The following is a 69937-nucleotide window of genomic DNA, read 5'->3' on the forward strand; positions in this document are numbered from 1 at the left end:
CCCAGGGGAGCCTCGCACATCCATTGGACATTTCCCCTGGGAAAGAAAACTCACAGTTCCGGGTTCCTGATGTCAGTTTGTAGGGCTCCCTTGGGTCTATCAGGGCAGCACAAGTTTGAGGTGGGGACAACTTTGGTCTGCGATCCATCCTTTGATATAAGGATTTTTTGCAGTCAGGGCCCAAACCAGGGCCAGCGGCCCCTGGGCACATCCTTTGTCCCTTTTCCCTGGGAAAGAAAACTCAAAGGTCCAGGTTCCTGATGTCAGTTTGTAGGGCTCCCTTGGGTCTATCAGGGCAGCACAAGTTTGTGGTTGGGACAACTTTGGTCTGGGGTCCATCCTTCGATATAAGGATTTTTTGCAGTCAGGTCCCGGGCCAGGGGCCCCTGGGCACAACCTTTGGCCATTTTCCCTGGGAAAGAAAACTCACAGGTCCAGGTTCCTGATGTCAGTTTGTAGGGCTCCCTTGGGTCTATCAGGGCAGCAGAAGTTTTAGGTGGGGACAACTTTGGTCTGGGGTCCATCCTTCGATATAAGGATTTTGTGCAGTCAGGTCCCAGCCCAGGGGCCCCTGGGCACATCCTTTGTCCCTTTTCCCTGGGAAAGAAAACTCACAGTTCCAGGTTCCTGATGTCAGTTTGTAGGGCTGCCTTGGGTCTACAAGGGCAGCACAAGTTTGTGGTTGGGACAACTTTAGTCTGGGGTCCATCCTTCGATATAAGGATTTTTTGCAGTCAGGTCCCAGCCCAGGTGCCCCTGGGCACATCCTTTATCCCTTTTACCTGGGAAAGAAAATTCACAGGTCCAGGTTCCTGATGTCAGTTTGTAGGGCTCCCTTGGGTCTATCAGGGCAGCACAAGTTTGAGGTGGGGACAACATTGTTCTGCGATCAATCCTTCGATATAAGGATTTTGTACAGTCAGGGCCCAGCTCAGGGCCAGGGGCCCCTGGGCACATCCTTTGTCCCTTTTCCCTGGGAAAGAAAACTCACAGTTCCAGGTTCCTGATGTCAGTTTGTAGGGCTGCCTTGGGTCTACAAGGGCAGCACAAGTTTGAGGTGGGGACAACTTTGGTCTGGGGTCCATCCTTCGATATAAGGATTTTTTGCAGTCAGGGCCTGGGCCAGGGGCCCCTGGGCACATCCTTTGTCCCTTTTCCCTGGGAAAGAAAACTCACAGGTCCAGGTTCCTGATGTCAGTTTGTAGGGCTCCCTTTGGGTCTATCAGGGCAGCACAAGTTTGAGGTGGGGACAACTTTGGTCTGTGATCGATCCTTCGATATAAGGATTTTTTGAAGACAGGTCGCGGGCCAGGGGCCCTTGGGCACATCCTTTGTCCCTTTTCCCTGGGAAAGAAACTCACAGGTCCAGGTTCCTGATGTCAGTTTGTAGGGCTCCCTTGGGTCTATCAGGGCAGCACAAGTTTGAGGAGGGGACAACTTTGGTCTGCGATCCATCCTTTGATATAAGGATTTTTTGCAGTCAGGGCCCAGCCCAGGGCCAGCGGCCCCTGGGCACATCCTTTGTCCCTTTTCCCTGGGAAAGAAAACTCACAGGTCCAGGTTCCTGATGTCAGTTTGTAGGGCTCCCTTGGGTCTATCAGGGCAGCACAAGATTGAGGTGGGGACAACTTTGGTCTGGGGTCCATCCTTCGATATAAGGATTTTTTGCAGTCAGGTCCCGGGCCAGGGGCCCCTGGGCACATCCTTTGGCCATTTTCCCTGGGAAAGAAAACTCACAGGTCCAGGTTCCTTATGTCAGTTTGTAGGGCTCCCTTGGGTCTATCAGGGCAGCACAAGTTTGATGTGGGGACAACTTTGGTCTTTGGTCCATCCTTCGATATAAGGACTTTTTTCAGTCAGGTCCCAGCCCAGGGGCCCCTGGGCACATCCTTTGGCCATTTTCCCTTGGAAAGAAAACTCACAGGTCCAGGTTCCTGATGTCAGTTTGTAGGGCTCCCTTGGGTCTATCAGGGCAGCACAAGTTTGAGGAGGGGACAACTTCCGTCTACGATCCATCCTTCGATATAAGGATTTTTTGCAGTCAGGTCCAGCCCAGGGGAGCCTCGCACATCCATTGGACATTTCCCCTGGGAAAGAAAACTCACCAGTCCAGGTTCCTGATGTCAGTTTGTAGGGCTCCCTTGGGTCTACAAGGGCAGCACAAGTTTGAGGTGGGGACAACTTCGGTCTGTGATCCATCCTTCGATATAAGGATTTTTTGCAGTCAGGTCCCGGGCCAGGGGCGCCTGGGCACACCCTTTGGCCATTTCCCCTTGGAAAGAAAACTCACAGGTCCAGGTTCCTGATGTCAGTTTGTAGGGCTCCCTTGGGTCTATCAGGGCAGCACAAGTTTGTGGTGGGGACAACTTTAGTCTGGGGTCCATCCTTCGATATAAGGATTTTGTGCAGTCAGGGCCCAGCTCAGGGCCAGGGGCCCCTGGGCACATCCTTTGTCCCTTTTCCCTGGGAAAGAAAACTCACAGTTCCAGGTTCCTGATGTCAGTTTGTAGGGCTGCCTTGGGTCTACAAGGGCAGCACAAGTTTGAGGTGGGGACAACTTTGGTCTGGGGTCCATCCTTCGATATAAGGATTTTTTGAACTCAGGGCCCAGCCCAGGGCCAGCGGCCCCTGGGCACATGCTTTGTCCCTTTTCCCTGGGAAAGAAAACTCACAGGTCCAGGTTCCTGATGTCAGTTTGTAGGGCTCCCTTGGGTCTATCAGGGCAGCACAAGATTGAGGTGGGGACAACTTTGGTCTGGGGTCCATCCTTCGATATAAGGATTTTTTGCAGTCAGGTCCCGGGCCTTGGGCCCCTGGGCACAACCTTTGGCCATTTTCCCTGGGAAAGAAAACTCACAGGTCCAGGTTCCTGATGTCAGTTTGTAGGGCTCCCTTGGGTCTATTAGGGCAGCACAAGTTTTAGGTGGGGACAACTTTGGTCTGGGGTCCATCCTTCGATATAAGGATTTTGTGCAGTCAGGTCCCAGCCCAGGGGCCCCTGGGCACATCCTTTGGCCATTTTCCCTTGGAAAGAAAACTCACAGGTCCAGGTTCCTGATGTCAGTTTGTAGGGCTCCCTTGGGTCTATCAGGGCAGCACAAGTTTGTGGTGGGGACAACTTTAGTCTGGGGTCCATCCTTCGACATAAGGATTTTGTGCAGTCAGGGCCCAGCTCAGGGCCAGGGGCCCCTGGGCACATCCTTTGTCCCTTTTCCCTGGGAAAGAAAACTCACAGGTCCAGGTTCCTGATGTCAGTTTGTAGGGCTCTCTTGGGTCTATCAGGGCAGCACAAGTTTGAGGTGGGGACAACTTTGGTCTGGGGTCCATCCTTCGATATAAGGATTTTTTGCAGTGAGGTCCCGGGCCAGGGGCCCCTGGGCTCATCCTTTGGCCATTTTCCCTTGGAAAGAAAACTCACAGGTCCAGGTTCCTGATGTCAGTTTGTAGGGCTCCCTTGGGTCTATCAGGGCAGCACAAGTTTGTGGTGGGGACAACTTTGGTCTGGGGTCCATCCTTCGATATAAGGATTTTGTTCAGTCAGTGCCCAGCTCAGGGCCAGGGGCCCCTGGGAACATCCTTTGTCCCTTTTCCCTGGGAAAGAAAACTCACAGTTCCAGGTTCCTGATGTCAGTTTGTAGGGCTCCCTTGGGTCTACAAGGGCAGCACAAGTTTGAGGTGGGGACAACTTTGGTCTGGGGTCCATCCTTCGATATAAGGATTTTTTGCAGTCATGTCCTGGGCCAGGGGCCCCTGGGCACAACTTTTGTCCCTTTTCCCTGGGAAAGAAAACTCACAGGTCCAGGTTCCTGATGTCAGTTTGTAAGGCTCCCTTGGGTCTATCAGGGCAGCACAAGTTTGAGGTGGGGACAACTTTGGTCTGTGATCGATCCTTCGATATAAGGATTTTTCGAAGACAGGTCGTGGGCCAGGGGCCCTTGGGCACATCCTTTGTCCCTTTTCCCTGGGAAAGAAACTCACAGGTCCAGGTTCCTGATGTCAGTTTGTAGGGCTCCCTTGGGTCTATCAGGGCAGCACAAGTTTGAGGAGGGGACAACTTTGGTCTACGATCCACCCTTCGATATAAGGATTTTTTGCAGTCAGGGCCCAGCCCTGGGGACCCTGGGCACATCCTTTGTCCCTTTTCCCTGGGAAAAAAAATTCACAGGTCCAGGTTCCTGATGTCAGTTTGTAGGGCTCTCTGGGGTCTATCAGGGCAGCACAAGTTTGTGGTTGGGACAACTTTAGTCTGGGGTCCATCCTTCGATATAAGGATTTTTTGATCTCAGGTCCCAGCCCAGGGGCCCCTGGGCACATCCTTTATCCCTTTTCCCTGGGAAAGAAAATTCACAGGTCCAGGTTCCTGATGTCAGTTTGTAGGGCTCCCTTGGGTCTATCAGGGCAGCACAAGTTTGAGGAGGGGACAACTTTGGTCTGCGATCCATCCTTCGATATAAGGATTTTGTGCAGTCAGGGCCCAGCTCAGGGCCAGGGGCCCCTGGGCACATCCTTTGTCCCTTTTCCCTGGGAAAGAAAACTCACAGGTCCAGGTTCCTGATGTCAGTTTGTAGGGCTCCCTTGGGTCTACAAGGGCAGCACAAGTTTGAGGTGGGGACAACTTTGGTCTGGGGTCCATCCTTCGATATAAGGATTTTTTGCAGTCAGGGCCTGGGCCAGGGGCCCCTGGGCACATCCTTTGTCCCTTTTCCCTGGGAAAGAAAACTCACAGGTCCAGGTTCCTGATGTCAGTTTGTAGGGCTCCCTTGGGTCTATCAGGGCAGCACAAGTTTGAGGTGGGGACAACTTTGGTCTGTGATCGATCCTTCGATATAAGGATTTTTGAAGACAGGTCGCGGGCCAGGGGCCCTTGGGCACATCCTTTGTCCCTTTTCCCTAGGAAAGAAACTCACAGGTCCAGGTTCCTGATGTCAGTTTGTAGGGCTCCCTTGGGTCTATCAGGGCAGCACAAGTTTTAGGAGGGGACAACTTTGGTCTGGGGTCCATCCTTCGATATAAGGATTTTGTGCAGTCAGGGCCCAGCTCAGGGCCAGGGGCCCCTGGGCACATCCTTTGTCCCTTTTCCCTGGGAAAGAAAACTCACAGGTCCCGGTTCCTGATGTCAGTTTGCAGGGCTCCCTTGGGTCTATCAGGGCAGCACAAGTTTGTGGTGGGGACAACTTTAGTCTGGGGTCCATCCTTCGATATAAGGATTTTTTGCAGTCAGGGCCCAGCTCAGGGCCAGGGGCCCCTGGGCACATCCTTTGTCCCTTTTCCCTGGGAAAGAAAACTCACAGTTCCAGGTTCCTGATGTCAGTTTGTAGGGCTGCCTTGGGTCTACAAGGGCAGCACAAGTTTGTGGTTGGGACAACTTTAGTCTGGGGTCCATCCTTCGATATAAGGATTTTTTGCAGTCAGGTCCCAGCCCAGGTGCCCCTGGGCACATCCTTTATCCCTTTTACCTGGGAAAGAAAATTCACAGGTCCAGGTTCCTGATGTCAGTTTGTAGGGCTCCCTTGGGTCTATCAGGGCAGCACAAGTTTGAGGTGGGGACAACATTTGTCTGCGATCAATCCTTCGATATAAGGATTTTGTACAGTCAGGGCCCAGCTCAGTTCCAGGGGCCCCTGGGCACATCCTTTGTCCCTTTTCCCTGGGAAAGAAAACTCACAGTTCCAGGTTCCTGATGTCAGTTTGTAGGGCTGCCTTGGGTCTACAAGGGCAGCACAAGTTTGAGGTGGGGACAACTTTGGTCTGGGGTCCATCCTTCGATATAAGAATTTTTTGAAGACAGGTCGCGGGCCAGGGGCCCTTGGGCACATCCTTTGTCCCTTTTCCCTAGGAAAGAAACTCACAGGTCCAGGTTCCTGATGTCAGTTTGTAGGGCTCCCTTGGGTCTATCATGGCAGCACAAGTTTGAGGAGGGGACAACTTTGGTCTGCGATCCATCCTTTGATATAAGGAATTTTTGAAGTCAGGGCCCAGCCCAGGGCCAGCGGCCCCTGGGCACATGCTTTGTCCCTTTTCCCTGGGAAAGAAAACTCACAGGTCCAGGTTCCTGATGTCAGTTTGTAGGGCTCCCTTGGGTCTATCAGGGCAGCACAAGATTGAGGTGGGGACAACTTTGGTCTGGGGTCCATCCTTCGATATAAGGATTTTTTGCAGTCAGGTCCCGGGCCAGGGGCCCCTGGGCACATCCTTTGGCCATTTTCCCTGGGAAAGAAAACTCACAGGTCCAGGTTCCTTATGTCAGTTTGTAGGGCTCCCTTGGGTCTATCAGGGCAGCACAAGTTTGAGGTGGGGACAACTTTGGTCTGGGGTCCATCCTTCGATATAAAGACTTTTTTCAGTCACGTCCCAGCCCAGGGGCCCCTGGGCGCATCCTTTGGCCATTTTCCCTTGGAAAGAAAACTCACAGTTCCAGGTTCCTGATGTCAGTTTGTAGGGCTCCCTTGGGTCTATCAGGGCAGCACAAGTTTGAGGAGGGGACAACTTCCGTCTACGATCCATCCTTCGATATAAGGATTTTTTGCAGTCAGGTCCAGCCCAGGGGAGCCTCGCACATCCATTGGACATTTCCCCTGGGAAAGAAAACTCACAGTTCCGGGTTCCTGATGTCAGTTTGTAGGGCTCCCTTGGGTCTATCAGGGCAGCACAAGTTTGAGGTGGGGACAACTTTGGTCTGCGATCCATCCTTTGATATAAGGATTTTTTGCAGTCAGGGCCCAAACCAGGGCCAGCGGCCCCTGGGCACATCCTTTGTCCCTTTTCCCTGGGAAAGAAAACTCACAGGTCCAGGTTCCTGATGTCAGTTTGTAGGGCTCCCTTGGGTCTATCAGGGCAGCACAAGTTTGTGGTTGGGACAACTTTGGTCTGGGGTCCATCCTTCGATATAAGGATTTTTTGCAGTCAGGTCCCGGGCCAGGGGCCCCTGGGCACAACCTTTGGCCATTTTCCCTGGGAAAGAAAACTCACAGGTCCAGGTTCCTGATGTCAGTTTGTAGGGCTCCCTTGGGTCTATCAGGGCAGCAGAAGTTTTAGGTGGGGACAACTTTGGTCTGGGGTCCATCCTTCGATATAAGGATTTTGTGCAGTCAGGTCCCAGCCCAGGGGCCCCTGGGCACATCCTTTGTCACTTTTCCCTGGGAAAGAAAACTCACAGTTCCAGGTTCCTGATGTCAGTTTGTAGGGCTGCCTTGGGTCTACAAGGGCAGCACAAGTTTGTGGTTGGGACAACTTTAGTCTGGGGTCCATCCTTCGATATAAGGATTTTTTGCAGTCAGGTCCCAGCCCAGGTGCCCCTGGGCACATCCTTTATCCCTTTTACCTGGGAAAGAAAATTCACAGGTCCAGGTTCCTGATGTCAGTTTGTAGGGCTCCCTTGGGTCTATCAGGGCAGCACAAGTTTGAGGTGGGGACAACATTGGTCTGCGATCAATCCTTCGATATAAGGATTTTGTACAGTCAGGGCCCAGCTCAGGGCCAGGGGCCCCTGGGCACATCCTTTGTCCCTTTTCCCTGGGAAAGAAAACTCACAGTTCCAGGTTCCTGATGTCAGTTTGTAGGGCTGCCTTGGGTCTACAAGGGCAGCACAAGTTTGAGGTGGGGACAACTTTGGTCTGGGGTCCATCCTTCGATATAAGGATTTTTTGCAGTCAGGGCCTGGGCCAGGGGCCCCTGGGCACATCCTTTGTCCCTTTTCCCTGGGAAAGAAAACTCACAGGTCCAGGTTCCTGATGTCAGTTTGTAGGGCTCCCTTTGGGTCTATCAGGGCAGCACAAGTTTGAGGTGGGGACAACTTTGGTCTGTGATCGATCCTTCGATATAAGGATTTTTTGAAGACAGGTCGCGGGCCAGGGGCCCTTGGGCACATCCTTTGTCCCTTTTCCCTGGGAAAGAAACTCACAGGTCCAGGTTCCTGATGTCAGTTTGTAGGGCTCCCTTGGGTCTATCAGGGCAGCACAAGTTTGAGGAGGGGACAACTTTGGTCTGCGATCCATCCTTTGATATAAGGATTTTTTGCAGTCAGGTCCCAGCCCAGGGGCCCCTGGGCACATCCTTTGGCCATTTTCCCTTGGAAAGAAAACTCACAGGTCCAGGTTCCTGATGTCAGTTTGTAGGGCTCCCTTGGGTCTATCAGGACAGCACAAGTTTGTGGTGGGGACAACTTCCGTCTACGATCCATCCTTCGATATAAGGATTTTTTGCAGTCAGGTCCAGCCCAGGGGAGCCTCGCACATCCATTGGACATTTCCCCTGGGAAAGAAAACTCACCAGTCCAGGTTCCTGATGTCAGTTTGTAGGGCTCCCTTGGGTCTACAAGGGCAGCACAAGTTTGAGGTGGGGACAACTTCGGTCTGTGATCCATCCTTCGATATAAGGATTTTTTGCAGTCAGGTCCCGGGCCAGGGGCGCCTGGGCACACCCTTTGGCCATTTCCCCTTGGAAAGAAAACTCACAGGTCCAGGTTCCTGATGTCAGTTTGTAGGGCTCCCTTGGGTCTATCAGGGCAGCACAAGTTTGTGGTGGGGACAACTTTAGTCTGGGGTCCATCCTTCGATATAAGGATTTTGTGCAGTCAGGGCCCAGCTCAGGGCCAGGGGCCCCTGGGCACATCCTTTGTCCCTTTTCCCTGGGAAAGAAAACTCACAGTTCCAGGTTCCTGATGTCAGTTTGTAGGGCTGCCTTGGGTCTACAAGGGCAGCACAAGTTTGAGGTGGGGACAACTTTGGTCTGGGGTCCATCCTTCGATATAAGGATTTTTTGAACTCAGGGCCCAGCCCAGGGCCAGCGGCCCCTGGGCACATGCTTTGTCCCTTTTCCCTGGGAAAGAAAACTCACAGGTCCAGGTTCCTGATGTCAGTTTGTAGGGCTCCCTTGGGTCTATCAGGGCAGCACAAGATTGAGGTGGGGACAACTTTGGTCTGGGGTCCATCCTTCGATATAAGGATTTTTTGCAGTCAGGTCCCGGGCCAGGGGCCCCTGGGCACAACCTTTGGCCATTTTCCCTGGGAAAGAAAACTCACAGGTCCAGGTTCCTGATGTCAGTTTGTAGGGCTCCCTTGGGTCTATCAGGGCAGCACAAGTTTTAGGTGGGGACAACTTTGGTCTGGGGTCCATCCTTCGATATAAGGATTTTGTGCAGTCAGGTCCCAGCCCAGGGGCCCCTGGGCACATCCTTTGGCCATTTTCCCTTGGAAAGAAAACTCACAGGTCCAGGTTCCTGATGTCAGTTTGTAGGGCTCCCTTGGGTCTATCAGGGCAGCACAAGTTTGTGGTGGGGACAACTTTAGTCTGGGGTCCATCCTTCGACATAAGGATTTTGTGCAGTCAGGGCCCAGCTCAGGGCCAGGGGCCCCTGGGCACATCCTTTGTCCCTTTTCCCTGGGAAAGAAAACTCACAGGTCCAGGTTCCTGATGTCAGTTTGTAGGGCTCTCTTGGGTCTATCAGGGCAGCACAAGTTTGAGGTGGGGACAACTTTGGTCTGGGGTCCATCCTTCGATATAAGGATTTTTTGCAGTGAGGTCCCGGGCCAGGGGCCCCTGGGCTCATCCTTTGGCCATTTCCCCTTGGAAAGAAAACTCACAGGTCCAGGTTCCTGATGTCAGTTTGTAGGGCTCCCTTGGGTCTATCAGGGCAGCACAAGTTTGTGGTGGGGACAACTTTGGTCTGGGGTCCATCCTTCGATATAAGGATTTTGTTCAGTCAGTGCCCAGCTCAGGGCCAGGGGCCCCTGGGAACATCCTTTGTCCCTTTTCCCTGGGAAAGAAAACTCACAGTTCCAGGTTCCTGATGTCAGTTTGTAGGGCTGCCTTGGGTCTACAAGGGCAGCACAAGTTTGAGGTGGGGACAACTTTGGTCTGGGGTCCATCCTTCGATATAAGGATTTTTTGCAGTCATGTCCTGGGCCAGGGGCCCCTGGGCACATCTTTTGTCCCTTTTCCCTGGGAAAGAAAACTCACAGGTCCAGGTTCCTGATGTCAGTTTGTAAGGCTCCCTTGGGTCTATCAGGGCAGCACAAGTTTGAGGTGGGGACAACTTTGGTCTGTGATCGATCCTTCGATATAAGGATTTTTCGAAGACAGGTCGTGGGCCAGGGGCCCTTGGGCACATCCTTTGTCCCTTTTCCCTGGGAAAGAAACTCACAGGTCCAGGTTCCTGATGTCAGTTTGTAGGGCTCCCTTGGGTCTATCAGGGCAGCACAAGTTTGAGGAGGGGACAACTTTGGTCTACAATCCACCCTTCGATATAAGGATTTTTTGCAGTCAGGGCCCAGCCCTGGGGACCCTGGGCACATCCTTTGTCCCTTTTCCCTGGGAAAAAAAATTCACAGGTCCAGGTTCCTGATGTCAGTTTGTAGGGCTCTCTGGGGTCTATCAGGGCAGCACAAGTTTGTGGTTGGGACAACTTTAGTCTGGGGTCCATCCTTCGATATAAGGATTTTTTGATCTCAGGTCCCAGCCCAGGGGCCCCTGGGCACATCCTTTATCCCTTTTCCCTGGGAAAGAAAATTCACAGGTCCAGGTTCCTGATGTCAGTTTGTAGGGCTCCCTTGGGTCTATCAGGGCAGCACAAGTTTGAGGAGGGGACAACTTTGGTCTGCGATCCATCCTTCGATATAAGGATTTTGTGCAGTCAGGGCCCAGCTCAGGGCCAGGGGCCCCTGGGCACATCCTTTGTCCCTTTTCCCTGGGAAAGAAAACTCACAGGTCCAGGTTCCTGATGTCAGTTTGTAGGGCTCCCTTGGGTCTACAAGGGCAGCACAAGTTTGAGGTGGGGACAACTTTGGTCTGGGGTCCATCCTTCGATATAAGGATTTTTTGCAGTCAGGGCCTGGGCCAGGGGCCCCTGGGCACATCCTTTGTCCCTTTTCCCTGGGAAAGAAAACTCACAGGTCCAGGTTCCTGATGTCAGTTTGTAGGGCTCCCTTTGGGTCTATCAGGGCAGCACAAGTTTGAGGTGGGGACAACTTTGGTCTGTGATCGATCCTTCGATATAAGGATTTTTGAAGACAGGTCGCGGGCCAGGGGCCCTTGGGCACATCCTTTGTCCCTTTTCCCTAGGAAAGAAACTCACAGGTCCAGGTTCCTGATGTCAGTTTGTAGGGCTCCCTTGGGTCTATCAGGGCAGCACAAGTTTTAGGAGGGGACAACTTTGGTCTGGGGTCCATCCTTCGATATAAGGATTTTGTGCAGTCAGGGCCCAGCTCAGGGCCAGGGGCCCCTGGGCACATCCTTTGTCCCTTTTCCCTGGGAAAGAAAACTCACAGGTCCCGGTTCCTGATGTCAGTTTGCAGGGCTCCCTTGGGTCTATCAGGGCAGCACAAGTTTGTGGTGGGGACAACTTTAGTCTGGGGTCCATCCTTCGATATAAGGATTTTTTGCAGTCAGGGCCCAGCTCAGGGCCAGGGGCCCCTGGGCACATCCTTTGTCCCTTTTCCCTGGGAAAGAAAACTCACAGTTCCAGGTTCCTGATGTCAGTTTGTAGGGCTGCCTTGGGTCTACAAGGGCAGCACAAGTTTGTGGTTGGGACAACTTTAGTCTGGGGTCCATCCTTCGATATAAGGATTTTTTGCAGTCAGGTCCCAGCCCAGGTGCCCCTGGGCACATCCTTTATCCCTTTTACCTGGGAAAGAAAATTCACAGGTCCAGGTTCCTTATGTCAGTTTGTAGGGCTCCCTTGGGTCTATCAGGGCAGCACAAGTTTGAGGTGGGGACAACATTGGTCTGCGATCAATCCTTCGATATAAGGATTTTGTACAGTCAGGGCCCAGCTCAGTTCCAGGGGCCCCTGGGCACATCCTTTGTCCCTTTTCCCTGGGAAAGAAAACTCACAGTTCCAGGTTCCTGATGTCAGTTTGTAGGGCTGCCTTGGGTCTACAAGGGCAGCACAAGTTTGAGGTGGGGACAACTTTGGTCTGGGGTCCATCCTTCGATATAAGGATTTTTTGCAGTCAGGGCCTGGGCCAGGGGCCCCTGGGCACATCCTTTGTCCCTTTTCCCTGGGAAAGAAAACTCACAGGTCCAGGTTCCTGATGTCAGTTTGTAGGGCTCCCTTTGGGTCTATCAGGGCAGCACAAGTTTGAGGTGGGGACAACTTTGGTCTGTGATCGATCCTTCGATATAAGGATTTTTTGAAGACAGGTCGCGGGCCAGGGGCCCTTGGGCACATCCTTTGTCCCTTTTCCCTGGGAAAGAAACTCACAGGTCCAGGTTCCTGATGTCAGTTTGTAGGGCTCCCTTGGGTCTATCAGGGCAGCACAAGTTTGAGGAGGGGACAACTTTGGTCTGCGATCCATCCTTTGATATAAGGAATTTTTGCAGTCAGGGCCCAGCCCAGGGCCAGCGGCCCCTGGGCACATGCTTTGTCCCTTTTCCCTGGGAAAGAAAACTCACAGGTCCAGGTTCCTGATGTCAGTTTGTAGGGCTCCCTTGGGTCTATCAGGGCAGCACAAGATTGAGGTGGGGACAACTTTGGTCTGGGGTCCATCCTTCGATATAAGGATTTTTTGCAGTCAGGTCCCGGGCCAGGGGCCCCTGGGCACATCCTTTGGCCATTTTCCCTGGGAAAGAAAACTCACAGGTCCAGGTTCCTTATGTCAGTTTGTAGGGCTCCCTTGGGTCTATCAGGGCAGCACAAGTTTGATGTGGGGACAACTTTGGTCTTTGGTCCATCCTTCGATATAAGGACTTTTTTCAGTCAGGTCCCAGCCCAGGGGCCCCTGGGCACATCCTTTGGCCATTTTCCCTTGGAAAGAAAACTCACAGGTCCAGGTTCCTGATGTCAGTTTGTAGGGCTCCCTTGGGTCTATCAGGACAGCACAAGTTTGTGGTGGGGACAACTTCCGTCTACGATCCATCCTTCGATATATGGATTTTTTGCAGTCAGGTCCAGCCCAGGGGAGCCTCGCACATCCATTGGACATTTCCCCTGGGAAAGAAAACTCACCAGTCCAGGTTCCTGATGTCAGTTTGTAGGGCTCCCTTGGGTCTACAAGGGCAGCACAAGTTTGAGGTGGGGACAACTTCGGTCTGTGATCCATCCTTCGATATAAGGATTTTTTGCAGTCAGGTCCCGGGCCAGGGGCGCCTGGGCACACCCTTTGGCCATTTCCCCTTGGAAAGAAAACTCACAGGTCCAGGTTCCTGATGTCAGTTTGTAGGGCTCCCTTGGGTCTATCAGGGCAGCACAAGTTTGTGGTGGGGACAACTTTAGTCTGGGGTCCATCCTTCGATATAAGGATTTTGTGCAGTCAGGGCCCAGCTCAGGGCCAGGGGCCCCTGGGCACATCCTTTGTCCCTTTTCCCTGGGAAAGAAAACTCACAGTTCCAGGTTCCTGATGTCAGTTTGTAGGGCTGCCTTGGGTCTACAAGGGCAGCACAAGTTTGAGGTGGGGACAACTTTGGTCTGGGGTCCATCCTTCGATATAAGGATTTTTTGAACTCAGGGCCCAGCCCAGGGCCAGCGGCCCCTGGGCACATGCTTTGTCCCTTTTCCCTGGGAAAGAAAACTCACAGGTCCAGGTTCCTGATGTCAGTTTGTAGGGCTCCCTTGGGTCTATCAGGGCAGCACAAGATTGAGGTGGGGACAACTTTGGTCTGGGGTCCATCCTTCGATATAAGGATTTTTTGCAGTCAGGTCCCGGGCCAGGGGCCCCTGGGCACAACCTTTGGCCATTTTCCCTGGAAAGAAAACTCACAGGTCCAGGGTCCTGATGTCAGTTTGTAGGGCTCCCTTGGGTCTATCAGGGCAGCACAAGTTTTAGGTGGGGACAACTTTGGTCTGGGGTCCATCCTTCGATATAAGTATTTTGTGCAGTCAGGTCCCAGCCCAGGGGCCCCTGGGCACATCCTTTGGCCATTTTCCCTTGGAAAGAAAACTCACAGGTCCAGGTTCCTGATGTCAGTTTGTAGGGCTCCCTTGGGTCTATCAGGGCAGCACAAGTTTGTGGTGGGGACAACTTTAGTCTGGGGTCCATCCTTCGACATAAGGATTTTGTGCAGTCAGGGCCCATCTCAGGGCCAGGGGCCCCTGGGCACATCCTTTGTCCCTTTTCCCTGGGAAAGAAAACTCACAGGTCCAGGTTCCTGATGTCAGTTTGTAGGGCTCTCTTGGGTCTATCAGGGCAGCACAAGTTTGAGGTGGGGACAACTTTGGTCTGGGGTCCATCCTTCGATATAAGGATTTTTTGCAGTGAGGTCCCGGGCCAGGGGCCCCTGGGCTCATCCTTTGGCCATTTCCCCTTGGAAAGAAAACTCACAGGTCCAGGTTCCTGATGTCAGTTTGTAGGGCTCCCTTGGGTCTATCAGGGCAGCACAAGTTTGTGGTGGGGACAACTTTGGTCTGGGGTCCATCCTTCGATATAAGGATTTTGTTCAGTCAGTGCCCAGCTCAGGGCCAGGGGCCCCTGGGAACATCCTTTGTCCCTTTTCCCTGGGAAAGAAAACTCACAGTTCCAGGTTCCTGATGTCAGTTTGTAGGGCTGCCTTGGGTCTACAAGGGCAGCACAAGTTTGAGGTGGGGACAACTTTGGTCTGGGGTCCATCCTTCGATATAAGGATTTTTTGCAGTCATGTCCTGGGCCAGGGGCCCCTGGGCACATCTTTTGTCCCTTTTCCCTGGGAAAGAAAACTCACAGGTCCAGGTTCCTGATGTCAGTTTGTAAGGCTCCCTTGGGTCTATCAGGGCAGCACAAGTTTGAGGTCGGGACAACTTTGGTCTGTGATCGATCCTTCGATATAAGGATTTTTCGAAGACAGGTCGTGGGCCAGGGGCCCTTGGGCACATCCTTTGTCCCTTTTCCCTGGGAAAGAAACTCACAGGTCCAGGTTCCTGATGTCAGTTTGTAGGGCTCCCTTGGGTCTATCAGGGCAGCACAAGTTTGAGGAGGGGACAACTTTGGTCTACGATCCACCCTTCGATATAAGGATTTTTTGCAGTCAGGGCCCAGCCCTGGGGACCCTGGGCACATCCTTTGTCCCTTTTCCCTGGGAAAAAAAATTCACAGGTCCAGGTTCCTGATGTCAGTTTGTAGGGCTCTCTGGGGTCTATCAGGGCAGCACAAGTTTGTGGTTGGGACAACTTTAGTCTGGGGTCCATCCTTCGATATAAGGATTTTTTGATCTCAGGTCCCAGCCCAGGGGCCCCTGGGCACATCCTTTATCCCTTTTCCCTGGGAAAGAAAATTCACAGGTCCAGGTTCCTGATGTCAGTTTGTAGGGCTCCCTTGGGTCTATCAGGGCAGCACAAGTTTGAGGAGGGGACAACTTTGGTCTGCGATCCATCCTTCGATATAAGGATTTTGTGCAGTCAGGGCCCAGCTCAGGGCCAGGGGCCCCTGGGCACATCCTTTGTCCCTTTTCCCTGGGAAAGAAAACTCACAGGTCCAGGTTCCTGATGTCAGTTTGTAGGGCTCCCTTGGGTCTACAAGGGCAGCACAAGTTTGAGGTGGGGACAACTTTGGTCTGGGGTCCATCCTTCGATATAAGGATTTTTTGCAGTCAGGGCCTGGGCCAGGGGCCCCTGGGCACATCCTTTGTCCCTTTTCCCTGGGAAAGAAAACTCACAGGTCCAGGTTCCTGATGTCAGTTTGTAGGGCTCCCTTTGGGTCTATCAGGGCAGCACAAGTTTGAGGTGGGGACAACTTTGGTCTGTGATCGATCCTTCGATATAAGGATTTTTGAAGACAGGTCGCGGGCCAGGGGCCCTTGGGCACATCCTTTGTCCCTTTTCCCTAGGAAAGAAACTCACAGGTCCAGGTTCCTGATGTCAGTTTGTAGGGCTCCCTTGGGTCTATCAGGGCAGCACAAGTTTTAGGAGGGGACAACTTTGGTCTGGGGTCCATCCTTCGATATAAGGATTTTGTGCAGTCAGGGCCCAGCTCAGGGCCAGGGGCCCCTGGGCACATCCTTTGTCCCTTTTCCCTGGGAAAGAAAACTCACAGGTCCCGGTTCCTGATGTCAGTTTGCAGGGCTCCCTTGGGTCTATCAGGGCAGCACAAGTTTGTGGTGGGGACAACTTTAGTCTGGGGTCCATCCTTCGATATAAGGATTTTTTGCAGTCAGGGCCCAGCTCAGGGCCAGGGGCCCCTGGGCACATCCTTTGTCCCTTTTCCCTGGGAAAGAAAACTCACAGGTCCAGGTTCCTGATGTCAGTTTGTAGGGCTCCCTTGGGTCTACAAGGGCAGCACAAGTTTGTGGTTGGGACAACTTTAGTCTGGGGTCCATCCTTCGATATAAGGATTTTTTGCAGTCAGGTCCCAGCCCAGGTGCCCCTGGGCACATCCTTTATCCCTTTTACCTGGGAAAGAAAATTCACAGGTCCAGGTTCCTGATGTCAGTTTGTAGGGCTCCCTTGGGTCTATCAAGGCAGCACAAGTTTGAGGTGGGGACAACATTGGTCTGCGATCAATCCTTCGATATAAGGATTTTGTGCAGTCAGGGCCCAGCTCAGGGCCAGGGGCCCCTGGGCACATCCTTTGTCCCTTTTCCCTGGGAAAGAAAACTCACAGTTCCAGGTTCCTGATGTCAGTTTGTAGGGCTGCCTTGGGTCTACAAGGGCAGCACAAGTTTGAGGTGGGGACAACTTTGGTCTGGGGTCCATCCTTCGATATAAGGATTTTTTGCAGTCAGGGCCTGGGCCAGGGGCCCCTGGGCACATCCTTTGTCCCTTTTCCCTGGGAAAGAAAACTCACAGGTCCAGGTTCCTGATGTCAGTTTGTAGGGCTCCCTTTGGGTCTATCAGGGCAGCACAAGTTTGAGGTGGGGACAACTTTGGTCTGTGATCGATCCTTCGATATAAGGATTTTTTGAAGACAGGTCGCGGGCCAGGGGCCCTTGGGCACATCCTTTGTCCCTTTTCCCTGGGAAAGAAACTCACAGGTCCAGGTTCCTGATGTCAGTTTCTAGGGCTCCCTTGGGTCTATCAGGGCAGCACAAGTTTGAGGAGGGGACAACTTTGGTCTGCGATCCATCCTTTGATATAAGGATTTTTTGCAGTCAGGGCCCAGCCCAGGGCCAGCGGCCCCGGGGCACATGCTTTGTCCCTTTTCCCTGGGAAAGAAAACTCACAGGTCCAGGTTCCTGATGTCAGTTTGTAGGGCTCCCTTGGGTCTATCAGGGCAGCACAAGATTGAGGTGGGGACAACTTTGGTCTGGGGTCCATCCTTCGATATAAGGATTTTTTGCAGTCAGGTCCCGGGCCAGGGGCCCCTGGGCACATCCTTTGGCCATTTTCCCTGGGAAAGAAAACTCACAGGTCCAGGTTCCTTATGTCAGTTTGTAGGGCTCCCTTGGGTCTATCAGGGCAGCACAAGTTTGATGTGGGGACAACTTTGGTCTTTGGTCCATCCTTCGATATAAGGACTTTTTTCAGTCAGGTCCCAGCCCAGGGGCCCCTGGGCACATCCTTTGGCCATTTTCCCTTGGAAAGAAAACTCACAGGTCCAGGTTCCTGATGTCAGTTTGTAGGGCTCCCTTGGGTCTATCAGGACAGCACAAGTTTGTGGTGGGGACAACTTCCGTCTACGATCCATCCTTCGATATAAGGATTTTTTGCAGTCAGGTCCAGCCCAGGGGAGCCTCGCACATCCATTGGACATTTCCCCTGGGAAAGAAAACTCACCAGTCCAGGTTCCTGATGTCAGTTTGTAGGGCTCCCTTGGGTCTACAAGGGCAGCACAAGTTTGAGGTGGGGACAACTTCGGTCTGTGATCCATCCTTCGATATAAGGATTTTTTGCAGTCAGGTCCCGGGCCAGGGGCGCCTGGGCACATCCTTTGGCCATTTCCCCTTGGAAAGAAAACTCACAGGTCCAGGTTCCTGATGTCAGTTTGTAGGGCTCCCTTGGGTCTATCAGGGCAGCACAAGTTTGTGGTGGGGACAATTTTAGTCTGGGGTCCATCCTTCGATATAAGGATTTTGTGCAGTCAGGGCCCAGCTCAGGGCCAGGGGCCCCTGGGCACATCCTTTGTCCCTTTTCCCTGGGAAAGAAAACTCACAGTTGCAGGTTCCTGATGTCAGTTTGTAGGGCTGCCTTGGGTCTACAAGGGCAGCACAAGTTTGAGGTGGGGACAACTTTGGTCTGGGGTCCATCCTTCGATATAAGGATTTTTTGAACTCAGGGCCCAGCCCTGGGCCAGCGGCCCCTGGGCACATGCTTTGTCCCTTTTCCCTGGGAAAGAAAACTCACAGGTCCAGGTTCCTGATGTCAGTTTGTAGGGCTCCCTTGGGTCTATCAGGGCAGCACAAGATTGAGGTGGGGACAACTTTGGTCTGGGGTCCATCCTTCGATATAAGGATTTTTTGCAGTCAGGTCCCGGGCCAGGGGCCCCTGGGCACAACCTATGGCCATTTTCCCTGGGAAAGAAAACTCACAGGTCCAGGTTCCTGATGTCAGTTTGTAGGGCTCCCTTGGGTCTATCATGGCAGCACAAGTTTTAGGTGGGGACAACTTTGGTCTGGGGTCCATCCTTCGATATAAGGATTTTGTGCAGTCAGGTCCCAGCCCAGGGGCCCCTGGGCACATCCTTTGGCCATTTTCCCTTGGAAAGAAAACTCACAGGTCCAGGTTCCTGATGTCAGTTTGTAGGGCTCCCTTGGGTCTATCAGGGCAGCACAAGTTTGTGGTGGGGACAACTTTAGTCTGGGGTCCATCCTTCGACATAAGGATTTTGTGCAGTCAGGGCCCAGCTCAGGGCCAGGGGCCCCTGGGCACATCCTTTGTCCCTTTTCCCTGGGAAAGAAAACTCACAGGTCCAGGTTCCTGATGTCAGTTTGTAGGGCTCTCTTGGGTCTATCAGGGCAGCACAAGTTTGAGGTGGGGACAACTTTGGTCTGGGGTCCATCCTTCGATATAAGGATTTTTTGCAGTCAGGTCCCGGGCCAGGGGCCCCTGGGCTCATCCTTTGGCCATTTCCCCTTGGAAAGAAAACTCACAGGTCCAGGTTCCTGATGTCAGTTTGTAGGGCTCCCTTGGGTCTATCAGGGCAGCACAAGTTTTAGGTGGGGACAACTTTGGTCTGGGGTCCATCCTTCGATATAAGGATTTTGTTCAGTCAGTGCCCAGCTCAGGGCCAGGGGCCCCTGGGAACATCCTTTGTCCCTTTTCCCTGGGAAAGAAAACTCACAGTTCCAGGTTCCTGATGTCAGTTTGTAGGGCTGCCTTGGGTCTACAAGGGCAGCACAAGTTTGAGGTGGGGACAACTTTGGTCTGGGGTCCATCCTTCGATATAAGGATTTTTTGCAGTCATGTCCTGGGCCAGGGGCCCCTGGGCACATCTTTTGTCCCTTTTCCCTGGGAAAGAAAACTCACAGGTCCAGGTTCCTGATGTCAGTTTGTAAGGCTCCCTTGGGTCTATCAGGGCAGCACAAGTTTGAGGTGGGGACAACTTTGGTCTGTGATCCATCCTTCGATATAAGGATTTTTCGAAGACAGGTCGTGGGCCAGGGGCCCTTGGGCACATCCTTTGTCCCTTTTCACTGGGAAAGAAACTCACAGGTCCAGGTTCCTGATGTCAGTTTGTAGGGCTCCCTTGGGTCTATCAGGGCAGCACAAGTTTGAGGAGGGGACAACTTTGGTCTACGATCCACCCTTCGATATAAGGATTTTTTGCAGTCAGGGCCCAGCCCTGGGGACCCTGGGCACATCCTTTGTCCCTTTTCCCTGGGAAAAAAAATTCACAGGTCCAGGTTCCTGATGTCAGTTTGTAGGGCTCTCTGGGGTCTATCAGGGCAGCACAAGTTTGTGGTTGGGACAACTTTAGTCTGGGGTCCATCCTTCGATATAAGGATTTTTTGATCTCAGGTCCCAGCCCAGGGGCCCCTGGGCACATCCTTTATCCCTTTTCCCTGGGAAAGAAAATTCACAGGTCCAGGTTCCTGATGTCAGTTTCTAGGGCTCCCTTGGGTCTATCAGGGCAGCACAAGTTTGAGGAGGGGACAACTTTGGTCTGCGATCCATCCTTCGATATAAGGATTTTGTGCAGTCAGGGCCCAGCTCAGGGCCAGGGGCCCCTGGGCACATCCTTTGTCCCTTTTCCCTGGGAAAGAAAACTCACAGGTCCAGGTTCCTGATGTCAGTTTGTAGGGCTCCCTTGGGTCTACAAGGGCAGCACAAGTTTGAGGTGGGGACAACTTTGGTCTGGGGTCCATCCTTCGATATAAGGATTTTTTGCAGTCAGGGCCTGGGCCAGGGGCCCCTGGGCACATCCTTTGTCCCTTTTCCCTGGGAAAGAAAACTCACAGTTCCAGGTTCCTGATGTCAGTTTGTAGGGCTCCCTTTGGGTCTATCAGGGCAGCACAAGTTTGAGGTGGGGACAACTTTGGTCTGTGATCGATCCTTCGATATAAGGATTTTTGAAGACAGGTCGCGGGCCAGGGGCCCTTGGGCACATCCTTTGTCCCTTTTCCCTAGGAAAGAAACTCACAGGTCCAGGTTCCTGATGTCAGTTTGTAGGGCTCCCTTGGGTCTATCAGGGCAGCACAAGTTTTAGGAGGGGACAACTTTGGTCTGGGGTCCATCCTTCGATATAAGGATTTTGTGCAGTCAGGGCCCAGCTCAGGGCCAGGGGCCCCTGGGCACATCCTTTGTCCCTTTTCCCTGGGAAAGAAAACTCACAGGTCCCGGTTCCTGATGTCAGTTTGCAGGGCTCCCTTGGGTCTATCAGGGCAGCACAAGTTTGTGGTGGGGACAACTTTAGTCTGGGGTCCATCCTTCGATATAAGGATTTTTTGCAGTCAGGGCCCAGCTCAGGGCCAGGGGCCCCTGGGCACATCCTTTGTCCCTTTTCCCTGGGAAAGAAAACTCACAGTTCCAGGTTCCTGATGTCAGTTTGTAGGGCTGCCTTGGGTCTACAAGGGCAGCACAAGTTTGTGGTTGGGACAACTTTAGTCTGGGGTCCATCCTTCGATATAAGGATTTTTTGCAGTCAGGTCCCAGCCCAGGTGCCCCTGGGCACATCCTTTATCCCTTTTACCTGGGAAAGAAAATTCACAGGTCCAGGTTCCTGATGTCAGTTTGTAGGGCTCCCTTGGGTCTATCAGGGCAGCACAAGTTTGAGGTGGGGACAACATTGGTCTGCGATCAATCCTTCGATATAAGGATTTTGTGCAGTCAGGGCCCAGCTCAGGGCCAGGGGCCCCTGGGCACATCCTTTGTCCCTTTTCCCTGGGAAAGAAAACTCACAGTTCCAGGTTCCTGATGTCAGTTTGTAGGGCTGCCTTGGGTCTACAAGGGCAGCACAAGTTTGAGGTGGGGACAACTTTGGTCTGGGGTCCATCCTTCGATATAAGGATTTTTTGCAGTCAGGGCCTGGGCCAGGGGCCCCTGGGCACATCCTTTGTCCCTTTTCCCTGGGAAAGAAAACTCACAGGTCCAGGTTCCTGATGTCAGTTTGTAGGGCTCCCTTTGGGTCTATCAGGGCAGCACAAGTTTGAGGTGGGGACAACTTTGGTCTGTGATCGATCCTTCGATATAAGGATTTTTTGAAGACAGGTCGCGGGCCAGGGGCCCTTGGGCACATCCTTTGTCCCTTTTCCCTGGGAAAGAAACTCACAGGTCCAGGTTCCTGATGTCAGTTTGTAGGGCTCCCTTGGGTCTATCAGGGCAGCACAAGTTTGAGGAGGGGACAACTTTGGTCTGCGATCCATCCTTTGATATAAGGATTTTTTGCAGTCAGGGCCCAGCCCAGGGCCAGCGGCCCCTGGGCACATGCTTTGTCCCTTTTCCCTGGGAAAGAAAACTCACAGGTCCAGGTTCCTGATGTCAGTTTGTAGGGCTCCCTTGGGTCTATCAGGGCAGCACAAGATTGAGGTGGGGACAACTTTGGTCTGGGGTCCATCCTTCGATATAAGGATTTTTTGCAGTCAGGTCCCGGGCCAGGGGCCCCTGGGCACATCCTTTGGCCATTTTCCCTGGGAAAGAAAACTCACAGGTCCAGGTTCCTTATGTCAGTTTGTAGGGCTCCCTTGGGTCTATCAGGGCAGCACAAGTTTGATGTGGGGACAACTTTGGTCTTTGGTCCATCCTTTGATATAAGGACTTTTTTCAGTCAGGTCCCAGCCCAGGGGCCCCTGGGCACATCCTTTGGCCATTTTCCCTTGGAAAGAAAACTCACAGGTCCAGGTTCCTGATGTCAGTTTGTAGGGCTCCCTTGGGTCTATCAGGACAGCACAAGTTTGTGGTGGGGACAACTTCCGTCTACGATCCATCCTTCGATATAAGGATTTTTTGCAGTCAGGTCCAGCCCAGGGGAGCCTCGCACATCCATTGGACATTTCCCCTGGGAAAGAAAACTCACCAGTCCAGGTTCCTGATGTCAGTTTGTAGGGCTCCCTTGGGTCTACAAGGGCAGCACAAGTTTGAGGTGGGGACAACTTCGGTCTGTGATCCATCCTTCGATATAAGGATTTTTTGCAATCAGGTCCCGGGCCAGGGGCGCCTGGGCACATCCTTTGGCCATTTCCCCTGGGAAAGAAAACTCACAGGTCCAGGTTCCTGATGTCAGTTTGTAGGGCTGCCTTGGGTCTACAAGGGCAGCACAAGTTTGAGGTGGGGACAACTTTGGTCTGGGGTCCATCCTTCGATATAAGGATTTTTTGAACTCAGGGCCCAGCCCAGGGCCAGCGGCCCCTGGGCACATGCTTTGTCCCTTTTCCCTGGGAAAGAAAACTCACAGGTCCAGGTTCCTGATGTCAGTTTGTAGGGCTCCCTTGGGTCTATCAGGGCAGCACAAGATTGAGGTGGGGACAACTTTGGTCTGGGGTCCATCCTTCGATATAAGGATTTTTTGCAGTCAGGTCCCGGGCCAGGGGCCCCTGGGCACAACCTTTGGCCATTTTCCCTGGGAAAGAAAACTCACAGGTCCAGGTTCCTGATGTCAGTTTGTAGGGCTCCCTTGGGTCTATCAGGGCAGCACAAGTTTTAGGTGGGGACAACTTTGGTCTGGGGTCCATCCTTCGATATAAGGATTTTGTGCAGTCAGGTCCCAGCCCAGGGGCCCCTGGGCACATCCTTTGGCCATTTTCCCTTGGAAAGAAAACTCACAGGTCCAGGTTCCTGATGTCAGTTTGTAGGGCTCCCTTGGGTCTATCAGGGCAGCACAAGTTTGTGGTGGGGACAACTTTAGTCTGGGGTCCATCCTTCGACATAAGGATTTTGTGCAGTCAGGGCCCAGCTCAGGGCCAGGGGCCCCTGGGCACATCCTTTGTCCCTTTTCCCTGGGAAAGAAAACTCACAGGTCCAGGTTCCTGATGTCAGTTTGTAGGGCTCTCTTGGGTCTATCAGGGCAGCACAAGTTTGAGGTGGGGACAACTTTGGTCTGGGGTCCATCCTTCGATATAAGGATTTTTTGCAGTCAGGTCCCGGGCCAGGGGCCCCTGGGCTCATCCTTTGGCCATTTCCCCTTGGAAAGAAAACTCACAGGTCCAGGTTCCTGATGTCAGTTTGTAGGGCTCCCTTGGGTCTATCAGGGCAGCACAAGTTTGTGGTGGGGACAACTTTGGTCTGCGATCCATCCTTCGATATAAGGATTTTGTGCAGTCAGGGCCCAGCTCAGGGCCAGGGGCCCCTGGGAACATCCTTCGTCCCTTTTCCCTGGGAAAGAAAACTCACAGTTCCAGGTTCCTGATGTCAGTTTGTAAGGCTCCCTTGGGTCTATCAGGGCAGCACAAGTTTGAGGTGGGGACAACTTTGGTCTGTGATCGATCCTTCGATATAAGGATTTTTCGAAGACAGGTCGTGGGCCAGGGGCCCTTGGGCACATCCTTTGTCCCTTTTCCCTGGGAAAGAAACTCACAGGTCCAGGTTCCTGATGTCAGTTTGTAGGGCTCCCTTGGGTCTATCAGGGCAGCACAAGTTTGAGGAGGGGACAACTTTGGTCTACGATCCACCCTTCGATATAAGGATTTTTTGCAGTCAGGGCCCAGCCCTGGGGACCCTGGGCACATCCTTTGTCCCTTTTCCCTGGGAAAAAAAATTCACAGGTCCAGGTTCCTGATGTCAGTTTGTAGGGCTCTCTGGGGTCTATCAGGGCAGCACAAGTTTGTGGTTGGGACAACTTTAGTCTGGGGTCCATCCTTCGATATAAGGATTTTTTGATCTCAGGTCCCAGCCCAGGGGCCCCTGGGCACATCCTTTATCCCTTTTCCCTGGGAAAGAAAATTCACAGGTCCAGGTTCCTGATGTCAGTTTGTAGGGCTCCCTTGGGTCTATCAGGGCAGCACAAGTTTGAGGAGGGGACAACTTTGGTCTGCGATCCATCCTTCGATATAAGGATTTTGTGCAGTCAGGGCCCAGCTCAGGGCCAGGGGCCCCTGGGCACATCCTTTGTCCCTTTTCCCTGGGAAAGAAAACTCACAGGTCCAGGTTCCTGATGTCAGTTTGTAGGGCTCCCTTGGGTCTACAAGGGCAGCACAAGTTTGAGGTGGGGACAACTTTGGTCTGGGGTCCATCCTTCGATATAAGGATTTTTTGCAGTCAGGGCCTGGGCCAGGGGCCCCTGGGCACATCCTTTGTCCCTTTTCCCTGGGAAAGAAAACTCACAGGTCCAGGTTCCTGATGTCAGTTTGTAGGGCTCCCTTTGGGTCTATCAGGGCAGCACAAGTTTGAGGTGGGGACAACTTTGGTCTGTGATCGATCCTTCGATATAAGGATTTTTGAAGACAGGTCGCGGGCCAGGGGCCCTTGGGCACATCCTTTGTCCCTTTTCCCTAGGAAAGAAACTCACAGGTCCAGGTTCCTGATGTCAGTTTGTAGGGCTCCCTTGGGTCTATCAGGGCAGCACAAGTTTTAGGAGGGGACAACTTTGGTCTGGGGTCCATCCTTCGATATAAGGATTTTTTGCAGTCAGGGCCCAGCTCAGGGCCAGGGGCCCCTGGGCACATCCTTTGTCCCTTTTCCCTGGGAAAGAAAACTCACAGGTCCCGGTTCCTGATGTCAGTTTGCAGGGCTCCCTTGGGTCTATCAGGGCAGCACAAGTTTGTGGTGGGGACAACTTTAGTCTGGGGTCCATCCTTCGATATAAGGATTTTTTGCAGTCAGGGCCCAGCTCAGGGCCAGGGGCCCCTGGGCACATCCTTTGTCCCTTTTCCCTGGGAAAGAAAACTCACAGTTCCAGGTTCCTGATGTCAGTTTGTAGGGCTGCCTTGGGTCTACAAGGGCAGCACAAGTTTGTGGTTGGGACAACTTTAGTCTGGGGTCCATCCTTCGATATAAGGATTTTTTGCAGTCAGGTCCCAGCCCAGGTGCCCCTGGGCACATCCTTTATCCCTTTTACCTGGGAAAGAAAATTCACAGGTCCAGGTTCCTGATGTCAGTTTGTAGGGTTCCCTTGGGTCTATCAAGGCAGCACAAGTTTGAGGTGGGGACAACTTTGGTCTGGGGTCCATCCTTCGATATAAGGATTTTGTGCAGTCAGGTCCCGGGCCAGGGGCCCCTGGGCACATCCTTTGACCATTTTCCCTGGGAAAGAAAACTCACAGTTCCAGGTTCCTGATGTCAGTTTGTAGGGCTGCCTTGGGTCTACAAGGGCAGCACAAGTTTGAGTTGGGACAACTTTGGTCTGGGGTCCATCCTTCGATATAAGGATTTTTTGCAGTCAGGGCCTGGGCCAGGGGCCCCTGGGCACATCCTTTGACCATTTTCCCTGGGAAAGAAAACTCACAGGTCCAGGTTCCTGATGTCAGTTTGTAGGGCTCCCTTGGGTCTATCAGGGCAGCACAAGTTTGAGGTGGGGACAACTTTGGTCTGTGATCGATCCTTCGATATAAGGATTTTTTGAAGACAGGTCGCGGGCCAGGGGCCCTTGGGCACATCCTTTGTCCCTTTTCCCTGGGAAAGAAACTCACAGGTCCAGGTTCCTGATGTCAGTTTGTAGGGCTCCCTTGGGTCTATCAGGGCAGCACAAGTTTGAGGAGGGGACAACTTTGGTCTGCGATCCATCCTTTGATATAAGGATTTTTTGCAGTCAGGGCCCAGCCCAGGGCCAGCGGCCCCGGGGCACATGCTTTGTCCCTTTTCCCTGGGAAAGAAAACTCACAGGTCCAGGTTCCTGATGTCAGTTTGTAGGGCTCCCTTGGGTCTATCAGGGCAGCACAAGATTGAGGTGGGGACAACTTTGGTCTGGGGTCCATCCTTCGATATAAGGATTTTTTGCAGTCAGGTCCCGGGCCAGGGGCCCCTGGGCACATCCTTTGGCCATTTTCCCTGGGAAAGAAAACTCACAGGTCCAGGTTCCTTATGTCAGTTTGTAGGGCTCCCTTGGGTCTATCAGGGCAGCACAAGTTTGATGTGGGGACAACTTTGGTCTTTGGTCCATCCTTCGATATAAGGACTTTTTTCAGTCAGGTCCCAGCCCAGGGGCCCCTGGGCACATCCTTTGGCCATTTTCCCTTGGAAAGAAAACTCACAGGTCCAGGTTCCTGATGTCAGTTTGTAGGGCTCCCTTGGGTCTATCAGGACAGCACAAGTTTGTGGTGGGGACAACTTCCGTCTACGATCCATCCTTCGATATAAGGATTTTTTGCAGTCAGGTCCAGCCCAGGGGAGCCTCGCACATCCATTGGACATTTCCCCTGGGAAAGAAAACTCACCAGTCCAGGTTCCTGATGTCAGTTTGTAGGGCTCCCTTGGGTCTACAAGGGCAGCACAAGTTTGAGGTGGGGACAACTTTGGTCTGGGGTCCATCCTTCGATATAAGGATTTTGTGCAGTCAGGGCCCAGCTCAGGGCCAGGGGCCCCTGGGCACATCCTTTGTCCCTTTTCCCTGGGAAAGAAAACTCACAGTTGCAGGTTCCTGATGTCAGTTTGTAGGGCTGCCTTGGGTCTACAAGGGCAGCACAAGTTTGAGGTGGGGACAACTTTGGTCTGGGGTCCATCCTTCGATATAAGGATTTTTTGAACTCAGGGCCCAGCCCAGGGCCAGCGGCCCCTGGGCACATGCTTTGTCCCTTTTCCCTGGGAAAGAAAACTCACAGGTCCAGGTTCCTGATGTCAGTTTGTAGGGCTCCCTTGGGTCTATCAGGGCAGCACAAGATTGAGGTGGGGACAACTTTGGTCTGGGGTCCATCCTTCGATATAAGGATTTTTTGCAGTCAGGTCCCGGGCCAGGGGCCCCTGGGCACAACCTTTGGCCATTTTCCCTGGGAAAGAAAACTCACAGGTCCAGGTTCCTGATGTCAGTTTGTAGGGCTCCCTTGGGTCTATCAGGGCAGCACAAGTTTTAGGTGGGGACAACTTTGGTCTGGGGTCCATCCTTCGATATAAGGATTTTGTGCAGTCAGGTCCCAGCCCAGGGGCCCCTGGGCACATCCTTTGGCCATTTTCCCTTGGAAAGAAAATTCACAGGTCCAGGTTCCTGATGTCAGTTTGTAGGGCTCCCTTGGGTCTATCAGGGCAGCACAAGTTTGTGGTGGGGACAACTTTAGTCTGGGGTCCATCCTTCGACATAAGGATTTTGTGCAGTCAGGGCCCAGCTCAGGGCCAGGGGCCCCTGGGCACATCCTTTGTCCCTTTTCCCTGGGAAAGAAAACTCACAGGTCCAGGTTCCTGATGTCAGTTTGTAGGGCTCTCTTGGGTCTATCAGGGCAGCACAAGTTTGAGGTGGGGACAACTTTGGTCTGGGGTCCATCCTTCGATATAAGGATTTTTTGCAGTCAGGTCCCGGGCCAGGGGCCCCTGGGCTCATCCTTTGGCCATTTCCCCTTGGAAAGAAAACTCACAGGTCCAGGTTCCTGATGTCAGTTTGTAGGGCTCCCTTGGGTCTATCAGGGCAGCACAAGTTTGTGGTGGGGACAACTTTGGTCTGGGGTCCATCCTTCGATATAAGGATTTTGTTCAGTCAGTGCCCAGCTCAGGGCCAGGGGCCCCTGGGAACATCCTTTGTCCCTTTTCCCTGGGAAAGAAAACTCACAGTTCCAGGTTCCTGATGTCAGTTTGTAGGGCTGCCTTGGGTCTACAAGGGCAGCACAAGTTTGAGGTGGGGACAACTTTGGTCTGGGGTCCATCCTTCGATATAAGGATTTTTTGCAGTCATGTCCTGGGCCAGGGGCCCCTGGGCACATCTTTTGTCCCTTTTCCCTGGGAAAGAAAACTCACAGGTCCAGGTTCCTGATGTCAGTTTGTAAGGCTCCCTTGGGTCTATCAGGGCAGCACAAGTTTGAGGTGGGGACAACTTTGGTCTGTGATCCATCCTTCGATATAAGGATTTTTCGAAGACAGGTCGTGGGCCAGGGGCCCTTGGGCACATCCTTTGTCCCTTTTCACTGGGAAAGAAACTCACAGGTCCAGGTTCCTGATGTCAGTTTGTAGGGCTCCCTTGGGTCTATCAGGGCAGCACAAGTTTGAGGAGGGGACAACTTTGGTCTACGATCCACCCTTCGATATAAGGATTTTTTGCAGTCAGGGCCCAGCCCTGGGGACCCTGGGCACATCCTTTGTCCCTTTTCCCTGGGAAAAAAAATTCACAGGTCCAGGTTCCTGATGTCAGTTTGTAGGGCTCTCTGGGGTCTATCAGGGCAGCACAAGTTTGTGGTTGGGACAACTTTAGTCTGGGGTCCATCCTTCGATATAAGGATTTTTTGATCTCAGGTCCCAGCCCAGGGGCCCCTGGGCACATCCTTTATCCCTTTTCCCTGGGAAAGAAAATTCACAGGTCCAGGTTCCTGATGTCAGTTTCTAGGGCTCCCTTGGGTCTATCAGGGCAGCACAAGTTTGAGGAGGGGACAACTTTGGTCTGCGATCCATCCTTCGATATAAGGATTTTGTGCAGTCAGGGCCCAGCTCAGGGCCAGGGGCCCCTGGGCACATCCTTTGTCCCTTTTCCCTGGGAAAGAAAACTCACAGGTCCAGGTTCCTGATGTCAGTTTGTAGGGCTCCCTTGGGTCTACAAGGGCAGCACAAGTTTGAGGTGGGGACAACTTTGGTCTGGGGTCCATCCTTCGATATAAGGATTTTTTGCAGTCAGGGCCTGGGCCAGGGGCCCCTGGGCACATCCTTTGTCCCTTTTCCCTGGGAAAGAAAACTCACAGTTCCAGGTTCCTGATGTCAGTTTGTAGGGCTCCCTTTGGGTCTATCAGGGCAGCACAAGTTTGAGGTGGGGACAACTTTGGTCTGTGATCGATCCTTCGATATAAGGATTTTTGAAGACAGGTCGCGGGCCAGGGGCCCTTGGGCACATCCTTTGTCCCTTTTCCCTAGGAAAGAAACTCACAGGTCCAGGTTCCTGATGTCAGTTTGTAGGGCTCCCTTGGGTCTATCAGGGCAGCACAAGTTTTAGGAGGGGACAACTTTGGTCTGGGGTCCATCCTTCGATATAAGGATTTTGTGCAGTCAGGGCCCAGCTCAGGGCCAGGGGCCCCTGGGCACATCCTTTGTCCCTTTTCCCTGGGAAAGAAAACTCACAGGTCCCGGTTCCTGATGTCAGTTTGCAGGGCTCCCTTGGGTCTATCAGGGCAGCACAAGTTTGTGGTGGGGACAACTTTAGTCTGGGGTCCATCCTTCGATATAAGGATTTTTTGCAGTCAGGGCCCAGCTCAGGGCCAGGGGCCCCTGGGCACATCCTTTGTCCCTTTTCCCTGGGAAAGAAAACTCACAGTTCCAGGTTCCTGATGTCAGTTTGTAGGGCTGCCTTGGGTCTACAAGGGCAGCACAAGTTTGTGGTTGGGACAACTTTAGTCTGGGGTCCATCCTTCGATATAAGGATTTTTTGCAGTCAGGTCCCAGCCCAGGTGCCCCTGGGCACATCCTTTATCCCTTTTACCTGGGAAAGAAAATTCACAGGTCCAGGTTCCTGATGTCAGTTTGTAGGGCTCCCTTGGGTCTATCAGGGCAGCACAAGTTTGAGGTGGGGACAACATTGTTCTGCGATCAATCCTTCGATATAAGGATTTTGTGCAGTCAGGGCCCAGCTCAGGGCCAGGGGCCCCTGGGCACATCCTTTGTCCCTTTTCCCTGGGAAAGAAAACTCACAGTTCCAGGTTCCTGATGTCAGTTTGTAGGGCTGCCTTGGGTCTACAAGGGCAGCACAAGTTTGAGGTGGGGACAACTTTGGTCTGGGGTCCATCCTTCGATATAAGGATTTTTTGCAGTCAGGGCCTGGGCCAGGGGCCCCTGGGCACATCCTTTGTCCCTTTTCCCTGGGAAAGAAAACTCACAGGTCCAGGTTCCTGATGTCAGTTTGTAGGGCTCCCTTTGGGTCTATCAGGGCAGCACAAGTTTGAGGTGGGGACAACTTTGGTCTGTGATCGATCCTTCGATATAAGGATTTTTTGAAGACAGGTCGCGGGCCAGGGGCCCTTGGGCACATCCTTTGTCCCTTTTCCCTGGGAAAGAAACTCACAGGTCCAGGTTCCTGATGTCAGTTTGTAGGGCTCCCTTGGGTCTATCAGGGCAGCACAAGTTTGAGGAGGGGACAACTTTGGTCTGCGATCCATCCTTTGATATAAGGATTTTTTGCAGTCAGGGCCCAGCTCAGGGCCAGCGGCCCCTGGGCACATGCTTTGTCCCTTTTCCCTGGGAAAGAAAACTCACAGGTCCAGGTTCCTGATGTCAGTTTGTAGGGCTCCCTTGGGTCTATCAGGGCAGCACAAGATTGAGGTGGGGACAACTTTGGTCTGGGGTCCATCCTTCGATATAAGGATTTTTTGCAGTCAGGTCCCGGGCCAGGGGCCCCTGGGCACATCCTTTGGCCATTTTCCCTGGGAAAGAAAACTCACAGGTCCAGGTTCCTTATGTCAGTTTGTAGGGCTCCCTTGGGTCTATCAGGGCAGCACAAGTTTGATGTGGGGACAACTTTGGTCTTTGGTCCATCCTTCGATATAAGGACTTTTTTCAGTCAGGTCCCAGCCCAGGGGCCCCTGGGCACATCCTTTGGCCATTTTCCCTTGGAAAGAAAACTCACAGGTCCAGGTTCCTGATGTCAGTTTGTAGGGCTCCCTTGGGTCTATCAGGACAGCACAAGTTTGTGGTGGGGACAACTTCCGTCTACGATCCATCCTTCGATATAAGGATTTTTTGCAGTCAGGTCCAGCCCAGGGGAGCCTCGCACATCCATTGGACATTTCCCCTGGGAAAGAAAACTCAACAGTCCAGGTTCCTGATGTCAGTTTGTAGGGCTCCCTTGGGTCTACAAGGGCAGCACAAGTTTGAGGTGGGGACAACTTCGGTCTGTGATCCATCCTTCGATATAAGGATTTTTTGCAGTCAGGTCCCGGGCCAGGGGCGCCTGGGCACATCCTTTGGCCATTTCCCCTTGGAAAGAAAACTCACAGGTCCAGGTTCCTGATGTCAGTTTGTAGGGCTCCCTTGGGTCTATCAGGGCAGCACAAGTTTGTGGTGGGGACAACTTTAGTCTGGGGTCCATCCTTCGATATAAGGATTTTGTGCAGTCAGGGCCCAGCTCAGGGCCAGGGGCCCCTGGGCACATCCTTTGTCCCTTTTCCCTGGGAAAGAAAACTCACAGTTGCAGGTTCCTGATGTCAGTTTGTAGGGCTGCCTTGGGTCTACAAGGGCAGCACAAGTTTGAGGTGGGGACAACTTTGGTCTGGGGTCCATCCTTCGATATAAGGATTTTTTGAACTCAGGGCCCAGCCCAGGGCCAGCGGCCCCTGGGCACATGCTTTGTCCCTTTTCCCTGGGAAAGAAAACTCACAGGTCCAGGTTCCTGATGTCAGTTTGTAGGGCTCCCTTGGGTCTATCAGGGCAGCACAAGATTGAGGTGGGGACAACTTTGGTCTGGGGTCCATCCTTCGATATAAGGATTTTTTGCAGTCAGGTCCCGGGCCAGGGGCCCCTGGGCACAACCTTTGGCCATTTTCCCTGGGAAAGAAAACTCACAGGTCCAGGTTCCTGATGTCAGTTTGTAGGGCTCCCTTGGGTCTATCAGGGCAGCACAAGTTTTAGGTGGGGACAACTTTGGTCTGGGGTCCATCCTTCGATATAAGGATTTTGTGCAGTCAGGTCCCAGCCCAGGGGCCCCTGGGCACATCCTTTGGCCATTTTCCCTTGGAAAGAAAACTCACAGGTCCAGGTTCCTGATGTCAGTTTGTAGGGCTCCCTTGGGTCTATCAGGGCAGCACAAGTTTGTGGTGGGGACAACTTTAGTCTGGGGTCCATCCTTCGACATAAGGATTTTGTGCAGTCAGGGCCCAGCTCAGGGCCAGGGGCCCCTGGGCACATCCTTTGTCCCTTTTCCCTGGGAAAGAAAACTCACAGGTCCAGGTTCCTGATGTCAGTTTGTAGGGCTCTCTTGGGTCTATCAGGGCAGCACAAGTTTGAGGTGGGGACAACTTTGGTCTGGGGTCCATCCTTCGATATAAGGATTTTTTGCAGTCAGGTCCCGGGCCAGGGGCCCCTGGGCTCATCCTTTGGCCATTTCCCCTTGGAAAGAAAACTCACAGGTCCAGGTTCCTGATGTCAGTTTGTAGGGCTCCCTTGGGTCTATCAGGGCAGCACAAGTTTGTGGTGGGGACAACTTTGGTCTGCGATCCATCCTTCGATATAAGGATTTTGTGCAGTCAGGGCCCAGCTCAGGGCCAGGGGCCCCTGGGAACATCCTTCGTCCCTTTTCCCTGGGAAAGAAAACTCACAGTTCCAGGTTCCTGATGTCAGTTTGTAGGGCTGCCTTGGGTCTACAAGGGCAGCACAAGTTTGAGGTGGGGACAACTTTGGTCTGGGGTCCATCCTTCGATATAAGGATTTTTTGCAGTCATGTCCTGGGCCAGGGGCCCCTGGGCACAACCTTTGTCCCTTTTCCCTGGGAAAGAAAACTCACAGGTCCAGGTTCCTGATGTCAGTTTGTAAGGCTCCCTTGGGTCTATCAGGGCAGCACAAGTTTGAGGTGGGGACAACTTTGGTCTGTGATCGATCCTTCGATATAAGGATTTTTCGAAGACAGGTCGTGGGCCAGGGGCCCTTGGGCACATCCTTTGTCCCTTTTCCCTGGGAAAGAAACTCACAGGTCCAGGTTCCTGATGTCAGTTTGTAGGGCTCCCTTGGGTCTATCAGGGCAGCACAAGTTTGAGGAGGGGACAACTTTGGTCTACGATCCACCCTTCGATATAAGGATTTTTTGCAGTCAGGGCCCAGCCCTGGGGACCCTGGGCACATCCTTTGTCCCTTTTCCCTGGGAAAAAAAATTCACAGGTCCAGGTTCCTGATGTCAGTTTGTAGGGCTCTCTGGGGTCTATCAGGGCAGCACAAGTTTGTGGTTGGGACAACTTTAGTCTGGGGTCCATCCTTCGATATAAGGATTTTTTCATCTCAGGTCCCAGCCCAGGGGCCCCTGGGCACATCCTTTATCCCTTTTCCCTGGGAAAGAAAATTCACAGGTCCAGGTTCCTGATGTCAGTTTGTAGGGCTCCCTTGGGTCTATCAGGGCAGCACAAGTTTGAGGAGGGGACAACTTTGGTCTGCGATCCATCCTTCGATATAAGGATTTTGTGCAGTCAGGGCCCAGCTCAGGGCCAGGGGCCCCTGGGCACATCCTTTGTCCCTTTTCCCTGGGAAAGAAAACTCACAGGTCCAGGTTCCTGATGTCAGTTTGTAGGGCTCCCTTGGGTCTACAAGGGCAGCACAAGTTTGAGGTGGGGACAACTTTGGTCTGGGGTCCATCCTTCGATATAAGGATTTTTTGCAGTCAGGGCCTGGGCCAGGGGCCCCTGGGCACATCCTTTGTCCCTTTTCCCTGGGAAAGAAAACTCACAGTTCCAGGTTCCTGATGTCAGTTTGTAGGGCTCCCTTTGGGTCTATCAGGGCAGCACAAGTTTGAGGTGGGGACAACTTTGGTCTGTGATCGATCCTTCGATATAAGGATTTTTGAAGACAGGTCGCGGGCCAGGGGCCCTTGGGCACATCCTTTGTCCCTTTTCCCTAGGAAAGAAACTCACAGGTCCAGGTTCCTGATGTCAGTTTGTAGGGCTCCCTTGGGTCTATCAGGGCAGCACAAGTTTGTGGTGGGGACAACTTCCGTCTACGATCCATCCTTCGATATATGGCTTTTTGCAGTCAGGTCCAGCCCAGGGGACCCTGTTCACATCCATTGGACATTTCCCCTGGGAAAGAAAACTCACCAGTCCAGGTTCCTGATGTCAGTTTGTAGGGCTCCCTTGGGTCTATCAGGGCAGCACAAGTTTTAGGTGGGGACAACTTTGGTCTGGGGTCCATCCTTCGATATAAGGATTTTTTGCAGTCAGGGCCTGGGCCAGGGGCCCCTGGGCACAACCTTTGTCCCTTTTCCCTGGGAAAGAAAACTCACAGGTCCAGGTTCCTGATGTCAGTTTGTAGGGCTCCCTTGGGTCTATCAGGGCAGCACAAGTTTGAGGTGGGGACAACTTTGGTCTGGGGTCCATCCTTCGATATAAGGATTTTTTGAACTCAGGGCCCAGCCCTGGAGACCCTGGGCACAACCTTTGTCCCTTTTCCCTGGGAAAGAAAACTCACAGGTCCAGGTTCCTGATGTCAGTTTGTAGGGCTCTCTTGGGTCTATCAGGGCAGCACAAGTTTGTGGTTGGGACAACTTTAGTCTGGGGTCCATCCTTCGATATAAGGATTTTTTGCAGTCAGGGCCTGGGCCAGGGGCCCCTGGGCACATCCTTTGTCCCTTTTCCCTGGGAAAGAAAACTCACAGGTCCAGGTTCCTGATGTCAGTTTGTAGGGCTCCCTTGGGTCTATCAGGGCAGCACAAGTTTGAGGAGGGGACAACTTTGGTCTGCGATCCATCCTTCGATATAAGGATTTTGTGCAGTCAGGGTCCAGCTCAGGGCCAGGATCCCCTGGGCACATCCTTTGGCCATTTTCCCTGGGAAAGAAAACTCACAGGTCCAGGTTCCTGATGTCAGTTTGTAGGGCTCCCTTGGGTCTACAAGGGCAGCACAAGTTTGAGGTGGGGACAACTTTGGTCTGGGGTCCATCCTTCGATATAAGGATTTTTTGCAGTCAGGTCCTGGGCCAGGGGCCCCTGGGCACATCCTTTGTCCCTTTTCCCTGGGAAAGAAAACTCACAGGTCCAGGTTCCTGATGTCAGTTTGTAGGGCTCCCTTGGGTCTATCAGGGCAGCACAAGTTTTAGGTGGGGACAACTTTGGTCTGGGGTCCATCCTTCGATATAAGGATTTTTTGCAGTCAGGTCCCAGCCCAGGGGCCCCTGGGCACAACCTTTGGCCATTTTCCCTGGGAAAGAAAACTCACAGGTCCAGGTTCCTGATGTCAGTTTGTAGGGCTCCCTTGGGTCTATCAGGGCAGCACAAGTTTGAGGTGGGGACAACTTTGGTTTGGGGTCCATCATTCGATATAAGGATTTTTTGAAGCCAGGTCGCGGGCCAGGGGCCCTTGGGCACATCCTTTGGCCATTTTCCCTTGGAGAGAAAACTCACAGGTCCAGGTTCCTGATGTCAGTTTGTAGGGCTCCCTTGGGTCTATCAGGCCAGCACAAGTTTGAGGTGGGGACAACTTTAGTCTGGGGTCCATCCTTCGATATAAGGATTTTGTGCAGTCATGGCCCAGCTCAGGGCCAGGGACCCCTGGGCACATCCTTTGTCCCTTTTCCCTGGGAAAGAAAACTCACAGGTCCAGGTTCCTGATGTCAGTTTGTAGGGCTGCCTTGGGTCTACAAGGGCAGCACAAGTTTGAGGTGGGGACAATTTTGGTCTGGGGTCCATCCTTCGATATAAGGATTTTTTGCAGTCAGGTCCCGGGCCAGGGGCCCCTGGGCACATCCTTTGGCCATTTCCCCTTGGAAAGAAAACTCACAGGTCCAGGTTCCTGATGTCAGTTTGTAGGGCTCCCTTGGGTCTATCAGGGCAGCACAAGTTTGTGGTTGGGACAACTTTAGTCTGGGGTCCATCCTTCGATATAAGGATTTTGTGCAGTCAGGGCCCAGCTCAGGGCCAGGGGCCCCTGGGCACATCCTTTGTCCCGTTTCCCTGGGAAAGAAAACTCACAGTTCCAGGTTCCTGATGTCAGTTTGTAGGGCTGCCTTGGGTCTACAAGGGCAGCACAAGTTTGAGGTGGGGACAACTTTGGTCTGGGGTCCATCCTTCGATATAAGGATTTTTTGCAGTCAGGTCCTGGGCCAGAGGCCCTTGGGCACATCCTTTGTCCCTTTTCCCTGGGAAAGAAAACTCAGAGTTCCAGGTTCCTGATGTCAGTTTGTAGGGCTCCCTTGGGTCTATCAGGGCAGCACAAGTTTTAGGTGGGGACAACTTTGGTCTGTGATCGATCCTTCGATATAAGGATTTTTTGAAGACAGGTCGCGGGCCAGGGGCCCTTGGGCACATCCTTTGTCCCTTTTCCCTGGGAAAGAAACTCACAGGTCCAGGTTCCTGATGTCAGTTTGTAGGGCTCCCTTGGGTCTATCAGGGCAGCACAAGTTTGAGGAGGGGACAACTTTGGTCTGCGATCCATCCTTCGATATAAGGATTTTTTGCTGTCAGGGCCCAGCTCAGGGCCAGGGGCCCCTGGGCACATCCTTTGTCCCTTTTCCCTGGGAAAGAAAACTCACAGGTCCCGGTTCCTGATGTCAGTTTGTAGGGCTCCCTTGGGTCTATCAGGGCAGCACAAGTTTGAGGTGGGGACAACATTGGTCTGGGGTCCATCCTTCGATATAAGGATTTTTTGCAGTCAGGTCCCGGGCCAGGGGCCCCTGGGCACAACCTTTGGCCATATTCCCTGGGAAAGAAAACTCACAGGTACAGGTTCCTGATGTCAGTTTGTAGGGCTCCCTTGGGTCTATCAGGGCAGCACAAGTTTTAGGTGGGGACAACTTTGGTCTGGGGTCCATCCTTCGATATAAGGATTTTTTGCAGTCAGGTCCCAGCCCAGGGGCCCCTGGGCACATCCTTTGGCCATTTTCCCTTGGAAAGAAAACTCACAGGTCCAGGTTCCTGATGTCAGTTTGTAGGGCTCCCTTGGGTCTATCAGGGCAGCACAAGTTTGTGGTGGGGACAACTTTAGTCTGGGGTCCATCCTTCGATATAAGGATTTTGTGCAGTCATGGCCCAGCTCAGGACCAGGGGCCCCTGGGCACACCCTTTGTCCCTTTTCCCTGGGAAAGAAAACTCACAGTTCCAGGTTCCTGATGTCAGTTTGTAGGGCTCCCTTGGGTCTACAAGGGCAGCACAAGTTTGAGGTGGGGACAACTTTGGTCTGGGGTCCATCCTTCGATATAAGGATTTTTTCCAGTCAGGTCCCAGCCCAGGGGCCCCTGGGCACATCCTTTGGCCATTTCCCCTTGGAAAGAAAACTCACAGGTCCAGGTTCCTGATGTCAGTTTGTAGGGCTCCCTTGGGTCTATCAGGGCAGCACAAGTTTGTGGTGGGGACAACTTTAGTCTGGGGTCCATCCTTCGATATAAGGATTTTGTGCAGTCAGGGCCCAGCTCAGGGCCAGGGGCCCCTGGGCACATCCTTTGTCCCTTTTCCCTGGGAAAGAAAACTCACAGGTCCAGGTTCCTGATGTCAGTTTGTAGGGCTGCCTTGGGTCTACAAGGGCAGCACAAGTTTGAGGTGGGGACAACTTTGGTCTGGGGTCCATCCTTCGATATAAGGATTTTTTGAACTCAGGGCCCAGCCCTGGGGACCCTGGGCACATCCTTTGTCCCTTTTCCCTGGGAAAGAAAACTCACAGGTCCAGGTTCCTGATGTCAGTTTGTAGGGCTCCCTTGGGTCTATCAGGGCAGCACAAGTTTGAGGAGGGGACAACTTTGGTCTGCGATCCATCCTTCGATATAAGGATTTTTTGCTGTCAGGGCCCAGCTCAGGGCCAGGGGCCCCTGGGCAGATCCTTTGTCCCTTTTCCCTGGGAAAGAAAACTCGCAGGTCCAGGTTCCTGATGTCAGTTTCTAGGGCTCCCTTGGGTCTATCAGGGCAGCACAAGTTTGAGGTGGGGACAACTTTGGTCTGTGATCGATCCTTCGATATAAGGATTTTTTGAAGCCAGGTCGCGGGCCAGGGGCCCTTGGGCACATCCTTTGTCCCTTTTCCCTGGGAAAGAAAACTCACAGTTCCAGGTTCCTGATGTCAGTTTGTAGGGCTCCCTTTGGGTCTATCAGGGCAGCACAAGTTTGAGGTGGGGACAACTTTGGTCTGTGATCGATCCTTCGATATAAGGATTTTTTGAAGACAGGTCGCGGGCCAGGGGCCCTTGGGCACATCCTTTGTCCCTTTTCCCTGGGAAAGAAACTCACAGGTCCAGGTTCCTGATGTCAGTTTGTAGGGCTCCCTTGGGTCTATCAGGGCAGCACAAGTTTGAGGAGGGGACAACTTTGGTCTGCGATCCATCCTTTGATATAAGGATTTTTTGCAGTCAGGGCCCAGCCCAGGGCCAGCGGCCCCTGGGCACATGCTTTGTCCCTTTTCCCTGGGAAAGAAAACTCACAGGTCCAGGTTCCTGATGTCAGTTTGTAGGGCTCCCTTGGGTCTATCAGGGCAGCACAAGATTGAGGTGGGGACAACTTTGGTCTGGGGTCCATCCTTCGATATAAGGATTTTTTGCAGTCAGGTCCCGGGCCAGGGGCCCCTGGGCACATCCTTTGGCCATTTTCCCTGGGAAAGAAAACTCACAGGTCCAGGTTCCTTATGTCAGTTTGTAGGGCTCCCTTGGGTCTATCAGGGCAGCACAAGTTTGATGTGGGGACAACTTTGGTCTTTGGTCCATCCTTCGATATAAGGACTTTTTTCAGTCAGGTCCCAGCCCAGGGGCCCCTGGGCACATCCTTTGGCCATTTTCCCTTGGAAAGAAAACTCACAGGTCCAGGTTCCTGATGTCAGTTTGTAGGGCTCCCTTGGGTCTATCAGGACAGCACAAGTTTGTGGTGGGGACAACTTCCGTCTACGATCCATCCTTCGATATAAGGATTTTTTGCAGTCAGGTCCAGCCCAGGGGAGCCTCGCACATCCATTGGACATTTCCCCTGGGAAAGAAAACTCACAGTTCCAGGTTCCTGATGTCAGTTTGTAGGGCTCCCTTGGGTCTACAAGGGCAGCACAAGTTTGAGGTGGGGACAACTTCGGTCTGTGATCCATCCTTCGATATAAGGATTTTTTGCAGTCAGGTCCCGGGCCAGGGGCGCCTGGGCACATCCTTTGGCCATTTCCCCTTGGAAAGAAAACTCACAGGTCCAGGTTCCTGATGTCAGTTTGTAGGGCTCCCTTGGGTCTATCAGGGCAGCACAAGTTTGTGGTGGGGACAACTTTAGTCTGGGGTCCATCCTTCGATATAAGGATTTTGTGCAGTCAGGGCCCAGCTCAGGGCCAGGGGCCCCTGGGCACATCCTTTGTCCCTTTTCCCTGGGAAAGAAAACTCACAGTTGCAGGTTCCTGATGTCAGTTTGTAGGGCTGCCTTGGGTCTACAAGGGCAGCACAAGTTTGAGGTGGGGACAACTTTGGTCTGGGGTCCATCCTTCGATATAAGGATTTTTTGAACTCAGGGCCCAGCCCAGGGCCAGCGGCCCCTGGGCACATGCTTTGTCCCTTTTCCCTGGGAAAGAAAACTCACAGGTCCAGGTTCCTGATGTCAGTTTGTAGGGCTCCCTTGGGTCTATCAGGGCAGCACAAGATTGAGGTGGGGACAACTTTGGTCTGGGGTCCATCCTTCGATATAAGGATTTTTTGCAGTCAGGTCCCGGGCCAGGGGCCCCTGGGCACAACCATTGGCCATTTTCCCTGGGAAAGAAAACTCACAGGTCCAGGTTCCTGATGTCAGTTTGTAGGGCTCCCTTGGGTCTATCAGGCCAGCACAAGTTTTAGGTGGGGACAACTTTGGTCTGGGGTCCATCCTTCGATATAAGGATTTTGTGCAGTCAGGTCCCAGCCCAGGGGCCCCTGGGCACATCCTTTGGCCATTTTCCCTTGGAAAGAAAACTCACAGGTCCAGGTTCCTGATGTCAGTTTGTAGGGCTCCCTTGGGTCTATCAGGGCAGCACAAGTTTGTGGTGGGGACAACTTTAGTCTGGGGTCCATCCTTCGACATAAGGATTTTGTGCAGTCAGGGCCCAGCTCAGGGCCAGGGGCCCCTGGGCACATCCTTTGTCCCTTTTCCCTGGGAAAGAAAACTCACAGGTCCAGGTTCCTGATGTCAGTTTGTAGGGCTCTCTTGGGTCTATCAGGGCAGCACAAGTTTGAGGTGGGGACAACTTTGGTCTGGGGTCCATCCTTCGATATAAGGATTTTTTGCAGTCAGGTCCCGGGCCAGGGGCCCCTGGGCTCATCCTTTGGCCATTTCCCCTTGGAAAGAAAACTCACAGGTCCAGGTTCCTGATGTCAGTTTGTAGGGCTCCCTTGGGTCTATCAGGGCAGCACAAGTTTGTGGTGGGGACAACTTTGGTCTGCGATCCATCCTTCGATATAAGGATTTTGTGCAGTCAGGGCCCAGCTCAGGGCCAGGGGCCCCTGGGAACATCCTTCGTCCCTTTTCCCTGGGAAAGAAAACTCACAGTTCCAGGTTCCTGATGTCAGTTTGTAGGGCTGCCTTGGGTCTACAAGGGCAGCACAAGTTTGAGGTGGGGACAACTTTGGTCTGGGGTCCATCCTTCGATATAAGGATTTTTTGCAGTCATGTCCTGGGCCAGGGGCCCCTGGGCACAACCTTTGTCCCTTTTCCCTGGGAAAGAAAACTCACAGGTCCAGGTTCCTGATGTCAGTTTGTAAGGCTCCCTTGGGTCTATCAGGGCAGCACAAGTTTGAGGTGGGGACAACTTTGGTCTGTGATCGATCCTTCGATATAAGGATTTTTCGAAGACAGGTCGTGGGCCAGGGGCCCTTGGGCACATCCTTTGTCCCTTTTCCCTGGGAAAGAAACTCACAGGTCCAGGTTCCTGATGTCAGTTTGTAGGGCTCCCTTGGGTCTATCAGGGCAGCACAAGTTTGAGGAGGGGTCAACTTTGGTCTACGATCCACCCTTCGATATAAGGATTTTTTGCAGTCAGGGCCCAGCCCTGGGGACCCTGGGCACATCCTTTGTCCCTTTTCCCTGGGAAAAAAAATTCACAGGTCCAGGTTCCTGATGTCAGTTTGTAGGGCTCTCTGGGGTCTATCAGGGCAGCACAAGTTTGTGGTTGGGACAACTTTAGTCTGGGGTCCATCCTTCGATATAAGGATTTTTTGATCTCAGGTCCCAGCCCAGGGGCCCCTGGGCACATCCTTTATCCCTTTTCCCTGGGAAAGAAAATTCACAGGTCCAGGTTCCTGATGTCAGTTTGTAGGGCTCCCTTGGGTCTATCAGGGCAGCACAAGTTTGAGGAGGGGACAACTTTGGTCTGCGATCCATCCTTCGATATAAGGATTTTGTGCAGTCAGGGCCCAGCTCAGGGCCAGGGGCCCCTGGGCACATCCTTTGTCCCTTTTCCCTGGGAAAGAAAACTCACAGGTCCAGGTTCCTGATGTCAGTTTGTAGGGCTCCCTTGGGTCTACAAGGGCAGCACAAGTTTGAGGTGGGGACAACTTTGGTCTGGGGTCCATCCTTCGATATAAGGATTTTTTGCAGTCAGGGCCTGGGCCAGGGGCCCCTGGGCACATCCTTTGTCCCTTTTCCCTGGGAAAGAAAACTCACAGTTCCAGGTTCCTGATGTCAGTTTGTAGGGCTCCCTTTGGGTCTATCAGGGCAGCACAAGTTTGAGGTGGGGACAACTTTGGTCTGTGATCGATCCTTCGATATAAGGATTTTTGAAGACAGGTCGCGGGCCAGGGGCCCTTGGGCACATCCTTTGTCCCTTTTCCCTAGGAAAGAAACTCACAGGTCCAGGTTCCTGATGTCAGTTTGTAGGGCTCCCTTGGGTCTATCAGGGCAGCACAAGTTTGTGGTGGGGACAACTTCCGTCTACGATCCATCCTTCGATATATGGCTTTTTGCAGTCAGGTCCAGCCCAGGGGACCCTGTTCACATCCATTGGACATTTCCCCTGGGAAAGAAAACTCACCAGTCCAGGTTCCTGATGTCAGTTTGTAGGGCTCCCATGGGTCTATCAGGGCAGCACAAGTTTTAGGTGGGGACAACTTTGGTCTGGGGTCCATCCTTCGATATAAGGATTTTTTGCAGTCAGGGCCTGGGCCAGGGGCCCCTGGGCACAACCTTTGTCCCTTTTCCCTGGGAAAGAAAACTCACAGGTCCAGGTTCCTGATGTCAGTTTGTAGGGCTCCCTTGGGTCTATCAGGGCAGCACAAGTTTGAGGTGGGGACAACTTTGGTCTGGGGTCCATCCTTCGATGTAAGGATTTTTTGAACTCAGGGCCCAGCCCTGGGGACCCTGGGCACAACCTTTGTCCCTTTTCCCTGGGAAAGAAAACTCACAGGTCCAGGTTCCTGATGTCAGTTTGTAGGGCTCTCTTGGGTCTATCAGGGCAGCACAAGTTTGTGGTTGGGACAACTTTAGTCTGGGGTCCATCCTTCGATATAAGGATTTTTTGCAGTCAGGGCCTGGGCCAGGGGCCCCTGGGCACATCCTTTGTCCCTTTTCCCTGGGAAAGAAAACTCACAGGTCCAGGTTCCTGATGTCAGTTTGTAGGGCTCCCTTGGGTCTATCAGGGCAGCACAAGTTTGTGGTTGGGACAACTTTAGTCTGGGGTCCATCCTTCGATATAAGGATTTTTTGCAGTCAGGGCCTGGGCCAGGGGCCCCTGGGCACATCCTTTGTCCCTTTTCCCTGGGAAAGAAAACTCACAGTTCCAGGTTCCTGATGTCAGTTTGTAGGGCTGCCTTGGGTCTACAAGGGCAGCACAAGTTTGTGGTTGGGACAACTTTAGTCTGGGGTCCATCCTTCGATATAAGGATTTTTTGCAGTCAGGTCCCAGCCCAGGTGCCCCTGGGCACATCCTTTATCCCTTTTACCTGGGAAAGAAAATTCACAGGTCCAGGTTCCTGATGTCAGTTTGTAGGGCTCCCTTGGGTCTATCAAGGCAGCACAAGTTTGAGGTGGGGACAACATTGGTCTGCGATCAATCCTTCGATATAAGGATTTTGTGCAGTCAGGGCCCAGCTCAGGGCCAGGGGCCCCTGGGCACATCCTTTGTCCCTTTTCCCTGGGAAAGAAAACTCACAGTTCCAGGTTCCTGATGTCAGTTTGTAGGGCTGCCTTGGGTCTACAAGGGCAGCACAAGTTTGAGGTGGGGACAACTTTGGTCTGGGGTCCATCCTTCGATATAAGGATTTTTTGCAGTCAGGGCCTGGGCCAGGGGCCCCTGGGCACATCCTTTGTCCCTTTTCCCTGGGAAAGAAAACTCACAGGTCCAGGTTCCTGATGTCAGTTTGTAGGGCTCCCTTTGGGTCTATCAGGGCAGCACAAGTTTGAGGTGGGGACAACTTTGGTCTGTGATCGATCCTTCGATATAAGGATTTTTTGAAGACAGGTCGCGGGCCAGGGGCCCTTGGGCACATCCTTTGTCCCTTTTCCCTGGGAAAGAAACTCACAGGTCCAGGTTCCTGATGTCAGTTTGTAGGGCTCCCTTGGGTCTATCAGGGCAGCACAAGTTTGAGGAGGGGACAACTTTGGTCTGCGATCCATCCTTTGATATAAGGATTTTTTGCAGTCAGGGCCCAGCCCAGGGCCAGCGGCCCCGGGGCACATGCTTTGTCCCTTTTCCCTGGGAAAGAAAACTCACAGGTCCAGGTTCCTGATGTCAGTTTGTAGGGCTCCCTTGGGTCTATCAGGGCAGCACAAGATTGAGGTGGGGACAACTTTGGTCTGGGGTCCATCCTTCGATATAAGGATTTTTTGCAGTCAGGTCCCGGGCCAGGGGCCCCTGGGCACATCCTTTGGCCATTTTCCCTGGGAAAGAAAACTCACAGGTCCAGGTTCCTTATGTCAGTTTGTAGGGCTCCCTTGGGTCTATCAGGGCAGCACAAGTTTGATGTGGGGACAACTTTGGTCTTTGGTCCATCCTTCGATATAAGGACTTTTTTCAGTCAGGTCCCAGCCCAGGGGCCCCTGGGCACATCCTTTGGCCATTTTCCCTTGGAAAGAAAACTCACAGGTCCAGGTTCCTGATGTCAGTTTGTAGGGCTCCCTTGGGTCTATCAGGACAGCACAAGTTTGTGGTGGGGACAACTTCCGTCTACGATCCATCCTTCGATATAAGGATTTTTTGCAGTCAGGTCCCGGGCCAGGGGCGCCTGGGCACATCCTTTGGCCATTTCCCCTTGGAAAGAAAACTCACAGGTCCAGGTTCCTGATGTCAGTTTGTAGGGCTCCCTTGGGTCTATCAGGGCAGCACAAGTTTGTGGTGGGGACAACTTTGGTCTGGGGTCCATCCTTCGATATAAGGATTTTGTGCAGTCAGGTCCCGGGCCAGGGGCCCCTGGGCACATCCTTTGACCATTTTCCCTGGGAAAGAAAACTCACAGTTCCAGGTTCCTGATGTCAGTTTGTAGGGCTGCCTTGGGTCTACAAGGGCAGCACAAGTTTGAGGTGGGGACAACTTTGGTCTGGGGTCCATCCTTCGATATAAGGATTTTTTGCAGTCAGGGCCTGGGCCAGGGGCCCCTGGGCACATCCTTTGACCATTTTCCCTGGGAAAGAAAACTCACAGGTCCAGGTTCCTGATGTCAGTTTGTAGGGCTCCCTTGGGTCTATCAGGGCAGCACAAGTTTGAGGTGGGGACAACTTTGGTCTGTGATCGATCCTTCGATATAAGGATTTTTTGAAGACAGGTCGCGGGCCAGGGGCCCTTGGGCACATCCTTTGTCCCTTTTCCCTGGGAAAGAAACTCACAGGTCCAGGTTCCTGATGTCAGTTTGTAGGGCTCCCTTGGGTCTATCAGGGCAGCACAAGTTTGAGGAGGGGACAACTTTGGTCTGCGATCCATCCTTTGATATAAGGATTTTTTGCAGTCAGGGCCCAGCCCAGGGCCAGCGGCCCCGGGGCACATGCTTTGTCCCTTTTCCCTGGGAAAGAAAACTCACAGGTCCAGGTTCCTGATGTCAGTTTGTAGGGCTCCCTTGGGTCTATCAGGGCAGCACAAGATTGAGGTGGGGACAACTTTGGTCTGGGGTCCATCCTTCGATATAAGGATTTTTTGCAGTCAGGTCCCGGGCCAGGGGCCCCTGGGCACATCCTTTGGCCATTTTCCCTGGGAAAGAAAACTCACAGGTCCAGGTTCCTTATGTCAGTTTGTAGGGCTCCCTTGGGTCTATCAGGGCAGCACAAGTTTGATGTGGGGACAACTTTGGTCTTTGGTCCATCCTTCGATATAAGGACTTTTTTCAGTCAGGTCCCAGCCCAGGGGCCCCTGGGCACATCCTTTGGCCATTTTCCCTTGGAAAGAAAACTCACAGGTCCAGGTTCCTGATGTCAGTTTGTAGGGCTCCCTTGGGTCTATCAGGACAGCACAAGTTTGTGGTGGGGACAACTTCCGTCTACGATCCATCCTTCGATATAAGGATTTTTTGCAGTCAGGTCCAGCCCAGGGGAGCCTCGCACATCCATTGGACATTTCCCCTGGGAAAGAAAACTCACCAGTCCAGGTTCCTGATGTCAGTTTGTAGGGCTCCCTTGGGTCTACAAGGGCAGCACAAGTTTGAGGTGGGGACAACTTCGGTCTGTGATCCATCCTTCGATATAAGGATTTTTTGCAGTCAGGTCCCGGGCCAGGGGCGCCTGGGCACATCCTTTGGCCATTTCCCCTTGGAAAGAAAACTCACAGGTCCAGGTTCCTGATGTCAGTTTGTAGGGCTCCCTTGGGTCTATCAGGGCAGCACAAGATTGAGGTGGGGACAACTTTGGTCTGGGGTCCATCCTTCGATATAAGGATTTTTTGCAGTCAGGTCCCGGGCCAGGGGCCCCTGGGCACAACCATTGGCCATTTTCCCTGGGAAAGAAAACTCACAGGTCCAGGTTCCTGATGTCAGTTTGTAGGGCTCCCTTGGGTCTATCAGGCCAGCACAAGTTTTAGGTGGGGACAACTTTGGTCTGGGGTCCATCCTTCGATATAAGGATTTTGTGCAGTCAGGTCCCAGCCCAGGGGCCCCTGGGCACATCCTTTGGCCATTTTCCCTTGGAAAGAAAACTCACAGGTCCAGGTTCCTGATGTCAGTTTGTAGGGCTCCCTTGGGTCTATCAGGGCAGCACAAGTTTGTGGTGGGGACAACTTTAGTCTGGGGTCCATCCTTCGACATAAGGATTTTGTGCAGTCAGGGCCCAGCTCAGGGCCAGGGGCCCCTGGGCACATCCTTTGTCCCTTTTCCCTGGGAAAGAAAACTCACAGGTCCAGGTTCCTGATGTCAGTTTGTAGGGCTCTCTTGGGTCTATCAGGGCAGCACAAGTTTGAGGTGGGGACAACTTTGGTCTGGGGTCCATCCTTCGATATAAGGATTTTTTGCAGTCAGGTCCCGGGCCAGGGGCCCCTGGGCTCATCCTTTGGCCATTTCCCCTTGGAAAGAAAACTCACAGGTCCAGGTTCCTGATGTCAGTTTGTAGGGCTCCCTTGGGTCTATCAGGGCAGCACAAGTTTGTGGTGGGGACAACTTTGGTCTGCGATCCATCCTTCGATATAAGGATTTTGTGCAGTCAGGGCCCAGCTCAGGGCCAGGGGCCCCTGGGAACATCCTTCGTCCCTTTTCCCTGGGAAAGAAAACTCACAGTTCCAGGTTCCTGATGTCAGTTTGTAGGGCTGCCTTGGGTCTACAAGGGCAGCACAAGTTTGAGGTGGGGACAACTTTGGTCTGGGGTCCATCCTTCGATATAAGGATTTTTTGCAGTCATGTCCTGGGCCAGGGGCCCCTGGGCACAACCTTTGTCCCTTTTCCCTGGGAAAGAAAACTCACAGGTCCAGGTTCCTGATGTCAGTTTGTAAGGCTCCCTTGGGTCTATCAGGGCAGCACAAGTTTGAGGTGGGGACAACTTTGGTCTGTGATCGATCCTTCGATATAAGGATTTTTCGAAGACAGGTCGTGGGCCAGGGGCCCTTGGGCACATCCTTTGTCCCTTTTCCCTGGGAAAGAAACTCACAGGTCCAGGTTCCTGATGTCAGTTTGTAGGGCTCCCTTGGGTCTATCAGGGCAGCACAAGTTTGAGGAGGGGACAACTTTGGTCTACGATCCACCCTTCGATATAAGGATTTTTTGCAGTCAGGGCCCAGCCCTGGGGACCCTGGGCACATCCTTTGTCCCTTTTCCCTGGGAAAAAAAATTCACAGGTCCAGGTTCCTGATGTCAGTTTGTAGGGCTCTCTGGGGTCTATCAGGGCAGCACAAGTTTGTGGTTGGGACAACTTTAGTCTGGGGTCCATCCTTCGATATAAGGATTTTTTGATCTCAGGTCCCAGCCCAGGGGCCCCTGGGCACATCCTTTATCCCTTTTCCCTGGGAAAGAAAATTCACAGGTCCAGGTTCCTGATGTCAGTTTGTAGGGCTCCCTTGGGTCTATCAGGGCAGCACAAGTTTGAGGAGGGGACAACTTTGGTCTGCGATCCATCCTTCGATATAAGGATTTTGTGCAGTCAGGGCCCAGCTCAGGGCCAGGGGCCCCTGGGCACATCCTTTGTCCCTTTTCCCTGGGAAAGAAAACTCACAGGTCCAGGTTCCTGATGTCAGTTTGTAGGGCTCCCTTGGGTCTACAAGGGCAGCACAAGTTTGAGGTGGGGACAACTTTGGTCTGGGGTCCATCCTTCGATATAAGGATTTTTTGCAGTCAGGGCCTGGGCCAGGGGCCCCTGGGCACATCCTTTGTCCCTTTTCCCTGGGAAAGAAAACTCACAGTTCCAGGTTCCTGATGTCAGTTTGTAGGGCTCCCTTTGGGTCTATCAGGGCAGCACAAGTTTGAGGTGGGGACAACTTTGGTCTGTGATCGATCCTTCGATATAAGGATTTTTGAAGACAGGTCGCGGGCCAGGGGCCCTTGGGCACATCCTTTGTCCCTTTTCCCTAGGAAAGAAACTCACAGGTCCAGGTTCCTGATGTCAGTTTGTAGGGCTCCCTTGGGTCTATCAGGGCAGCACAAGTTTGTGGTGGGGACAACTTCCGTCTACGATCCATCCTTCGATATATGGCTTTTTGCAGTCAGGTCCAGCCCAGGGGACCCTGTTCACATCCATTGGACATTTCCCCTGGGAAAGAAAACTCACCAGTCCAGGTTCCTGATGTCAGTTTGTAGGGCTCCCTTGGGTCTATCAGGGCAGCACAAGTTTTAGGTGGGGACAACTTTGGTCTGGGGTCCATCCTTCGATATAAGGATTTTTTGCAGTCAGGGCCTGGGCCAGGGGCCCCTGGGCACAACCTTTGTCCCTTTTCCCTGGGAAAGAAAACTCACAGGTCCAGGTTCCTGATGTCAGTTTGTAGGGCTCCCTTGGGTCTATCAGGGCAGCACAAGTTTGAGGTGGGGACAACTTTGGTCTGGGGTCCATCCTTCGATGTAAGGATTTTTTGAACTCAGGGCCCAGCCCTGGGGACCCTGGGCACAACCTTTGTCCCTTTTCCCTGGGAAAGAAAACTCACAGGTCCAGGTTCCTGATGTCAGTTTGTAGGGCTCTCTTGGGTCTATCAGGGCAGCACAAGTTTGTGGTTGGGACAACTTTAGTCTGGGGTCCATCCTTCGATATAAGGATTTTTTGCAGTCAGGGCCTGGGCCAGGGGCCCCTGGGCACATCCTTTGTCCCTTTTCCCTGGGAAAGAAAACTCACAGGTCCAGGTTCCTGATGTCAGTTTGTAGGGCTCCCTTGGGTCTATCAGGGCAGCACAAGTTTGTGGTTGGGACAACTTTAGTCTGGGGTCCATCCTTCGATATAAGGATTTTTTGCAGTCAGGGCCTGGGCCAGGGGCCCCTGGGCACATCCTTTGTCCCTTTTCCCTGGGAAAGAAAACTCACAGTTCCAGGTTCCTGATGTCAGTTTGTAGGGCTGCCTTGGGTCTACAAGGGCAGCACAAGTTTGTGGTTGGGACAACTTTAGTCTGGGGTCCATCCTTCGATATAAGGATTTTTTGCAGTCAGGTCCCAGCCCAGGTGCCCCTGGGCACATCCTTTATCCCTTTTACCTGGGAAAGAAAATTCACAGGTCCAGGTTCCTGATGTCAGTTTGTAGGGCTCCCTTGGGTCTATCAAGGCAGCACAAGTTTGAGGTGGGGACAACATTGGTCTGCGATCAATCCTTCGATATAAGGATTTTGTGCAGTCAGGGCCCAGCTCAGGGCCAGGGGCCCCTGGGCACATCCTTTGTCCCTTTTCCCTGGGAAAGAAAACTCACAGTTCCAGGTTCCTGATGTCAGTTTGTAGGGCTGCCTTGGGTCTACAAGGGCAGCACAAGTTTGAGGTGGGGACAACTTTGGTCTGGGGTCCATCCTTCGATATAAGGATTTTTTGCAGTCAGGGCCTGGGCCAGGGGCCCCTGGGCACATCCTTTGTCCCTTTTCCCTGGGAAAGAAAACTCACAGGTCCAGGTTCCTGATGTCAGTTTGTAGGGCTCCCTTTGGGTCTATCAGGGCAGCACAAGTTTGAGGTGGGGACAACTTTGGTCTGTGATCGATCCTTCGATATAAGGATTTTTTGAAGACAGGTCGCGGGCCAGGGGCCCTTGGGCACATCCTTTGTCCCTTTTCCCTGGGAAAGAAACTCACAGGTCCAGGTTCCTGATGTCAGTTTGTAGGGCTCCCTTGGGTCTATCAGGGCAGCACAAGTTTGAGGAGGGGACAACTTTGGTCTGCGATCCATCCTTTGATATAAGGATTTTTTGCAGTCAGGGCCCAGCCCAGGGCCAGCGGCCCCGGGGCACATGCTTTGTCCCTTTTCCCTGGGAAAGAAAACTCACAGGTCCAGGTTCCTGATGTCAGTTTGTAGGGCTCCCTTGGGTCTATCAGGGCAGCACAAGATTGAGGTGGGGACAACTTTGGTCTGGGGTCCATCCTTCGATATAAGGATTTTTTGCAGTCAGGTCCCGGGCCAGGGGCCCCTGGGCACATCCTTTGGCCATTTTCCCTGGGAAAGAAAACTCACAGGTCCAGGTTCCTTATGTCAGTTTGTAGGGCTCCCTTGGGTCTATCAGGGCAGCACAAGTTTGATGTGGGGACAACTTTGGTCTTTGGTCCATCCTTCGATATAAGGACTTTTTTCAGTCAGGTCCCAGCCCAGGGGCCCCTGGGCACATCCTTTGGCCATTTTCCCTTGGAAAGAAAACTCACAGGTCCAGGTTCCTGATGTCAGTTTGTAGGGCTCCCTTGGGTCTATCAGGACAGCACAAGTTTGTGGTGGGGACAACTTCCGTCTACGATCCATCCTTCGATATAAGGATTTTTTGCAGTCAGGTCCCGGGCCAGGGGCGCCTGGGCACATCCTTTGGCCATTTCCCCTTGGAAAGAAAACTCACAGGTCCAGGTTCCTGATGTCAGTTTGTAGGGCTCCCTTGGGTCTATCAGGGCAGCACAAGTTTGTGGTGGGGACAACTTTGGTCTGGGGTCCATCCTTCGATATAAGGATTTTGTGCAGTCAGGTCCCGGGCCAGGGGCCCCTGGGCACATCCTTTGACCATTTTCCCTGGGAAAGAAAACTCACAGTTCCAGGTTCCTGATGTCAGTTTGTAGGGCTGCCTTGGGTCTACAAGGGCAGCACAAGTTTGAGGTGGGGACAACTTTGGTCTGGGGTCCATCCTTCGATATAAGGATTTTTTGCAGTCAGGGCCTGGGCCAGGGGCCCCTGGGCACATCCTTTGACCATTTTCCCTGGGAAAGAAAACTCACAGGTCCAGGTTCCTGATGTCAGTTTGTAGGGCTCCCTTGGGTCTATCAGGGCAGCACAAGTTTGAGGTGGGGACAACTTTGGTCTGTGATCGATCCTTCGATATAAGGATTTTTTGAAGACAGGTCGCGGGCCAGGGGCCCTTGGGCACATCCTTTGTCCCTTTTCCCTGGGAAAGAAACTCACAGGTCCAGGTTCCTGATGTCAGTTTGTAGGGCTCCCTTGGGTCTATCAGGGCAGCACAAGTTTGAGGAGGGGACAACTTTGGTCTGCGATCCATCCTTTGATATAAGGATTTTTTGCAGTCAGGGCCCAGCCCAGGGCCAGCGGCCCCGGGGCACATGCTTTGTCCCTTTTCCCTGGGAAAGAAAACTCACAGGTCCAGGTTCCTGATGTCAGTTTGTAGGGCTCCCTTGGGTCTATCAGGGCAGCACAAGATTGAGGTGGGGACAACTTTGGTCTGGGGTCCATCCTTCGATATAAGGATTTTTTGCAGTCAGGTCCCGGGCCAGGGGCCCCTGGGCACATCCTTTGGCCATTTTCCCTGGGAAAGAAAACTCACAGGTCCAGGTTCCTTATGTCAGTTTGTAGGGCTCCCTTGGGTCTATCAGGGCAGCACAAGTTTGATGTGGGGACAACTTTGGTCTTTGGTCCATCCTTCGATATAAGGACTTTTTTCAGTCAGGTCCCAGCCCAGGGGCCCCTGGGCACATCCTTTGGCCATTTTCCCTTGGAAAGAAAACTCACAGGTCCAGGTTCCTGATGTCAGTTTGTAGGGCTCCCTTGGGTCTATCAGGACAGCACAAGTTTGTGGTGGGGACAACTTCCGTCTACGATCCATCCTTCGATATAAGGATTTTTTGCAGTCAGGTCCAGCCCAGGGGAGCCTCGCACATCCATTGGACATTTCCCCTGGGAAAGAAAACTCACCAGTCCAGGTTCCTGATGTCAGTTTGTAGGGCTCCCTTGGGTCTACAAGGGCAGCACAAGTTTGAGGTGGGGACAACTTCGGTCTGTGATCCATCCTTCGATATAAGGATTTTTTGCAGTCAGGTCCCGGGCCAGGGGCGCCTGGGCACATCCTTTGGCCATTTCCCCTTGGAAAGAAAACTCACAGGTCCAGGTTCCTGATGTCAGTTTGTAGGGCTCCCTTGGGTCTATCAGGGCAGCACAAGTTTGTGGTGGGGACAACTTTAGTCTGGGGTCCATCCTTCGATATAAGGATTTTGTGCAGTCAGGGCCCAGCTCAGGGCCAGGGGCCCCTGGGCACATCCTTTGTCCCTTTTCCCTGGGAAAGAAAACTCACAGTTGCAGGTTCCTGATGTCAGTTTGTAGGGCTGCCTTGGGTCTACAAGGGCAGCACAAGTTTGAGGTGGGGACAACTTTGGTCTGGGGTCCATCCTTCGATATAAGGATTTTTTGAACTCAGGGCCCAGCCCAGGGCCAGCGGCCCCTGGGCACATGCTTTGTCCCTTTTCCCTGGGAAAGAAAACTCACAGGTCCAGGTTCCTGATGTCAGTTTGTAGGGCTCCCTTGGGTCTATCAGGGCAGCACAAGATTGAGGTGGGGACAACTTTGGTCTGGGGTCCATCCTTCGATATAAGGATTTTTTGCAGTCAGGTCCCGGGCCAGGGGCCCCTGGGCACAACCTTTGGCCATTTTCCCTGGGAAAGAAAACTCACAGGTCCAGGTTCCTGATGTCAGTTTGTAGGGCTCCCTTGGGTCTATCAGGGCAGCACAAGTTTTAGGTGGGGACAACTTTGGTCTGGGGTCCATCCTTCGATATAAGGATTTTGTGCAGTCAGGTCCCAGCCCAGGGGCCCCTGGGCACATCCTTTGGCCATTTTCCCTTGGAAAGAAAATTCACAGGTCCAGGTTCCTGATGTCAGTTTGTAGGGCTCCCTTGGGTCTATCAGGGCAGCACAAGTTTGTGGTGGGGACAACTTTAGTCTGGGGTCCATCCTTCGACATAAGGATTTTGTGCAGTCAGGGCCCAGCTCAGGGCCAGGGGCCCCTGGGCACATCCTTTGTCCCTTTTCCCTGGGAAAGAAAACTCACAGGTCCAGGTTCCTGATGTCAGTTTGTAGGGCTCTCTTGGGTCTATCAGGGCAGCACAAGTTTGAGGTGGGGACAACTTTGGTCTGGGGTCCATCCTTCGATATAAGGATTTTTTGCAGTCAGGTCCCGGGCCAGGGGCCCCTGGGCTCATCCTTTGGCCATTTCCCCTTGGAAAGAAAACTCACAGGTCCAGGTTCCTGATGTCAGTTTGTAGGGCTCCCTTGGGTCTATCAGGGCAGCACAAGTTTGTGGTGGGGACAACTTTGGTCTGGGGTCCATCCTTCGATATAAGGATTTTGTTCAGTCAGTGCCCAGCTCAGGGCCAGGGGCCCCTGGGAACATCCTTTGTCCCTTTTCCCTGGGAAAGAAAACTCACAGTTCCAGGTTCCTGATGTCAGTTTGTAGGGCTGCCTTGGGTCTACAAGGGCAGCACAAGTTTGAGGTGGGGACAACTTTGGTCTGGGGTCCATCCTTCGATATAAGGATTTTTTGCAGTCATGTCCTGGGCCAGGGGCCCCTGGGCACATCTTTTGTCCCTTTTCCCTGGGAAAGAAAACTCACAGGTCCAGGTTCCTGATGTCAGTTTGTAAGGCTCCCTTGGGTCTATCAGGGCAGCACAAGTTTGAGGTGGGGACAACTTTGGTCTGTGATCCATCCTTCGATATAAGGATTTTTCGAAGACAGGTCGTGGGCCAGGGGCCCTTGGGCACATCCTTTGTCCCTTTTCACTGGGAAAGAAACTCACAGGTCCAGGTTCCTGATGTCAGTTTGTAGGGCTCCCTTGGGTCTATCAGGGCAGCACAAGTTTGAGGAGGGGACAACTTTGGTCTACGATCCACCCTTCGATATAAGGATTTTTTGCAGTCAGGGCCCAGCCCTGGGGACCCTGGGCACATCCTTTGTCCCTTTTCCCTGGGAAAAAAAATTCACAGGTCCAGGTTCCTGATGTCAGTTTGTAGGGCTCTCTGGGGTCTATCAGGGCAGCACAAGTTTGTGGTTGGGACAACTTTAGTCTGGGGTCCATCCTTCGATATAAGGATTTTTTGATCTCAGGTCCCAGCCCAGGGGCCCCTGGGCACATCCTTTATCCCTTTTCCCTGGGAAAGAAAATTCACAGGTCCAGGTTCCTGATGTCAGTTTCTAGGGCTCCCTTGGGTCTATCAGGGCAGCACAAGTTTGAGGAGGGGACAACTTTGGTCTGCGATCCATCCTTCGATATAAGGATTTTGTGCAGTCAGGGCCCAGCTCAGGGCCAGGGGCCCCTGGGCACATCCTTTGTCCCTTTTCCCTGGGAAAGAAAACTCACAGGTCCAGGTTCCTGATGTCAGTTTGTAGGGCTCCCTTGGGTCTACAAGGGCAGCACAAGTTTGAGGTGGGGACAACTTTGGTCTGGGGTCCATCCTTCGATATAAGGATTTTTTGCAGTCAGGGCCTGGGCCAGGGGCCCCTGGGCACATCCTTTGTCCCTTTTCCCTGGGAAAGAAAACTCACAGTTCCAGGTTCCTGATGTCAGTTTGTAGGGCTCCCTTTGGGTCTATCAGGGCAGCACAAGTTTGAGGTGGGGACAACTTTGGTCTGTGATCGATCCTTCGATATAAGGATTTTTGAAGACAGGTCGCGGGCCAGGGGCCCTTGGGCACATCCTTTGTCCCTTTTCCCTAGGAAAGAAACTCACAGGTCCAGGTTCCTGATGTCAGTTTGTAGGGCTCCCTTGGGTCTATCAGGGCAGCACAAGTTTTAGGAGGGGACAACTTTGGTCTGGGGTCCATCCTTCGATATAAGGATTTTGTGCAGTCAGGGCCCAGCTCAGGGCCAGGGGCCCCTGGGCACATCCTTTGTCCCTTTTCCCTGGGAAAGAAAACTCACAGGTCCCGGTTCCTGATGTCAGTTTGCAGGGCTCCCTTGGGTCTATCAGGGCAGCACAAGTTTGTGGTGGGGACAACTTTAGTCTGGGGTCCATCCTTCGATATAAGGATTTTTTGCAGTCAGGGCCCAGCTCAGGGCCAGGGGCCCCTGGGCACATCCTTTGTCCCTTTTCCCTGGGAAAGAAAACTCACAGTTCCAGGTTCCTGATGTCAGTTTGTAGGGCTGCCTTGGGTCTACAAGGGCAGCACAAGTTTGTGGTTGGGACAACTTTAGTCTGGGGTCCATCCTTCGATATAAGGATTTTTTGCAGTCAGGTCCCAGCCCAGGTGCCCCTGGGCACATCCTTTATCCCTTTTACCTGGGAAAGAAAATTCACAGGTCCAGGTTCCTGATGTCAGTTTGTAGGGCTCCCTTGGGTCTATCAGGGCAGCACAAGTTTGAGGTGGGGACAACATTGTTCTGCGATCAATCCTTCGATATAAGGATTTTGTGCAGTCAGGGCCCAGCTCAGGGCCAGGGGCCCCTGGGCACATCCTTTGTCCCTTTTCCCTGGGAAAGAAAACTCACAGTTCCAGGTTCCTGATGTCAGTTTGTAGGGCTGCCTTGGGTCTACAAGGGCAGCACAAGTTTGAGGTGGGGACAACTTTGGTCTGGGGTCCATCCTTCGATATAAGGATTTTTTGCAGTCAGGGCCTGGGCCAGGGGCCCCTGGGCACATCCTTTGTCCCTTTTCCCTGGGAAAGAAAACTCACAGGTCCAGGTTCCTGATGTCAGTTTGTAGGGCTCCCTTTGGGTCTATCAGGGCAGCACAAGTTTGAGGTGGGGACAACTTTGGTCTGTGATCGATCCTTCGATATAAGGATTTTTTGAAGACAGGTCGCGGGCCAGGGGCCCTTGGGCACATCCTTTGTCCCTTTTCCCTGGGAAAGAAACTCACAGGTCCAGGTTCCTGATGTCAGTTTGTAGGGCTCCCTTGGGTCTATCAGGGCAGCACAAGTTTGAGGAGGGGACAACTTTGGTCTGCGATCCATCCTTTGATATAAGCATTTTTTGCAGTCAGGGCCCAGCCCAGGGCCAGCGGCCCCTGGGCACATGCTTTGTCCCTTTTCCCTGGGAAAGAAAACTCACAGGTCCAGGTTCCTGATGTCAGTTTGTAGGGCTCCCTTGGGTCTATCAGGGCAGCACAAGATTGAGGTGGGGACAACTTTGGTCTGGGGTCCATCCTTCGATATAAGGATTTTTTGCAGTCAGGTCCCGGGCCAGGGGCCCCTGGGCACATCCTTTGGCCATTTTCCCTGGGAAAGAAAACTCACAGGTCCAGGTTCCTTATGTCAGTTTGTAGGGCTCCCTTGGGTCTATCAGGGCAGCACAAGTTTGATGTGGGGACAACTTTGGTCTTTGGTCCATCCTTCGATATAAGGACTTTTTTCAGTCAGGTCCCAGCCCAGGGGCCCCTGGGCACATCCTTTGGCCATTTTCCCTTGGAAAGAAAACTCACAGGTCCAGGTTCCTGATGTCAGTTTGTAGGGCTCCCTTGGGTCTATCAGGACAGCACAAGTTTGTGGTGGGGACAACTTCCGTCTACGATCCATCCTTCGATATAAGGATTTTTTGCAGTCAGGTCCAGCCCAGGGGAGCCTCGCACATCCATTGGACATTTCCCCTGGGAAAGAAAACTCACCAGTCCAGGTTCCTGATGTCAGTTTGTAGGGCTCCCTTGGGTCTACAAGGGCAGCACAAGTTTGAGGTGGGGACAACTTCGGTCTGTGATCCATCCTTCGATATAAGGATTTTTTGCAGTCAGGTCCCGGGCCAGGGGCGCCTGGGCACATCCTTTGGCCATTTCCCCTTGGAAAGAAAACTCACAGGTCCAGGTTCCTGATGTCAGTTTGTAGGGCTCCCTTGGGTCTATCAGGGCAGCACAAGTTTGTGGTGGGGACAACTTTAGTCTGGGGTCCATCCTTCGATATAAGGATTTTGTGCAGTCAGGGCCCAGCTCAGGGCCAGGGGCCCCTGGGCACATCCTTTGTCCCTTTTCCCTGGGAAAGAAAACTCACAGTTGCAGGTTCCTGATGTCAGTTTGTAGGGCTGCCTTGGGTCTACAAGGGCAGCACAAGTTTGAGGTGGGGACAACTTTGGTCTGGGGTCCATCCTTCGATATAAGGATTTTTTGAACTCAGGGCCCAGCCCAGGGCCAGCGGCCCCTGGGCACATGCTTTGTCCCTTTTCCCTGGGAAAGAAAACTCACAGGTCCAGGTTCCTGATGTCAGTTTGTAGGGCTCCCTTGGGTCTATCAGGGCAGCACAAGATTGAGGTGGGGACAACTTTGGTCTGGGGTCCATCCTTCGATATAAGGATTTTTTGCAGTCAGGTCCCGGGCCAGGGGCCCCTGGGCACAACCTTTGGCCATTTTCCCTGGGAAAGAAAACTCACAGGTCCAGGTTCCTGATGTCAGTTTGTAGGGCTCCCTTGGGTCTATCAGGGCAGCACAAGTTTTAGGTGGGGACAACTTTGGTCTGGGGTCCATCCTTCGATATAAGGATTTTGTGCAGTCAGGTCCCAGCCCAGGGGCCCCTGGGCACATCCTTTGGCCATTTTCCCTTGGAAAGAAAACTCACAGGTCCAGGTTCCTGATGTCAGTTTGTAGGGCTCCCTTGGGTCTATCAGGGCAGCACAAGTTTGTGGTGGGGACAACTTTAGTCTGGGGTCCATCCTTCGACATAAGGATTTTGTGCAGTCAGGGCCCAGCTCAGGGCCAGGGGCCCCTGGGCACATCCTTTGTCCCTTTTCCCTGGGAAAGAAAACTCACAGGTCCAGGTTCCTGATGTCAGTTTGTAGGGCTCTCTTGGGTCTATCAGGGCAGCACAAGTTTGAGGTGGGGACAACTTTGGTCTGGGGTCCATCCTTCGATATAAGGATTTTTTGCTGTCAGGTCCCGGGCCAGGGGCCCCTGGGCTCATCCTTTGGCCATTTCCCCTTGGAAAGAAAACTCACAGGTCCAGGTTCCTGATGTCAGTTTGTAGGGCTCCCTTGGGTCTATCAGGGCAGCACAAGTTTGTGGTGGGGACAACTTTGGTCTGCGATCCATCCTTCGATATAAGGATTTTGTGCAGTCAGGGCCCAGCTCAGGGCCAGGGGCCCCTGGGAACATCCTTCGTCCCTTTTCCCTGGGAAAGAAAACTCACAGTTCCAGGTTCCTGATGTCAGTTTGTAGGGCTGCCTTGGGTCTACAAGGGCAGCACAAGTTTGAGGTGGGGACAACTTTGGTCTGGGGTCCATCCTTCGATATAAGGATTTTTTGCAGTCATGTCCTGGGCCAGGGGCCCCTGGGCACAACCTTTGTCCCTTTTCCCTGGGAAAGAAAACTCACAGGTCCAGGTTCCTGATGTCAGTTTGTAAGGCTCCCTTGGGTCTATCAGGGCAGCACAAGTTTGAGGTGGGGACAACTTTGGTCTGTGATCGATCCTTCGATATAAGGATTTTTCGAAGACAGGTCGTGGGCCAGGGGCCCTTGGGCACATCCTTTGTCCCTTTTCCCTGGGAAAGAAACTCACAGGTCCAGGTTCCTGATGTCAGTTTGTAGGGCTCCCTTGGGTCTATCAGGGCAGCACAAGTTTGAGGAGGGGACAACTTTGGTCTACGATCCACCCTTCGATATAAGGATTTTTTGCAGTCAGGGCCCAGCCCTGGGGACCCTGGGCACATCCTTTGTCCCTTTTCCCTGGGAAAAAAAATTCACAGGTCCAGGTTCCTGATGTCAGTTTGTAGGGCTCTCTGGGGTCTATCAGGGCAGCACAAGTTTGTGGTTGGGACAACTTTAGTCTGGGGTCCATCCTTCGATATAAGGATTTTTTGATCTCAGGTCCCAGCCCAGGGGCCCCTGGGCACATCCTTTATCCCTTTTCCCTGGGAAAGAAAATTCACAGGTCCAGGTTCCTGATGTCAGTTTGTAGGGCTCCCTTGGGTCTATCAGGGCAGCACAAGTTTGAGGAGGGGACAACTTTGGTCTGCGATCCATCCTTCGATATAAGGATTTTGTGCAGTCAGGGCCCAGCTCAGGGCCAGGGGCCCCTGGGCACATCCTTTGTCCCTTTTCCCTGGGAAAGAAAACTCACAGGTCCAGGTTCCTGATGTCAGTTTGTAGGGCTCCCTTGGGTCTACAAGGGCAGCACAAGTTTGAGGTGGGGACAACTTTGGTCTGGGGTCCATCCTTCGATATAAGGATTTTTTGCAGTCAGGGCCTGGGCCAGGGGCCCCTGGGCACATCCTTTGTCCCTTTTCCCTGGGAAAGAAAACTCACAGTTCCAGGTTCCTGATGTCAGTTTGTAGGGCTCCCTTTGGGTCTATCAGGGCAGCACAAGTTTGAGGTGGGGACAACTTTGGTCTGTGATCGATCCTTCGATATAAGGATTTTTGAAGACAGGTCGCGGGCCAGGGGCCCTTGGGCACATCCTTTGTCCCTTTTCCCTAGGAAAGAAACTCACAGGTCCAGGTTCCTGATGTCAGTTTGTAGGGCTCCCTTGGGTCTATCAGGGCAGCACAAGTTTGTGGTGGGGACAACTTCCGTCTACGATCCATCCTTCGATATATGGCTTTTTGCAGTCAGGTCCAGCCCAGGGGACCCTGTTCACATCCATTGGACATTTCCCCTGGGAAAGAAAACTCACCAGTCCAGGTTCCTGATGTCAGTTTGTAGGGCTCCCTTGGGTCTATCAGGGCAGCACAAGTTTTAGGTGGGGACAACTTTGGTCTGGGGTCCATCCTTCGATATAAGGATTTTTTGCAGTCAGGGCCTGGGCCAGGGGCCCCTGGGCACAACCTTTGTCCCTTTTCCCTGGGAAAGAAAACTCACAGGTCCAGGTTCCTGATGTCAGTTTGTAGGGCTCCCTTGGGTCTATCAGGGCAGCACAAGTTTGAGGTGGGGACAACTTTGGTCTGGGGTCCATCCTTCGATATAAGGATTTTTTGAACTCAGGGCCCAGCCCTGGGGACCCTGGGCACAACCTTTGTCCCTTTTCCCTGGGAAAGAAAACTCACAGGTCCAGGTTCCTGATGTCAGTTTGTAGGGCTCTCTTGGGTCTATCAGGGCAGCACAAGTTTGTGGTTGGGACAACTTTAGTCTGGGGTCCATCCTTCGATATAAGGATTTTTTGCAGTCAGGGCCTGGGCCAGGGGCCCCTGGGCACATCCTTTGTCCCTTTTCCCTGGGAAAGAAAACTCACAGGTCCAGGTTCCTGATGTCAGTTTGTAGGGCTCCCTTGGGTCTATCAGGGCAGCACAAGTTTGAGGAGGGGACAACTTTGGTCTGCGATCCATCCTTCGATATAAGGATTTTGTGCAGTCAGGGTCCAGCTCAGGGCCAGGATCCCCTGGGCACATCCTTTGGCCATTTTCCCTGGGAAAGAAAACTCACAGGTCCAGGTTCCTGATGTCAGTTTGTAGGGCTCCCTTGGGTCTACAAGGGCAGCACAAGTTTGAGGTGGGGACAACTTTGGTCTGGGGTCCATCCTTCGATATAAGGATTTTTTGCAGTCAGGTCCTGGGCCAGGGGCCCCTGGGCACATCCTTTGTCCCTTTTCCCTGGGAAAGAAAACTCACAGGTCCAGGTTCCTGATGTCAGTTTGTAGGGCTCCCTTGGGTCTATCAGGGCAGCACAAGTTTTAGGTGGGGACAACTTTGGTCTGGGGTCCATCCTTCGATATAAGGATTTTTTGCAGTCAGGTCCCAGCCCAGGGGCCCCTGGGCACAACCTTTGGCCATTTTCCCTGGGAAAGAAAACTCACAGGTCCAGGTTCCTGATGTCAGTTTGTAGGGCTCCCTTGGGTCTATCAGGGCAGCACAAGTTTGAGGTGGGGACAACTTTGGTTTGGGGTCCATCATTCGATATAAGGATTTTTTGAAGCCAGGTCGCGGGCCAGGGGCCCTTGGGCACATCCTTTGGCCATTTTCCCTTGGAGAGAAAACTCACAGGTCCAGGTTCCTGATGTCAGTTTGTAGGGCTCCCTTGGGTCTATCAGGCCAGCACAAGTTTGAGGTGGGGACAACTTTAGTCTGGGGTCCATCCTTCGATATAAGGATTTTGTGCAGTCATGGCCCAGCTCAGGGCCAGGGACCCCTGGGCACATCCTTTGTCCCTTTTCCCTGGGAAAGAAAACTCACAGGTCCAGGTTCCTGATGTCAGTTTGTAGGGCTGCCTTGGGTCTACAAGGGCAGCACAAGTTTGAGGTGGGGACAATTTTGGTCTGGGGTCCATCCTTCGATATAAGGATTTTTTGCAGTCAGGTCCCGGGCCAGGGGCCCCTGGGCACATCCTTTGGCCATTTCCCCTTGGAAAGAAAACTCACAGGTCCAGGTTCCTGATGTCAGTTTGTAGGGCTCCCTTGGGTCTATCAGGGCAGCACAAGTTTGTGGTTGGGACAACTTTAGTCTGGGGTCCATCCTTCGATATAAGGATTTTGTGCAGTCAGGGCCCAGCTCAGGGCCAGGGGCCCCTGGGCACATCCTTTGTCCCGTTTCCCTGGGAAAGAAAACTCACAGTTCCAGGTTCCTGATGTCAGTTTGTAGGGCTGCCTTGGGTCTACAAGGGCAGCACAAGTTTGAGGTGGGGACAACTTTGGTCTGGGGTCCATCCTTCGATATAAGGATTTTTTGCAGTCAGGTCCTGGGCCAGAGGCCCTTGGGCACATCCTTTGTCCCTTTTCCCTGGGAAAGAAAACTCAGAGTTCCAGGTTCCTGATGTCAGTTTGTAGGGCTCCCTTGGGTCTATCAGGGCAGCACAAGTTTTAGGTGGGGACAACTTTGGTCTGTGATCGATCCTTCGATATAAGGATTTTTTGAAGACAGGTCGCGGGCCAGGGGCCCTTGGGCACATCCTTTGTCCCTTTTCCCTGGGAAAGAAACTCACAGGTCCAGGTTCCTGATGTCAGTTTGTAGGGCTCCCTTGGGTCTATCAGGGCAGCACAAGTTTGAGGAGGGGACAACTTTGGTCTGCGATCCATCCTTCGATATAAGGATTTTTTGCTGTCAGGGCCCAGCTCAGGGCCAGGGGCCCCTGGGCACATCCTTTGTCCCTTTTCCCTGGGAAAGAAAACTCACAGGTCCCGGTTCCTGATGTCAGTTTGTAGGGCTCCCTTGGGTCTATCAGGGCAGCACAAGTTTGAGGTGGGGACAACATTGGTCTGGGGTCCATCCTTCGATATAAGGATTTTTTGCAGTCAGGTCCCGGGCCAGGGGCCCCTGGGCACAACCTTTGGCCATATTCCCTGGGAAAGAAAACTCACAGGTACAGGTTCCTGATGTCAGTTTGTAGGGCTCCCTTGGGTCTATCAGGGCAGCACAAGTTTTAGGTGGGGACAACTTTGGTCTGGGGTCCATCCTTCGATATAAGGATTTTTTGCAGTCAGGTCCCAGCCCAGGGGCCCCTGGGCACATCCTTTGGCCATTTTCCCTTGGAAAGAAAACTCACAGGTCCAGGTTCCTGATGTCAGTTTGTAGGGCTCCCTTGGGTCTATCAGGGCAGCACAAGTTTGTGGTGGGGACAACTTTAGTCTGGGGTCCATCCTTCGATATAAGGATTTTGTGCAGTCATGGCCCAGCTCAGGACCAGGGGCCCCTGGGCACACCCTTTGTCCCTTTTCCCTGGGAAAGAAAACTCACAGTTCCAGGTTCCTGATGTCAGTTTGTAGGGCTCCCTTGGGTCTACAAGGGCAGCACAAGTTTGAGGTGGGGACAACTTTGGTCTGGGGTCCATCCTTCGATATAAGGATTTTTTCCAGTCAGGTCCCAGCCCAGGGGCCCCTGGGCACATCCTTTGGCCATTTCCCCTTGGAAAGAAAACTCACAGGTCCAGGTTCCTGATGTCAGTTTGTAGGGCTCCCTTGGGTCTATCAGGGCAGCACAAGTTTGTGGTGGGGACAACTTTAGTCTGGGGTCCATCCTTCGATATAAGGATTTTGTGCAGTCAGGGCCCAGCTCAGGGCCAGGGGCCCCTGGGCACATCCTTTGTCCCTTTTCCCTGGGAAAGAAAACTCACAGGTCCAGGTTCCTGATGTCAGTTTGTAGGGCTGCCTTGGGTCTACAAGGGCAGCACAAGTTTGAGGTGGGGACAACTTTGGTCTGGGGTCCATCCTTCGATATAAGGATTTTTTGAACTCAGGGCCCAGCCCTGGGGACCCTGGGCACATCCTTTGTCCCTTTTCCCTGGGAAAGAAAACTCACAGGTCCAGGTTCCTGATGTCAGTTTGTAGGGCTCCCTTGGGTCTATCAGGGCAGCACAAGTTTGAGGAGGGGACAACTTTGGTCTGCGATCCATCCTTCGATATAAGGATTTTTTGCTGTCAGGGCCCAGCTCAGGGCCAGGGGCCCCTGGGCAGATCCTTTGTCCCTTTTCCCTGGGAAAGAAAACTCGCAGGTCCAGGTTCCTGATGTCAGTTTCTAGGGCTCCCTTGGGTCTATCAGGGCAGCACAAGTTTGAGGTGGGGACAACTTTGGTCTGTGATCGATCCTTCGATATAAGGATTTTTTGAAGCCAGGTCGCGGGCCAGGGGCCCTTGGGCACATCCTTTGTCCCTTTTCCCTGGGAAAGAAAACTCACAGGTCCAGGTTCCTGATGTCAGTTTGTAGGGCTCCCTTTGGGTCTATCAGGGCAGCACAAGTTTGAGGTGGGGACAACTTTGGTCTGTGATCGATCCTTCGATATAAGGATTTTTTGAAGACAGGTCGCGGGCCAGGGGCCCTTGGGCACATGCTTTGTCCCTTTTCCCTGGGAAAGAAACTCACAGGTCCAGGTTCCTGATGTCAGTTTGTAGGGCTCCCTTGGGTCTATCAGGGCAGCACAAGTTTGAGGAGGGGACAACTTTGGTCTGCGATCCATCCTTTGATATAAGGATTTTTTGCAGTCAGGGCCCAGCCCAGGGCCAGCGGCCCCTGGGCACATGCTTTGTCCCTTTTCCCTGGGAAAGAAAACTCACAGGTCCAGGTTCCTGATGTCAGTTTGTAGGGCTCCCTTGGGTCTATCAGGGCAGCACAAGATTGAGGTGGGGACAACTTTGGTCTGGGGTCCATCCTTCGATATAAGGATTTTTTGCAGTCAGGTCCCGGGCCAGGGGCCCCTGGGCACATCCTTTGGCCATTTTCCCTGGGAAAGAAAACTCACAGGTCCAGGTTCCTTATGTCAGTTTGTAGGGCTCCCTTGGGTCTATCAGGGCAGCACAAGTTTGATGTGGGGACAACTTTGGTCTTTGGTCCATCCTTCGATATAAGGACTTTTTTCAGTCAGGTCCCAGCCCAGGGGCCCCTGGGCACATCCTTTGGCCATTTTCCCTTGGAAAGAAAACTCACAGATCCAGGTTCCTGATGTCAGTTTGTAGGGCTCCCTTGGGTCTATCAGGACAGCACAAGTTTGTGGTGGGGACAACTTCCGTCTACGATCCATCCTTCGATATAAGGATTTTTTGCAGTCAGGTCCAGCCCAGGGGAGCCTCGCACATCCATTGGACATTTCCCCTGGGAAAGAAAACTCACCAGTCCAGGTTCCTGATGTCAGTTTGTAGGGCTCCCTTGGGTCTACAAGGGCAGCACAAGTTTGAGGTGGGGACAACTTCGGTCTGTGATCCATCCTTCGATATAAGGATTTTTTGCAGTCAGGTCCCGGGCCAGGGGCGCCTGGGCACATCCTTTGGCCATTTCCCCTTGGAAAGAAAACTCACAGGTCCAGGTTCCTGATGTCAGTTTGTAGGGCTCCCTTGGGTCTATCAGGGCAGCACAAGTTTGTGGTGGGGACAACTTTAGTCTGGGGTCCATCCTTCGATATAAGGATTTTGTGCAGTCAGGGCCCAGCTCAGGGCCAGGGGCCCCTGGGCACATCCTTTGTCCCTTTTCCCTGGGAAAGAAAACTCACAGTTGCAGGTTCCTGATGTCAGTTTGTAGGGCTGCCTTGGGTCTACAAGGGCAGCACAAGTTTGAGGTGGGGACAACTTTGGTCTGGGGTCCATCCTTCGATATAAGGATTTTTTGAACTCAGGGCCCAGCCCAGGGCCAGCGGCCCCTGGGCACATGCTTTGTCCCTTTTCCCTGGGAAAGAAAACTCACAGGTCCAGGTTCCTGATGTCAGTTTGTAGGGCTCCCTTGGGTCTATCAGGGCAGCACAAGATTGAGGTGGGGACAACTTTGGTCTGGGGTCCATCCTTCGATATAAGGATTTTTTGCAGTCAGGTCCCGGGCCAGGGGCCCCTGGGCACAACCATTGGCCATTTTCCCTGGGAAAGAAAACTCACAGGTCCAGGTTCCTGATGTCAGTTTGTAGGGCTCCCTTGGGTCTATCAGGCCAGCACAAGTTTTAGGTGGGGACAACTTTGGTCTGGGGTCCATCCTTCGATATAAGGATTTTGTGCAGTCAGGTCCCAGCCCAGGGGCCCCTGGGCACATCCTTTGGCCATTTTCCCTTGGAAAGAAAACTCACAGGTCCAGGTTCCTGATGTCAGTTTGTAGGGCTCCCTTGGGTCTATCAGGGCAGCACAAGTTTGTGGTGGGGACAACTTTAGTCTGGGGTCCATCCTTCGACATAAGGATTTTGTGCAGTCAGGGCCCAGCTCAGGGCCAGGGGCCCCTGGGCACATCCTTTGTCCCTTTTCCCTGGGAAAGAAAACTCACAGGTCCAGGTTCCTGATGTCAGTTTGTAGGGCTCTCTTGGGTCTATCAGGGCAGCACAAGTTTGAGGTGGGGACAACTTTGGTCTGGGGTCCATCCTTCGATATAAGGATTTTTTGCAGTCAGGTCCCGGGCCAGGGGCCCCTGGGCTCATCCTTTGGCCATTTCCCCTTGGAAAGAAAACTCACAGGTCCAGGTTCCTGATGTCAGTTTGTAGGGCTCCCTTGGGTCTATCAGGGCAGCACAAGTTTGTGGTGGGGACAACTTTGGTCTGCGATCCATCCTTCGATATAAGGATTTTGTGCAGTCAGGGCCCAGCTCAGGGCCAGGGGCCCCTGGGAACATCCTTCGTCCCTTTTCCCTGGGAAAGAAAACTCACAGTTCCAGGTTCCTGATGTCAGTTTGTAGGGCTGCCTTGGGTCTACAAGGGCAGCACAAGTTTGAGGTGGGGACAACTTTGGTCTGGGGTCCATCCTTCGATATAAGGATTTTTTGCAGTCATGTCCTGGGCCAGGGGCCCCTGGGCACAACCTTTGTCCCTTTTCCCTGGGAAAGAAAACTCACAGGTCCAGGTTCCTGATGTCAGTTTGTAAGGCTCCCTTGGGTCTATCAGGGCAGCACAAGTTTGAGGTGGGGACAACTTTGGTCTGTGATCGATCCTTCGATATAAGGATTTTTCGAAGACAGGTCGTGGGCCAGGGGCCCTTGGGCACATCCTTTGTCCCTTTTCCCTGGGAAAGAAACTCACAGGTCCAGGTTCCTGATGTCAGTTTGTAGGGCTCCCTTGGGTCTATCAGGGCAGCACAAGTTTGAGGAGGGGACAACTTTGGTCTACGATCCACCCTTCGATATAAGGATTTTTTGCAGTCAGGGCCCAGCCCTGGGGACCCTGGGCACATCCTTTGTCCCTTTTCCCTGGGAAAAAAAATTCACAGGTCCAGGTTCCTGATGTCAGTTTGTAGGGCTCTCTGGGGTCTATCAGGGCAGCACAAGTTTGTGGTTGGGACAACTTTAGTCTGGGGTCCATCCTTCGATATAAGGATTTTTTGATCTCAGGTCCCAGCCCAGGGGCCCCTGGGCACATCCTTTATCCCTTTTCCCTGGGAAAGAAAATTCACAGGTCCAGGTTCCTGATGTCAGTTTGTAGGGCTCCCTTGGGTCTATCAGGGCAGCACAAGTTTGAGGAGGGGACAACTTTGGTCTGCGATCCATCCTTCGATATAAGGATTTTGTGCAGTCAGGGCCCAGCTCAGGGCCAGGGGCCCCTGGGCACATCCTTTGTCCCTTTTCCCTGGGAAAGAAAACTCACAGGTCCAGGTTCCTGATGTCAGTTTGTAGGGCTCCCTTGGGTCTACAAGGGCAGCACAAGTTTGAGGTGGGGACAACTTTGGTCTGGGGTCCATCCTTCGATATAAGGATTTTTTGCAGTCAGGGCCTGGGCCAGGGGCCCCTGGGCACATCCTTTGTCCCTTTTCCCTGGGAAAGAAAACTCACAGTTCCAGGTTCCTGATGTCAGTTTGTAGGGCTCCCTTTGGGTCTATCAGGGCAGCACAAGTTTGAGGTGGGGACAACTTTGGTCTGTGATCGATCCTTCGATATAAGGATTTTTGAAGACAGGTCGCGAGCCAGGGGCCCTTGGGCACATCCTTTGTCCCTTTTCCCTAGGAAAGAAACTCACAGGTCCAGGTTCCTGATGTCAGTTTGTAGGGCTCCCTTGGGTCTATCAGGGCAGCACAAGTTTGTGGTGGGGACAACTTCCGTCTACGATCCATCCTTCGATATATGGCTTTTTGCAGTCAGGTCCAGCCCAGGGGACCCTGTTCACATCCATTGGACATTTCCCCTGGGAAAGAAAACTCACCAGTCCAGGTTCCTGATGTCAGTTTGTAGGGCTCCCTTGGGTCTATCAGGGCAGCACAAGTTTTAGGTGGGGACAACTTTGGTCTGGGGTCCATCCTTCGATATAAGGATTTTTTGCAGTCAGGGCCTGGGCCAGGGGCCCCTGGGCACAACCTTTGTCCCTTTTCCCTGGGAAAGAAAACTCACAGGTCCAGGTTCCTGATGTCAGTTTGTAGGGCTCCCTTGGGTCTATCAGGGCAGCACAAGTTTGAGGTGGGGACAACTTTGGTCTGGGGTCCATCCTTCGATATAAGGATTTTTTGAACTCAGGGCCCAGCCCTGGGGACCCTGGGCACAACCTTTGTCCCTTTTCCCTGGGAAAGAAAACTCACAGGTCCAGGTTCCTGATGTCAGTTTGTAGGGCTCTCTTGGGTCTATCAGGGCAGCACAAGTTTGTGGTTGGGACAACTTTAGTCTGGGGTCCATCCTTCGATATAAGGATTTTTTGCAGTCAGGGCCTGGGCCAGGGGCCCCTGGGCACATCCTTTGTCCCTTTTCCCTGGGAAAGAAAACTCACAGGTCCAGGTTCCTGATGTCAGTTTGTAGGGCTCCCTTGGGTCTATCAGGGCAGCACAAGTTTGTGGTTGGGACAACTTTAGTCTGGGGTCCATCCTTCGATATAAGGATTTTTTGCAGTCAGGGCCTGGGCCAGGGGCCCCTGGGCACATCCTTTGTCCCTTTTCCCTGGGAAAGAAAACTCACAGTTCCAGGTTCCTGATGTCAGTTTGTAGGGCTGCCTTGGGTCTACAAGGGCAGCACAAGTTTGTGGTTGGGACAACTTTAGTCTGGGGTCCATCCTTCGATATAAGGATTTTTTGCAGTCAGGTCCCAGCCCAGGTGCCCCTGGGCACATCCTTTATCCCTTTTACCTGGGAAAGAAAATTCACAGGTCCAGGTTCCTGATGTCAGTTTGTAGGGCTCCCTTGGGTCTATCAAGGCAGCACAAGTTTGAGGTGGGGACAACATTGGTCTGCGATCAATCCTTCGATATAAGGATTTTGTGCAGTCAGGGCCCAGCTCAGGGCCAGGGGCCCCTGGGCACATCCTTTGTCCCTTTTCCCTGGGAAAGAAAACTCACAGTTCCAGGTTCCTGATGTCAGTTTGTAGGGCTGCCTTGGGTCTACAAGGGCAGCACAAGTTTGAGGTGGGGACAACTTTGGTCTGGGGTCCATCCTTCGATATAAGGATTTTTTGCAGTCAGGGCCTGGGCCAGGGGCCCCTGGGCACATCCTTTGTCCCTTTTCCCTGGGAAAGAAAACTCACAGGTCCAGGTTCCTGATGTCAGTTTGTAGGGCTCCCTTTGGGTCTATCAGGGCAGCACAAGTTTGAGGTGGGGACAACTTTGGTCTGTGATCGATCCTTCGATATAAGGATTTTTTGAAGACAGGTCGCGGGCCAGGGGCCCTTGGGCACATCCTTTGTCCCTTTTCCCTGGGAAAGAAACTCACAGGTCCAGGTTCCTGATGTCAGTTTGTAGGGCTCCCTTGGGTCTATCAGGGCAGCACAAGTTTGAGGAGGGGACAACTTTGGTCTGCGATCCATCCTTTGATATAAGGATTTTTTGCAGTCAGGGCCCAGCCCAGGGCCAGCGGCCCCGGGGCACATGCTTTGTCCCTTTTCCCTGGGAAAGAAAACTCACAGGTCCAGGTTCCTGATGTCAGTTTGTAGGGCTCCCTTGGGTCTATCAGGGCAGCACAAGATTGAGGTGGGGACAACTTTGGTCTGGGGTCCATCCTTCGATATAAGGATTTTTTGCAGTCAGGTCCCGGGCCAGGGGCCCCTGGGCACATCCTTTGGCCATTTTCCCTGGGAAAGAAAACTCACAGGTCCAGGTTCCTTATGTCAGTTTGTAGGGCTCCCTTGGGTCTATCAGGGCAGCACAAGTTTGATGTGGGGACAACTTTGGTCTTTGGTCCATCCTTCGATATAAGGACTTTTTTCAGTCAGGTCCCAGCCCAGGGGCCCCTGGGCACATCCTTTGGCCATTTTCCCTTGGAAAGAAAACTCACAGGTCCAGGTTCCTGATGTCAGTTTGTAGGGCTCCCTTGGGTCTATCAGGACAGCACAAGTTTGTGGTGGGGACAACTTTCGTCTACGATCCATCCTTCGATATAAGGATTTTTTGCAGTCAGGTCCCGGGCCAGGGGCGCCTGGGCACATCCTTTGGCCATTTCCCCTTGGAAAGAAAACTCACAGGTCCAGGTTCCTGATGTCAGTTTGTAGGGCTCCCTTGGGTCTATCAGGGCAGCACAAGTTTGTGGTGGGGACAACTTTAGTCTGGGGTCCATCCTTCGATATAAGGATTTTGTGCAGTCAGGGCCCAGCTCAGGGCCAGGGGCCCCTGGGCACATCCTTTGTCCCTTTTCCCTGGGAAAGAAAACTCACAGTTGCAGGTTCCTGATGTCAGTTTGTAGGGCTGCCTTGGGTCTACAAGGGCAGCACAAGTTTGAGGTGGGGACAACTTTGGTCTGGGGTCCATCCTTCGATATAAGGATTTTTTGAACTCAGGGCCCAGCCCAGGGCCAGCGGCCCCTGGGCACATGCTTTGTCCCTTTTCCCTGGGAAAGAAAACTCACAGGTCCAGGTTCCTGATGTCAGTTTGTAGGGCTCCCTTGGGTCTATCAGGGCAGCACAAGATTGAGGTGGGGACAACTTTGGTCTGGGGTCCATCCTTCGATATAAGGATTTTTTGCAGTCAGGTCCCGGGCCAGTGGCCCCTGGGCACAACCTTTGGCCATTTTCCCTGGGAAAGAAAACTCACAGGTCCAGGTTCCTGATGTCAGTTTGTAGGGCTCCCTTGGGTCTATCAGGGCAGCACAAGTTTTAGGTGGGG

The sequence above is a fragment of the Lonchura striata genome, chromosome 7 (genome assembly GCF_046129695.1).
Source record: "Lonchura striata isolate bLonStr1 chromosome 7, bLonStr1.mat, whole genome shotgun sequence".
In the NCBI taxonomy this organism is placed as follows: domain Eukaryota; kingdom Metazoa; phylum Chordata; class Aves; order Passeriformes; family Estrildidae; genus Lonchura; species Lonchura striata.